The sequence below is a fragment of the Myotis myotis genome, unplaced genomic scaffold, assembly GCF_014108235.1.
Source record: "Myotis myotis isolate mMyoMyo1 unplaced genomic scaffold, mMyoMyo1.p scaffold_m19_p_9, whole genome shotgun sequence".
Lineage (NCBI taxonomy): Eukaryota > Metazoa > Chordata > Mammalia > Chiroptera > Vespertilionidae > Myotis > Myotis myotis.
This window is the reverse complement of record NW_023416401.1, coordinates 33,104,995-33,177,083: the sequence shown is the minus strand read 5'-3', so window position 1 is coordinate 33,177,083 and position 72,089 is coordinate 33,104,995. Positions and strand designations below refer to the sequence as shown.

Below are 72,089 nucleotides of genomic sequence, written 5' to 3'. Positions count from 1 at the left end.
AGAACTGTAACCAGTTTGTCTAAAGCCGCGATTTCCAACCTTTTTCATCTCATGGAACACATAAACTAATCACTAAAATTCTGCGGCACACCAAAATATATATATTCTGTTTTTTGCTGATCTGACAAAAAATCAGTATAATTTTGATTCATTCACATTGGACAGCTATTGTTGTGTTGTCTGTTGTCATTTTCTTATTTGACAATCGAAGGGGAAAGAGGTCAGTGGCCCTGACCAAATAGTCATGTATTGCGTGTTTTAAAATTCTTGTGGCACACCAATGTGCCTGCTGTGGCACACCGGTTGAAAATCGCTGATCTAGAGACTCCAAACCGCGAAGAAAGAGTTTTTGAAAGAAAGGCATTTCTATTAAAACCACTGACAACTGGAGATACAATTTAAAATAGTCTGACAGTCGATTCCATGATGGAATGTGTTAGCGAAGCAGAAGGAAACAGTTAATGACAGAACACATAATCGTCTCTAAAGAAGGGAATTATATAGGTTACTTGTGCGTCAATAATCCTTCAGGAGGCACCACACGTCAGCTGATGGTGACTTTGCCCACATGCAGTGAAAAGTGGGAAGTGTGAATAAAAGCAGCAAACCCAAACAACACGGAGTACGGGCCCAAATTAAGTAATTCATACAATAAGCAAGTTGCTCGTTTTTTAATGTAACATTGGGCAGCTTCCCCAGTATCTTTCTGTTTCTCATCAAGATAAGTAAGTTTTCTGCCCCATTGGGTACCAGGCTAATTTCCAGCTTCTTTGTATATTAGCAGTGCATTTAGAAACAACCATAGGATTAAAAAGAAGACATGGTTTACTCATACACTTTCACCTTAAACCATTTAATTTCTGAAACCGCTAAACTAAAATGAACACAATCATTTTAATTTTCAAATTGCATGTTTTTAAAAAAACACAACCCAGTAAGTTCCACCTCAGGAAAATCCTCTTACTATGAGTCTCAACTAACCATTTGTAACTGAAAAAAATGCAACATTAAAATTGAGATTTTTTTCTACTCTAAGTACTGCTGCTACTCTTTGTTTAAAAATCACCTCAGCTGTAATATGTCCATCGGAATAATGCATAGTTTCCCTCTGCAGAAGGAGGATTTCCAGGCTTGTCACCAATATATTAGAAGCCAGTATACATAAAAGTATACTTTTAATGTAAATGACTGAGGTAAGCTTTTTAAAAAATTAATATCAACTTCTGTTGTGTAATATCTTTCTAGCATTATTTTAGTTTGTTGCAAACTAGAATGTCATAAGTTCTACATAAATTACTAATGCAATGGAAAATAATTTGGCTAGCTTTATTGGTTAGGAGAAAGAGATATTGCATGCTCATTGTCAAATGAAATAGAAACAATACAGAAAAAACTACAAAAGGGAATACAGATCACCTGCCATTATGTCGCCTAGAGATAGCTATGATTAATATTTCCTGTGCATATTTCCAATATTTCTTTCTGTAGGTGCCTGTGCGCTCCACACCACATGCATACTACATCCCATACTGAGGTCATATTGTTAACACTGCCCTCTGATTTTTGCATTAATATAGCATGGACAGTTTATTTTCTGTTGTAATAGTCTGCTCATGGTTTTTAATGTCTATATAGTATTCCATCACATATCCGTACCAACATGTACTTGACATTCATTCCCAGATTATTGCACATTAGGAGTATATTTTTCCAGTTAAAAATAATGGAGCAACGAATAACATATATATTATTGTTTACACCTCTGCTGACTTCCTTAGAATAAATTTCTAAGAGTAGAATGATTGTAATTTATAGACATTAATTTTTTTTTATTACAAGACTTTATTTTTAGGCCAGTTTTAGGTTCACTGAAAACTTGAGAGGAAGGTATAGAGCTTTCCCATATACTAGTACTCCCTGCCCCCACACATGCACAACCGCCCTGATTATCAATATCCCTCAGCAGAGTGGTGTATTTGTTACAATTGATGAATCTACATTGACACATCATCACATGACCCGAAGTCTATTGTTGACATTAGGGTTCACTCTTAGTGGTGCACATTAAATGGGTTTGCTGTTGCTGAATATTCGTTATGCACCGACAACTTGTCAGACACAATCAGAGAAGGAGATACAAGCAGTTGTCAGCTCTGAAGTTGTCTGTCCTGGGTGGGGTGAAAGGCATGTTTATTAGTATAAACTTCTTCAGTTGCAAGTGACTACCTGATGAGTATCCATTTTGTTTCCCTAATACGCAATGACATGACGTACCACCATTACATGAAATTAAAAATTAAGGAAAAAAGATTTTAAACCACTGTTTCTTTCCAGATGAATGAACAGAACTGGCAAAAGGAAGGAAGAGAAAAAAGAAAGAAAGAAAGAAAGAAAGAAAGAAAGAAAGAAAGAAAGAAAGAAAGAAAGAAAGAAAGAAAGAAAGGATGGGAAGGAGGAAGGAAGGGAGAAAGGAAGAAAGGAAGGAAGGAAGGAAGGAAGGAAGGAAGGAAGGAAGGAAGGAAGGAAGGGAGAAAGAAAGAAAGAAAGAAAGAAAGAAAGAAAGAAAGAAAGAAAGAAAGAAAGAAAGAAAGAAAAAGGGTGTTTGTGGTGGTAGTGGTGGTTACTAGCTCATGTAACCAAAACGTTAACTAGAATAATGGTTTTAATTAGATCCAGAGGCTAGATCTCCATATTCTCCACCCTCCCCTCCTTATGGGGAAGGAGGGAAATATATTTACCTATAATGTTTCATGTTTTAAAAAAATCAGCTCCTTGCCCCAGCCGGTTTGGCTCAGTGGATAGAGCATCAGCCCCAGGACTGAAGGGTCTTGGGTTTGATTCCAGTCAAGTGCACATATCTTGATTGCAGGCTTGATCCCTGGCCCAGGTCAGGGCACATGCGGGAGGCAACCAATCAGTGTATCTCTTTCACATCAATGCTTCTCTGTCTCTCCCCCTTCCTTCCACTCTCTAAAAATCAATGGCGGGGAGGGAAGCCCCTTGAGTCTGGTTTAACACAGCCAGCTTTTCATGAGCAACTACTGTGTCAGGACTACAGGGCTTGGTGCTGTCCTCCTGCCCTCTAAAACTCCCAGGAAAACCTACATGCGGCCACAGCCAGGGTGCTAACATCCCTCAGGCTCTTCAGCACAGCAGCCCCAACACTGTGCTCTGCAGACCATGGGTTTGGGTTCAGAAACGCTGATTCTTAGAAACTACAAAGGTTTCAGTGGCAGAAGTTGAGAAAATCGATGTGCAAGCACAGACAGGTGTGATTGGTGGGTGGAGAGAAGTCCTCCCAGAAGAGACAGTATCCAATCAGGCCTCTGAGATTTCTGACAGTCTAAGGAGAGGGCAGAGCATGTTCTAAGCAGGGAACGGGGAAGGAAGGCATGTTAAGAGGGAACTGCTGGGTGGAACCTGGTGCTGGGAGAGCAAAGGGAGACGAAGCCACAGAGGGAAATGGAGCCGGCTGACCAGAGCCTTAAAAAGCCTGGTCCTAGCTGGCGACAAGAAACTACTGGAGGTTTTGAACATAGGCATGACATGCAGTCCGTGGCAGTCTTTGGGAAGGGGACGAGACTGAAGACAAGGAGACCGTTTCATGGCAGAAGGGAGAGAGCTAAGGCCTGAATTACAGTAGAGTCAGGTAGGGAGGGCAGGTTAGGGAGAAGGGCTTATTCTGAATGAGAATCAATGGGCCCTGGTGGATGCTTGGAATTTAGCAGTTGAGGGAGAGAGCTGTATTAATAGAAAAAACTACCAACACATACTTATTGAGCACTTTTTCCTGGTAGTGTTCTGTAGGGAAGTTCCTTCCAGCTGATTGCAGATCCTGTTGCATTGGAAGCCGTGGCTGATTTGGTCCATCCGTCCCTGGTGCCCAGGGGCACATGACCCACACAGCCCTTCCTGCTTCCGGCACGTAGTCCTCATCTCCACAGCAGAATTACCCATGATGCTCGGGAAAAGAGAGGAATTGTCTTTAATTGGTTTTGAAGGGAGTCAAGGGAAGAGACTGCTGAGATGCTAGGATGGAAGGTCCTGAGGAAGAAGCTGTGCTGAGAGCGCTCCTATCCATGGACGGCGAGGCCAGTTCCAGGAGTGCCCGGGAGGCCAGGTCTGTTCCACAGACACCATCAGGAGGCAGCGCTGCTTGCCAGAAGGAAGCGCAAGATCAGGGTGGCGGCAGCACACCGCCTAAGGAGCTCAGTCCCCTTGTTCCAGAATACTTCGGTGGCCATCTAGTTTTGTACCTCTGTGTCTTGGTGATGTCACTGGTGCCAGGTGGGTACGGTGATTGGCTTGGAGCAGTGCCATGGGCAACAGGAGAGAGGACATTGCCCTGGAGAAGGCACGCAGGGGCGTCTGCACAGAGAACTTCCAGCATTTCATCCAGATGGGCATCTTGATAGCTTGAGGTCCTTCAGCAGTAGCTGCGGAGCTCCCATTTCCAAAACTCGGCCATCTCTTACTCCGCTGACTTCACATCTGGACTGAAGAATGGTGCACTAGATGCCAAACACATGTCCTGAACACATTCTTCCCGAAGAATGTGATTTATTCTAGTATTTTAAACATCCAGTCCATCTCATCATCTGTTATTATATTTTTTGTCACATATATTTAAACACATTCCTTTAGTGGGTTTGAAATGCTTTTATTTTATTCCCTTACTAAATATTCATTTCAAGATGACAGCCAGATGGGCTTGAGGTAGGAAAAATAGTTTATCCTTTGAGCAAATTTATTACTGGTGCCTTTTCTCATATGCTGTCATAAAGGCCAGTCTCTTACCAAACATTAATTTTATGACTTTATTTGTACAAACTCCAATTCACTTTTCTATCTCCTCATGGACCGAATGGTTTTATTTTCCTTTGCAGAAAAGAAATGCTATATTATATTAGGCATGAATTTATAGCAGGCTTACAATTTAGCTTCCTGAAAGATCTCTTCCAGGAAGCAATGTTAGTAAAAACTGAATTTGGCTTCACTGCAGGACAAGACTACTAGTATTTTCAGTTGTGGAGTTTCCAGTGGAAGCCTTGCTTAGATTTGTATGTCTTTGTTTATTAGCTGTATTCAAACTAACTATGATACCAAGTACCTCCTGATCCTCATTTGACCAGCTCTCAATATCTCATACCCATGTCCCATCCTCATTCTGCTCCACCAGTGATGGGTGAGTAGAAGTGACTCGTCAATGGCACCACAGTTCCAAGGAGAACTCGGGGTGAGGGGTGTACACCCCCCCAGTGCTCAGCTGCTTTATATGTATCACTGGCTCCAGGAGCAGCTCAAGCAGGGCCATGTGGATCTAAACTTGAATTTCATTTCTTTCTCCTAAACTAATCTTGCTGAACAGTTTCTGCAGCTTCAGACTTGTACATCATATGGGCTGCAATAATTTGAACTCAGAAGAATTAGTAATACTTATTATTTAAAATATGATGCTAGATTAATGACATTGACAGATAAAGCATACCATTGCATTTGAACCAGGCTTTTACATCTTGGGTTAAATTATTGGCATGGTATGAGAAGGGATCAAAGGGATTTCAGATTTGCAGTGCATATTTCTATACATTCTGGGGGAAATGTTTGGGGCTGAACAAAAATAGCTTCTTCATTTTTTAAGCTTAAAACAATTTGCATAACACTCACATCCCTGATCTTATTTGATCCTCACAACCACTAGTGAGATCGGCCAAAAGCCATTTTTCTCATTTTATAGATGAGACTAATGCCCTGATTAATCAAATGACTTGCCTGAGGCGTCAGACCTAGGAAGCTGCAGATGTGGTCATCAGGCCTCACTTTTCCAGCCTGGAGACATCGGTCTCCCCACACTGGTCTTCATTCTCCCCACACTGGTCACTGTATCCCGTCTAGAAACCTGGTGTTTTATTGTTTGTTTTCCTCAGTGGCTCAATCATCTCCCAAAAATCATGGATCTAGTCAACTGCACCAAAAGTCATTTTTTTGTACATGAACATGTATAGAAACAACCCCTTTATTTAGTTTTTTAATATATTTTTATTGATTTCAGAGAGGAAGGGAGAGGGAGAGAGATAGAAACATCAATGATGAGAGAGGATCATGGATCAGCTGCCTCCTGCACACCCCCTACTAGGGATTGAGCCAGCAACCTGGGCATGTGCCCATGACCAGAAGTGAACCTGGGACCCTTCAGTCCGCAGGCTGACGCTCTATCACTGAGCCAAATCAGCTAGGGCTTATAGGAATCCTTTTAAAAAGAATAGGCTTCAACTTCAGTTTTCTGAAATTAATCCAAGTTCATCAGATTCCTAACATTTCACTTCAGGGTAAGTCCTCCTCCCCAGTCACGATGAAATAGCAGCAGCTGACCTTGATCTCATTAAGTCCTTTTATGCTCAGGAAGACATAAGGGTCTGGCTCAGCCTGTATTCTTCAGGTGCAAGCCAGCTAAGAGAATAGTATTGCCTCTATTGTCCATAAAAATGACACATACAATTAAAGACCCTTCTGAGAATTTTGAATTTTGAATTTTTTAATGAAAGCCTAAAAAGAGGAAGAGATGATGGGCCATCTGCTCATTGTGCTACACATGTTCATTCTTTTTATCACTTGCTTAAAGCCATTTTTCATTTAGAATTCTTGAGGCTTAAATGGCCATGTCAAGATACACCTAAAACCATAACCTTAGCAATGCATTGTCATTTTCATCCTCATAGAGAATTCACACTCTGATTACCTCATTTACTCCAGAAAGACGTTTAACTAAGTGCTAAGACCTGAGTTTTTATCTGGTGTCTGCTCCTTCCTATCTTTCCCTGAGGCAAATCTCTTACCCATCTCTGCAGGATGTCTTCCATTCCAGCCCACCAGCACGTTCCCGCCTGCTGTGCCCTGGGGGCTCAGCCAGCCTCTCCTGTCTGACTTCTGATTAGTTTCAGCCAGGAAAGGGAGGTTGGCATAGGTCAGAGGCCAGGCATGTATTCCGGTGGCTGAGTCCTTCTACTAAGTGCCTATCAGGCAGCACTCACACAAAACTCCCTGCTCTGGGTTCTAACTGTCTCCTTTGGCAGCTGCAGACTGAAGCAGGGTTGCAGCTCCCAGATGCTGCTTTCCACCTGCCCTTTATTGCCCTGGTCGGTTTGGTTCAGTGGATAAAGCCTTGGCCTGTGGACTGAAGGGTTCAATTCCGGTCAAGGGCACGTATCTCTGTTACAGGTTCCTCCCCAGCAGGGCCCTGGTCAGGGCGAATGCAGGAGGCAACCAGTCAATGTGTTTCTCTCACATCAAAATTGCTCTCTGTCTTTCTCTCTCTCTCCCACTCTCTCTAAAAATCAGTGGAAAGAATATCCTTGGGTGAGGATTTAAAAAAAAAAACTACAGTCCCTTTATTGTATGCTCCTCAAATTTCCCATTTTGAATGTGCCATTTGATTCCTCCTGGATTCATCCGATCCTTGATTTTCCTGTCTGTACAATGGAGAACACAATAGCTCCGCTGACTGCCTCAAGAGTTAGTAGAGAATCAATTTTTCTTCACTTTTCTACATTTCCCAAAGGCTGTTATGATGTGACAGACTTTTGTTTTTTCCTTGATATGCTTGTTAAGCAGTGATATGATAAGGTTGTCACAGTGCTCTTCCTTCAATTAAAGCTAGATTTTATTAGGTAAGCAGAAGAAAGTATTTGTTCTAGACTCCTGGGTCACCAGACAATGCTTGCTCCCATATTTCCCAGCCTTGGAATCGCACTTCTCCAACTGCCCTCTCTCTACGGTGCCAAAACCCAGAGGCATCAGTCTCCACTCTCTTTCCCTCCCCACATCCAATCTACCAATCACCATGTCCACTTCCTCTATCTCTCATACACCTTTTACTTTCCTCAGTCCCCACTGTCATCCCCCTTGTTCAGACCACCCTCTTTCCCAGCCTGGCCAGCTGCTGCAGCCTCTCATCCTTACCCTTACCTCCAGCCCTGCTCCTTTCCACTCATCTCCACTCCCAGCTTCTCTGCTCTCGGCGCCTATGAGCAGTAGCAATGACCTGCACTGGGGGTTGGGCGGAGGAACAATGACCTACAAAACTTTTTGTGGTCTTTCTCTGAATGAGAAGTGACTAAAATGTGTTTATAAGCTAAAATGTTGGAATTTCGAATGTGGGGCTGAAATCTGTACTACCTTGAAAAATCTGGAACATTCCCTATTGTAACCTGGAGCAGACCAGGCAGGAACTTAAGTTTTTTGTTTTGTTTTGCTTTGGAGAGAAAGAGGAAGGGAGAGAGAGAGAGAGCCCATCAATGTGAGAGTGCAATCAACCTCCTGCACTGCCCTTACTGGGGATTGATTGAGCCAGCAACCCAGGCATGTGCCCTGACCAGGAATCGAACTGGCAATCTTTTGGTGCACAGTATGATGCCCAGCCAACTGAGCCACACCGGCCAGGGCATGAAGTTCTTCTAAAACTTATGATGATTGAAGTGTAAGTCAGATGGTCTCAACAAGAACTAAAAAGAAATCAGTGTGCTTTTCCCTTTTTTTAATATATTTTATTAATTTTTTACAGAGAGGAAGGGAGAGGGATAGAGAGTTAGACACATCGATCAGCTGCCTCCTGCACACCCCCTACCGGGGATGTGCCCGCAACCAAGGCACATGCCCTTGGCCGGAATCGAACCTGGGACCATTCAGTCTGCAGGCCCATGCTCTATCCACTGAGCCAAACCGGTTAGGGCTTCTTCCCCCTTTCCAAGTCACAGGGCATAACTTGTCCTTCAAAGTCATTAACAGTGGGATGAGTATGCTTGTCTTTGAGGGTGATTTCCATGACTATTGAGTAGAAAAGCTGGTTACTTTGATTTCGTGGAACTTATTTTGTAAATTTAGAGGTTACAGCTATAATACCTAATGGCTGGTTAAGTTAATTCAGAAAAAAAAATCAATTACTCTCATTTCATTTTTTTTTTTAATGCTCACCAGAGGACATGTTCATTGCTTTTTGGAGAGAAGGGAAGGGAGAGAGAGAAAGAGAAACATGGATATGAGTGAGAAACTTTGGGAGCCCTCGCTGGCTCAGAACGCGGTAGAGTGCTGTGGAGGAGCTGGTCACATGCAGAAGTGAAGGCAGGCAGAGCGCAGCCTGGTCTGAGTGCGAGTACCAATGAGGAGCCTTTTTATCTGAGTAACTCTGAGGAGAGGAGCAGGCCCTCTTACAGCACCCCCTGGTGTTGGGGCAGTGACCTTAACAACAGGTCTCCTAACAGGTCCAACACAACATTTTTCTTATGATAAAGAATAATATAAGGGGTAAGTAAAAAAATTATGCAAAGGAAGTGAAACAAGATGAAGAGACCAGGGAAATTTTAAAAGTCAGTTGCTTTTCAGAGGGATAAAACCATTTAGAAAGGCACCGAAATATGTGGAATAGATGCTAAGGAACAGTACTGAGGGCAGGGGGTGATCTACTGCATTATATAATTTCATTAGACTCAGGGAAAACTATATAGGCCGGCCAGAGTTGGGGGTGGGAGAGGAAGTGGCAGAGAGGGTGCGAAGGCAGGGAGGGTACCCGGCGACTGTGGAGTGGTTTGTGCTCTTGTGACCACAGAAGTGAGGTAAGCCAAGAGCAGACACAACTGGAGTTGGACACAATGAAGCACAGTGAGTCAGAGTCTAAACTGAATCTGTTCCACCCCTGGTCTCTGCTTGCATATGAGACCCTCTCATGACGTTAATGAACTATAATGAGGTGAGCCACAGAAATCGGAGTAAACAATAATTACAGGCAGGGCTCTGCGGGTCCGGTCGCTCCACCAGGAGGAACATCTGGGGAGGAGTTCGGCGGTAATTCGTCCCTTAGGAGAAGGAGGAAGGGGAAGGCTTTGACATAATGAAATTGTGCTTGAGAGAGCTACCGGGTTCTGCTGGTCTGCTCTTTGCAGGCTGGTGAGCTACAGGGTTGCCAATGGACATGGCCCAACCTGGCCTCACCATCTCGGGGAGAGCCTAATCTGGGATAAGGCCAAAGTGCACACTCCTGGGGCCCTGGTGAAGTTGTCCTGGGTTCAGAGCAATGTGGGCACCCCCTCACCCCCCACAGAGGACTGGGCCTAGCAGAAGGGAGATTTGGCCCCGAGACATTACCCTAAACCAGTGGTCGGCAAACCGCGGCTCACGAGCCACATGCGGCTCTTTGGCCCCTTGAGTGTGGCTCTTCCACAAAATACCATGTGCGGGCGCGCACGTACAGTGCGATTGAAACTTTGTGGCCCATGCGAAGACGTCAGTATTTTGTGGAAGAGCCACACTCACGGGGCCAAAGAGCCGCTTGTGGCTCACGAGCCGCAGTTTGCCGACCACTGCCCTAAACAGTTGCAGCAGCTGCACATTATTTCACTGTTTTAAAAAGATTTTTTAACTGATTTTTAAAGAGAGAAAAAGGGAAAGGAAGAGAGAGAGAAACATCAATGTGACAGCAAAACATGCCTCCTGCATGCCTCAAGCCTGAAACCTAGGCATGTGCCCTGAATGGGAATCAAACGGGCAACCTTTCGGTGCCTGGGATGATGCCCAACGAAGCGAGCTACACCAGCAGGGCTATTTCACTTTTGAAATCACATCTTTTTTCTTTCCAGTGATATGTATAGCCCAATGCACACGTCTTCTATTTGTAGCTCTCATTTGGCATTCCAGAAATTCTCTGAGCAGTGTGTTTTCCTACTATGATGTTTTCAATCAGGCATTCCAATTACTTTAAGAGGAGGTAAAACTGCTTGTCTCAAGCAGCAAAATCTTCTCATTGTTTTTCCTAAATTAGAAAACTATTTATACCTCATTTATAGTGTAGTGGGAGATTCTACAAAGCAAAGCGACTTTCTGCTAAAATTTTTCCATTTTCTTTGAAATTTCTGACATGTTGGGATAAGCACAATTTGAATTTATTCAGAGATCACATTTTAACATTAAGCAAGTTGAAAATATATAAACAGATCTATTAAATATTCCTCTCTTCTGTCAACATTTTCAACCTGGAATATCAACCATTCACGCTTGATTTTGTGTAACTGAAAGAGGCAAAGCACACTTAGCAATCATTGTGACCTGCATTTTGTTGTTGTTGTTAATCTTCACCTGAGGATATTTTTGCATTGGTTTTTAGAGAGAGTGGAAGGGAGGGGGAGAGACAGAGAGAAAGAGAAACATCGATGTGAGAGAGACACATCAATTGGTTGCCTCCCGCATGCGCCCCAACCAGGGCCAGGCCCCGACCAGAGACGGGGATCAAGCCTGCAACCAAGATACATCCCTTGACCCCTTGACCCCTTGACCAGAATTGAACCCGGGACTCTTCAGTCTGAGGGCTGGAGCTCTATCCACTGATCCAAACCAGCTAGGGTGTGATCTGCATTTTTTTTTTATGCATAACAAAACCAGCATAGAGTGGTGAGGATTTCCTACACATCCACATTCGGTATCTGTTAGATGTTAAGAGCATTAATGGACAGCCTCATAATAGATAAGTAGAGGATGGTTTTGAAAGCATTCAAAAAATTATATTCCATCACACACACACACACACACACACACACACACACACACACACACAGTGGAAGATTATTCAGCCATAAAAGGAAATCCTATCATTTGTGACTTGAATGAAACTGGATTGCTAAGTGAAACAAGCCAGACAGAGAAAGACAAATACTGCATGCTATCACTTATCTGTGGAATCTTTTTAAAAAAATCACACTCTAGAAACAGAATAAAATAGATTGCTAGGGACCGGGGTGAGGGGTAAGGAGGGAGAAATAGGGAGACATTGGTAAAAGGTACAAACTTTCAATTATAAATGGATAAGGTCTGAGGATCTAATGTAAAACATGGTAACTACAGTTGACAATACTGTATTTTATAATTGATATTTACTGAGAGTAGAACTTAAGTATTCTTGCCAAAACAATAGGTAAATATGTGAGGTAATAAATGTCTTAATTCAATGTTGGGAATCTTTTCATAATGTACACATATATCAAATCATTGCATTGCACACTTTAAATATCCTACAGTTTTGTCACCAAGTCAGAAACATCTGTGCCCTCATGAGTACCACTTATCCAATCCTCACTGCAACTCAGCACCCCACAGCATGACTGGCACAGAACAGCTGATCAAAAAGTAGTTGTTAAATTGCTTAATAATGCTGTGAGGTAAGTGGTGCTTTTATTACCACTAATTTATGGACAAGAACTCTGGGATTCAAAGAGATTAAGCTACACGTCAAAGTCACCCAGTAGTGGAGCCACTGTTCTGGCGCCCAGATCTAGCTCTGCCTTTCTGAGGTCCCCAAAGTCTTCCATTTCCCTTATACGGTAACCTTCAAAGGGATTCTGTAAGGATGTAAATCAGATCAAGTTATTCCCCTGCCTTAATCTGCCAAGGCTTCCATTCCCACGGGCCATAAATCAAATGAAAAGTTGTCCCCCTGAGGAGGAGGCCCTGCAGGTGATATGCAGGTTTCCGGTTTCCTCCCAGCTCCAGACCCTGACCATCCCCATCACTGCCTGACTCCACCCTTCAGCTCCACCCAGCAGTGGCCTCTGCACTCCCTGCACTCTGCCTGCAGCGCTCTCCCAGAGGCCACGTGGCTCAGGCCTCCACCTAGTTCAGCATTCTCTTCATACCTCACCTCCTTAGGGAGGCCTTCCCTGCCCAGTTTATCTAAAGAGGCATCACAAACACTCTCTATCCCCTCATTCTGCTTTATGCATCCAAAATTATGCTATATACTCACTTCTTTAATGGGTATTTCCCCCTCATAATAGAAGTACCATAAGTTCTGATACTTTTCATATTTTGGTCACTGCATCCCCAGAGCCTAATATTCAGTAAATATTTGCTGAATGGAGGAATGAATGAATGAATGAATGAATGACAAGCATACTCATCCCACTATTAATGACTTCAGAATGACAAATTATGCCCTGTGATTTGGAAAGGGAAAAGCAGACTGATTTCTTTTTAGTTCTTATCAAGACCATCTGGACTTACTCTTAAATCATCATACAATTTAAAAGAATTTCTAGCCCTGGCCAGTGTAGCTCAGTTAGTTGGTGTCATACTGTGCACCAAAAGGTTGCCAATTCGGTTCCTGATCAGGGCACATGCCTGGATTGCTGGCTTGATCAATCCCCAGTATGGGCAGTGCAGGAGGCAGCCGACTGATATTTCACTCTCACATTGATCTTTCTTTCTCTTTCTCTCTCCCTCTCCCTCTCCCTTCCCCCCTCTCTCTCTTAAAAAAAAAAAAAAAAATCTTAAAGAAAACAACAAAGAATTTTTATAACAGGCCACTCAAATTTGCTCACCAGAAAACTATAACTTTAAAAAAAATTTAATAGACACTAAATGTTTACTTCTTTTTTACTATAAATGTGCTGTCATTCTATTTTTTTGCCTTTAAAATCTTTATTGTTGAAAATATTACATATCCCCCCCCCCCCGCCCCGCCCATTGACCTCTTCTAGACCACCGTGGGCCTTTCTAGAATCACTAGATTCCATTAGCTCGCTTAGAGGCTCAGTGGCAAGTTCTAGACCAGTGATGGCGAACCTTTTGAGCTCGGCGTGTCAGCATTTTGCAAAACCCTAACTTAACTCTGGTGCCGTGTCACATATAGAAATTTTTTGATATTTGCAACCATAGTAAAACAAAGACTTATATTTTTTATATTTATTTTATATATTTAAATGCCACTTAACAAAGAAAAATCAACCAAAAAAAATGAGTTCGCGTGTCACTTCTGACAGGCGTGTCATAGGTTCGCCATCATTGTTCTAGACCTTCTCTTGGGGTAAAGAAGGATCCCTGTCAGCCTTTAGGGCAAAGCAGTTAGAAAAGACAAGATGTGCATGAAGTAGAGGAAATAAGAGAGTGCCCTGCTCTTCTGGACTCCTGGGATGGCAGCGGGGAAAGCGAAAGAGGGATACAGAAAAGGAGGAGAAGGCGGGCATTTGGGTTCTCCCGCCTTATTCTCCTCATCACCTCTTCTTGGAAACCAAGCCTCGGTGAGGGGACCGTTTTAGGACCTGCAGGAATGCCTAGGTAACTCAAGTACACGGAGGTACCTGCCTACTTCCTCTCTACAAACATTTGTCCATGTTCTATGTACAAATCTGGAAGGAAACACCAACCCCGCCCCCGCTCTCCCCTCTCCCCCGCCCCTCCGGCTTCTCCTTCACCATCTGCTAATCGCCAGAGAGAAAAGTCAAGTTCCTCCTCAGAGTTCTCCTTTGACAAGGAAGGTACCCAGAAAAATCCGTGTGACTGAACCCACAAGGTAACCAAGAGGACGCTTGTTCGAGCTGTGCACTGCAGAAGGACACCAAATCCAAGGGGAGCGCTGTTCACGCGAGAGACATCTTGACTACGGTGGGTTTTGGGGGTAGTATTACATTTTTGGACACTTCATAGATGGGCAACTTATGTTATTATTATTACAGTTTTCCAGGAGATGGCAGTAATGTGTCTTGTTTTAACAAAGACAGTATATGTTGATAATTTTTGATGAGTAGAAGAAAAGTGGCTTATTCCACAAGTGTAGAATATGTATGATTCTTCACTAACCAATGAAGAATTAGTCAATAATCAAACACCTATTGATCTAACCCATCTAAATAAATCTGTGCTCTAAACAAGAAGCTGTCTTTCAGTCTAATGTTCTAATCTGTGACTATCTTCAAAATTGCATAAATCCCCTATTGGGATTAGTGCACAGACTGAATATTTTAAAAATATTTTTTATTCATTTTTAGAGAGAGGGGAAGAAAAAGGGAGGAGAATTAATTAATATACATATATAAACATTCTCTTCTTTCTGAAATCTCACTAAGACAATAATAAAGGATTGGATATTGTTTTGCTTTATTTTCTTTCCATTTCGCTGAAAACATATTTTTAGCCTTTTGGAGAGAAACAGAAATGTACTTGCCAGGAAGGATGATTCCACCCTCCTTCTGCTAGAACCAGCACTTGGCTCCTGTTTGGCCCCAGTGCAGCCTGCCTTGCATTTCTTGTCTGTGAGGCTGAACCTGGCCGACCCAGCACCACACAGAAGGCCAGGTTCTGGACACCAATGCTTGGCTCATATTTGATGCCCAAATGTGTATTCCTGGATCCCCAAACCTAAATTCCCAGTGTCTGAGAAGTTATTTTTTAGTAACTCGTACTCTCATACCTTCAGACTTTTCTCCAGGATTTTTTCGCCTCGGCCCCACAAACTATTCAGTGGACGGAGATCTTTTCATTTCTCCAGATGCCAAAGGATCTGTCCGTGTATCTGGCTTTGGAGAACGCGGGGGTGGGGCCTGTGAGCTGCTCCAGGACCTTGGCTGCCTGGTCAGCCTGTCTCCGCTCTCACCCACACAGTTGCTGAGGCAGAGCTTTCTGAAGTGAAGCTCCTGATGGCACTCTCCTTCTCACCTTGATCCCTGGCCATGATGAGAAGCAGGAAGACAGGGTGGTGTGTGTGTGTGTGTGTGTGTGTGTGTGTGTGTGTGTGTGTTTAAAGGAATAACCCCTAAAGATGAACAGAGAGACAACAACAAACTTTGGATGCTAGAAGCAGATGGAAGAGTGATAAATGACTCAGTAAACCCAAGGAAATTGAATCTTAAGCCAGCAACAGAGAAAGCTGAGAAGCAACCTGACATACAGTCATCCCTCCATATTCGTGGGGGATTACTTCCAGGGCAACCCTCCCCCCACACACACAAATAAAAATCCACATGCTCAAGTCCCCTATATAAAATGGCATGTATTAGCATATAACCTATGTACATCTTCCCATATACTCTATTTGTTTATTTATTTATTTAAACATTTTAAATATATATATATATATTCATATTGATTTCAGAAAGGAACAGAGAGGGAAAGAGAAATAGAAACTTCAATGATGAGAAACAACCATTGATCGGCTGCCTCCAGCACACCCCACACTGGGAATCCAGCCTGCAACCAGGGCGTGTGGCCTGACCAGGAATCAAACTCAACCACTGTGCCACGCCGGCCAGCCCTCCCATATACTTTAAATCATTTCTAGATTACTTATAATACCTCATATAATGTAAATGCTATGCAAATAGTTGTTATATTGTATAGTTTAGGGAATAATGACAAGAAAACAAATCTGTTCCATACAGATGCACAGACACAACCACTGTAGGCCAGTCTTCATAGTACATGTCAGCAACATTGTTTCAAATACTTTTATCCATGATTGGTTAAATCCACTGATGCAGGCCCCATGGATATGGAGAGCCGACTGTAGACTGAGGAATCTCCAAAGGACTCAGGAATTGCAGCGTATGTGAAGGATAAATGAGAACTGGTTGTATGTTTAATTACAAAATTGCCAACCCCCTTCCTAATTCTGTGCAATAGATACTCCCCCTCACCCACACCAACAGGAGACAGATTTATTCTCTAGCAGTTAAAACAGAGAGTCTCTGGAACAGAATAAAGTGCCCAGAAACAGAGACGTGCGTATTTGAATTTATGAAGGAGAAGGCATTGCAGTTTTAATCTGACACGGTGTGTCGTGGTATTTTATTGTGGTTTTAATTTGCATTTCACTGATTATCGGGGAGGTTGAGCACTTTTCATAAGATCATGGCATTTGGAATACCTCTTCTGTAAAATGTTTGTTCAAGCCTTTTGCCCATTTTCTACTGGGTATTCCTTTCCTTATTGATATCCTGGATGGAGAAATTCTTCATTTTAAATGTCAACGTATCGATTTTTTTCTGTATGCACAGAGCTTTTTGTGTTTTGTATAAGAAATCTTTCCTTTCTGCGATAGTGAAGATTTTCTCCCAAACAACTTGTAAAAGCCACTTGTAATTTGTCTTTTCATTTAAGTTTAAAATCCACCTGGAATTTATTTTGATGGATGGTCTGAGGTGGAGATCTGTTTCATGGTATGGCCATATAAATGCCCAATTGTCTTAGGTCTGCTTTTTTACTAGTAAAACACAGCCCTTCTCTCACTGTCCTATGGTGAACGTCTGTCACAAATCAAATGTCCGTGTGTAGGCTCCTGGGGTTGTTGTCCTGTCCCGTTCAGTTGACTATCCCTGTACCAGTTTTATTTTATATAATAATTTGGAATTCGTGCAGGTCTTGACTAGTAATATTAATGAACTCCAGTTTCCCTGCATAGTTTGGATTCATTAAGTTTCTCTGACAGCCCCCCCCCCCCCCAACTCTCCCCTTGGCCCTTTCAAGCCCAGGATCCTAATCCTGGTCCAGCTACATGAATTGCAAACCTTGTAAACTAATGTGGTCAGATACCTGTACCTCTGACGGCTTCTCCACACCAGGGAGCCATGAAGACTAGTACCTGCAGATCTGCCCACCGGGGAGATGCCTTTCACCACAGCCCAGAGGCCACTCCTAAGCAGGGCTGTCGTGTAGCACCAATCCATTTATGAATAGCACCAAACAATCATGATAAACCATCCTATATAATAAAGAGGTACTATGCAAATTGCTCATCACTCCAACACACAAGATGGCTGCCCCCATGTGGTCAAAGATGGCCAGCAGGGGAGGGCAGTGGGGGGGACCAGGCCTGCAGGGGAGGACAGTTAGGGGCAACCAGGTGGGCAAGGGAGGGCAGTTAGGGGCAACCAGGCTGGCAAGGGAGGGCAGTTAGGGGTGGCAAGGCTGGCAGGGGAGGGCAGTTGGGGGCAACTGGGCCAGCAGGAGAGCAGTTAGGTGTCGATCAGGCTGGCAGGGGAGTGGTTAGGGGGTGATCATGCTGGCAGGCAGAAGTGTTTAGGGGCAATCAGGCAGGCAGGCAGGCGAGCGGTTAGGAGTCAGCAGTCCTGGATTGTGAGAGGGGTCCCAGATTGGAGAAGGTGCAGGCTGAGCTGAGGAACACACCCCCACCCCCCTCGCACGAATTCCGTGCACCGGGCCTCTAGTCAGTAAATAAAACCTGAATTTTTTCCTCTTCCGCCAGGTAGTGATAGGAACCCTTCCTCCCATCCCAACCCCACTAAGCCACATGTTTGAGTTGGGGCAGAGGCATTGTTGTCACAGAGATTGTTACCATGAGATTTGGGGCCACCTTATTAAATATATGGGTCTTCTAAGCCTGCGTGGGCTGATCCTGAATGTAGCATTACCTTCTTTGCTTATAATGTGGTGGGTCTGATAATACCAGCTCATGATGGTCAACTCTGGTCACATGGGCACTGGTGCCTCTGGTTCAGAAGTCTGTCTCTAACAGGGCCTGGCAGCGCACCAGGAGTATTTCAAATGGCAAGTATCTTGCCACCAACTGAATGCAGAAGCACATATGAGACAACACTGTGTAAGTGTAAACGACATTTCTCTTATCACTAACTTTTGTTTTGTTTTGGAAAATTATTTTTATAAATGTATATTATATATGCTAATATGCAGTGGATTTATTAAGTATTAATATGCAGTGGATTTATTTAAATATTTTAAGGTAGACATTTAATTTAAAATATGTAAATTTCTAATAGGTAACTATTAATAGATATAAACAAAATCAAAGAGCTCAGAAATTTTTCTTTTTACTTTTTTAGAGAGAGAGAGGAAGGGAGAAGGAGAGAGAAAGAGAAACATTAATCTACTGCCTCCTGCACACCCCCTACCGGGGATTGAGCCCGAAACTCGGCATGTACCCTGACCATGAATTAAATCAACTGTTTGGTGCACAGGATGATACCCAACCAACTGAGCCACACCAGCCAGGGCTAGAGCTCAGAAATATTTTAAAAGTACATTAAAGTCCTGAGCATAAAGTATTTGAACACTGCTATTCTAAATAACTGCTATTATTGTTGAATTTCAGTAACATTTGTATTACATTAGCACCTCTTTAATAAATAAATATATTTTTTAAAAACTAAAAAAGCTAATGGCAAGTATTTCTTTGCTGCAGAATGCCATTACTTCAGAACTTCAAGGACTTCTCACACAGCCTCCTCACTCGCCATGGAAACCTCCAGTGGCATCAGCTCTGTTGGGTAAAACGGCCTGATGGCAGGGTAGCCCGGACCTCCTCAGAGCCCTCTCGTGCTCTGACACCCACTTAAAACCGGTAGCCTTCTGAGTCACCCAATAAGTGGATCACAGCAGTATTGCCAAATGAATGTGCTATGTCTCCAGAATCCGTCTCACCAAGTGCCTTGTCTTCATGTTTTGTTTCTTTAAAGATTGGTTTAGGATGCAAGGTGCAACCACTTCCCCTTTTCCTTAGAAGGGGTTTCCCTTTTTCCCCCAAACCACAAGAACCCTAAATCTTTACCAAAGTGGCAGATTCTTGCATCTTTATGCCATTTATCTCTCACCCATGGCCACACTTGCATTTTACTAGGGCACCTAGAATTCTGGCCACTTTACTAGTATACTCACCAGGTCTAATTTGCATAATATTATCAATAGTGTGGGCCAGCATGGTGGTTTGGGGAATGTCAAGATAATCAATGCTCCTATAGATTATATTATAGCAAAGAATAGGAGCGCTCAGGAAAGTACTTGTATACCTCTATAAAAGTAAGTTGCATTTTATTCTTCTTATTGATGGCCATTGAGAGAAATTTGATTTTCCAGATCAATAGCTGCATGCCGCATGCCAAAAGAGAAGCTAATCTGCTCCTGAAAAGGCTTCTATGTATTTACTTATTTATCTATCAATTGGCTACCATTTGTGTAATTTTCAGTCACCCACTGGCCTCTGCCATGATATATCTGGCTTGTGTAGGAACCAAACAGAGAATTGAACAAAATACGATGGGGCCTAACCCTGTACATATTTTGTCCTTGACGACAGTGCTAGTGGCTGCAATATCTCCCAAGATGTGGTGTTGCCTCTGGCTTACTATGATGGCCAAGCAATGAAAGAGGAGGCTCCTGTTGCCCATTGGTGAAGGGTACCCTACCAGAGTTAACTCCCGTATGTCCTGGCTACACATGCATAGGTGCTAAGCAGGGGCATGGCGGGGCCCAAGCCCACATTCAAGAAACCTGCGGCAGGAAGTGAGAGGCTGTTGACATGGCCTGTCAAGGTGCAAGACGCTGCCGGTTGCTCCTTCCGGCTGTTCAGAGCTTGCACTGTGCAGGAGCCTGCAGCTGCAGTTGGAACATGATGTGGGGCAGGAAGACTTGAAGTGGCTCAGAGGGATTCAATACATTGGATTCTTCGCATGCGAGGAGGCAGATACAGAGAGAGACACCTGTTCTCTACTGGACTGACAGTTCTTTAGAGGCAGGAACCCTTCTCTAGACCCCCTTTATCAGCTGGCACAGGAGTGGCAGGTAGACGGACTTCTCCATAAAGTCTGTTGGTTGCATAAGCTAATAAATTAAATAAATGATAAAACAACATTGAATGAAAAGATCCAGGTCACATTCAAAGGTGTGGCACTCTGCCGGTGTTCTCAGCAGCTAGAGTGTCGGTTTGTGCAACTAAGTGTCACAGGTTCAGGTCCCAGTCAAGGGCAGGTACCTGGGTTGCAGGTTCAACCCCTAGCCCCAGTGGGGGCACATGCAGGAGACAACCAATTAATGTCTCTCTCTCTCTCTCTCTCTCTCTCTCTCTCTCTCTCTCTCTCTCTCTCTCTCTCTATCTCTCTCTCTCTCTTCCATCTTTCTTCCCCTCCTTCCCTCCCACCTTCCCACTCTCTCTAAAAACCAATAAAAAAAAACCTTCAGATGAGGATTAACAACATCAACAACAAATGTGTGGCAGGGTTGGATTCTGCCACACTTAACAACCCTGAAAGGAAAAGTACTGAAGTCCGTACTTCTAACTCAGGCTTGCTGAGTCTACCTGGGCACAGGTTAGAGGAAGTGACAGGCAACGGTGATGTCTGTCCTGACACAGACGGAAGAATACAGCACCAGCCCTCAGGCTGCCAGGATGGAGAGGTTTTGGACAGGCCCCACATTACTGATAGAGAAACCCATTTTCTCTCATCAAATTTCCTAAATATGTTGTCAGAACAGAAATTGAAGAAGTCACCAGGAGATAAAGATGAGGGTTAGCCCACTTCCTCAGAAAGGCTGGTGGCTCCCTGTGGTGAGGGACCACGTCTGGAGTGGCCAGTGGGTTGCAGGGGACTTTCTGTGTTTCCTGCCCAGGCACAGGAAAAAGGAGAATCGGAAGAAAAGGCAGATCTGGTTTGTGATGCTTTTTTCCAACAGGGAAAAAATAGAGGCTCAGTCACCAGGCAAAAACTAAGATAGGCGTCTTGAGCTGGGCTGAAGTTGGAGTGAACGGTTGTAGAGAACAAAACAGAGAGAGAGGAGAGAAATGGGGGGAGGGAGGAGGAAGGAGAAGGTAAAGCAGATGAGAGATTTTTTTTTTTTAAATTGGCTGTGTGTGTGTGTGTGTGTGTGTGTGTTGTGCGCATGTGTGTGGTGTGTGCATGCACGCGTGTGTGGTATGTGTGTGTGGTGTGTGCGTGTGTGTGTGTGTGTGTGCACAGAAGCCTTAGTTCCCTCATTAGCAAACCTTTATTCCAGAGAAAGTGGCTAGTCCCAGTGGGGAACAGCGCCTTAGACTTGGAATGGAATTGAGGCAGCAGTACCAGCAGCGTGTGCTGTCTGGGGAAGCAGTGGTTCGGGCCCCTGCCCTTCCTGCAAGCAACCTGCTTGGGCAGCACAGGTGAGACACTCCCTGAAGGATGGCATCGCCTGGAGAGCAGTCACTTCACTCCATGAACACGAGCAAATGTGCTCGGTATTGAAATACAGCATCGCTGAGTTTAACCTTCAAGTTTGAATGTCTCCTTTCGAGGAAGAACAGAAAAACCTGATTTTTTTTTAGCAGCATAACCATCAATGACTAAATCCAGAATATTTGAAACAACAATAAAACGGTAATCTCAACCGAGGTACAAATCTTCCAAAGTTGTACAATCCTTTATTCAAATGAGCAAGTACATAGAGTGATACATTATTCATAGCTCCATCTCTGTTCTTTGAGTCCTTTTATGTCTCCTAATTCTGAAAGACTGAGTGTAGAAATAAGGAATTTGGAAGCACTCTTTTTTAAACTCCAAGTGCTATATAAATTAAAGGTATTATCACTTCCAGTTTTAACTCCAAAGCAGAGTGTGATGTAAAACCCTAAGATGTGTCTAGAACTTAAGAATAGATGTCCTGAGGACAAAGTGTGGTTCCATTTTTAAATTTTCTAACAAAAAACAGCACTGAGGGATGAATCAAGACTTATTTAAATATTATTTTTTATTTAAAGTTTGTATTGTTGACACGATTGCACATGTCCCCCATTTTCCCTTCTTTTGCCCTGCTCCATCCACCCCCTCCCTGGACCATCCCCACACTATTACCTGTGTCCATGGGCTATTCATATGTGGTCTTTAGCTGATCCCTTTATCTTCTTTTATCCAGTCTTCTACACCCTTCTCCCCTCTGACATTTGTCAGTCTGTTCCATGTATCCATGCCTCCGGTTTTATTTTTTCCACTAGAGGCTTGTTGCAGGAAGATTCCTACAAGAATAGGGCTTCCTGCGGCAGGAGAGAAGCAGAGCTTCGCTCCCTTCTCCACTGCCTCGCTTCGTCGCGTCCCCCCTGCCTCGGCTCTGCTCCCATGTCCCCTGCCTCAGGATACTCCATCGGCGGTGGAGCAGCGAGGCTGGATCCACCGCCGGAGTGGGTGGATCGTGCCTCACCACTTGACCCCCGCTGCCCCCCGCTGCCCCCCACCTGGCCTACAGGCCCGCACACTCCAGTGGAGGCAGAGCGGCCCCCCCACCCCACCCCCTGCCTGGCCAACAGGCCCGGACACTCCAGTGGAGGCAGAGCGGCCCCCCCACCCCACCCCCTGCCTGGCCAACAGGCCTGGACACTCCAGCGGCAGGGCTGAGGGGACTGGGTGCCGCCGCCATCTTTGTGACAGAGTGATGGTTAATTTGCATATTACTCTTTTATTAGATAGGATTAGTTAATTTTGTTCATTAGAGTCCACACATAAGTGAGATCATATGCTATTTGTCTTTCTCAGACTGGTTTATTTCACTTAGCATAATAATATACAAGTCCATCCCCGCTGTTGCAAAGGGTAAGACTTCCTTCTTTTTTACAGCTGTGTAGTATTCCACTGTGTAAATGCATCACAGCTTTTTCATCCACTCATCTACCAATGGGCACTTGGGGTGTTTCCAGATCTTGGCTATTGTAAATAACACTGCTGTGAACATAAGGGTGCACATATTCCTTCTGATTGGTATTTTGGGATTCTTAGGATATATTCCCAAAAGTAGGTTCACTGGGTCAAAAGGCAATTCCATTTTTAATTTTTTGAGGAAACTCCATACTGCACCAGTCTCCATTCCCACCAGCAGTGTACTATGGTTCCCTTTTCTCCACATCCTCTCCAGCACTGATTCTTTATTGATTTATTGATGGTAGCCATTCTGACAGGTGTGAGGTGAAATCTCATTGTAGTTTGAATTTGCATCTCTCTGATTAGTGACTTTGAGCGTTTTTTTCATATGTCTATTCACCATTAGTATGTCCTCTTTGGAGAAGTGTCTGTTCAGGTCCTTTGGCCTTTTTTAAAAATTGGATTGCTTATCTTCCTGGTGTTGAGTTGTATTAGTTCTTTATATATTTTGGAGCTTAACCACTTGTCAGATGAATCTTTAGCGAATACGTTCTCGAATATGATAGGTTTCCTTTTCATTTTGTTGATGGTTTATTTTGCTGTGCAGAGCTTTTTAGTTTGATGTAGTCCCATTTGTTTCTTTTTTCTTTGTTTCCCTTGCCGAAGGAGATGTACCAGCAAACATATTGCTATGAGAAATGTCTGAGATTACACTGCCTATGTTCTCTTCTAGGATTTTTATGGTTTTGTGACTCACATTTAAGTCCTTTATCCATTTTGAGTTTATTATTGTGTATGATATAAGTTGGTGGTCTAGTTTCGTCTTTTTGCCTGTACCTGTCCAATTTTCCCAACACTTTTTATTGAAAAAAATGTTTTTACTCCATTGTATACTGTTGCCTTTTTTGTCAAATATTAATTGACCATAAAGGCATGAGTTGGTTTTTGGACTCTCTGTCCTGTTCCATTGATATATATATATGCTTGTTATTGTGCCAGTACCAGGCTGTTTTGATTACAGTGATTTTGTAGTATAGTTTGATATCAGATATTGTGATCCCTCCAACTTTGTTCTTCTTTCTCCACATTGCTGAGGCTACTTGGGGTCTTTTTTGGTTCCATGTACAATTTTAGAATACTTGTTCTAGATATGTGAAATATGCCATTGGTATTTTAATAGAAATTGTGTTGAATCTGTAGAATGCTTTGGGTAGTAGGAACATTTTAATGATGTTAATTCATTCAATCCATGAACATGGTATATGCTTCCACTTGTTTGTATCTTCCTCTATTTCTTTCTTCAGTGTCCTATAGTTTTCCAAGTACAGGTCGTTTACCTCCAGCTAAGTTTATTTGTAGGTACCTTATTTTGTTGTTGTTGCAATAGTAAATGGGACTGTTTCCTTCACTTCTCTTTCAGATATTGGTTCATAAAAATGTCACCTATTTCTGGATATTAATTTTGTATCCTGCTACTTTGCTGAATTTATTTATTAAATCTAGTAGTTTTTTTGGTGAAGTCTAGGGTTTTCTATGTACAATATCATGTTATCTGCAAATAATAACAGTTTTACTTCCTCCTTTGAAATTTGAATGCCTTTTATTTTTTCTTCTTGTCTGATCTCTGTGGCTAGGACTTCCAGCATTATGTTAAATAAGAGTGGTAAAAGTGAACATCCCTGTCTTGTTCCTGATCTTAAGGAAAATGTTTTTCGTTTTTGCCCATTGAATATGAAATTGGATATAGGTTTTGCATATATGGCCTTTATTATATTGAGGTATGACCTCTCTATTCCCACCTCACTGAGTTTTTATCCTAAATGGCTGCTGGATTTTATCGAATGCTATTTCTGCATCTATTGATATGATCATATGATTTTTATCCTTCATTTTGTTGATGTATCACACTTATTGATTTGCTGCTATTATACCAGCCTTGAATCCCCAGAATAAACCCCACTTGGTCCTGGTGAATGTATTGCTGGATCCAGTTTGCTAATATTTTGTTGAGGATTTTAGCATCTATGTTCATCAGGGATATTGGCTGATAATTTTCTTTCTTTGTAGGGTCTTTATCTGGTTTTGGAATTAGGATAATCCTGGCCTCGTAAAAAGAGTTTGGAAGTCTTCCCCCTGTTAAATTTTTTGGAATAGTTTAAAAAGAATATGTTTTAGTTTTTCTTTGAATGTTTGGTAAAGTTCACCTGTGAAGTCATCCAGTCCAAAACTTTATTTTGCTACGAGTTTTATTATTATTATTATTACTACTTCAATTTGATTAGCTGCTATTGGTCTATTCCATTTTCCTGATGTTTCCTGAGTTTTGGAAGACTGCATGTTTCTAGGAAATTGTCCATTTCATCCAGCTTGTCCATTTTGTTGGCATATACATACAGAGAAAAGCTAGCCCCACTGAATAAATTTAAAAGAACAGTGACAGATACAATAAAATTATTTCATGATGACACCCCATGAATCATGTCTGTTTAATGCACAAGTTACAAGGGTCCAGAAGACAGAAATACTACTTTGAAAAACATGATGTCACCTCTAATACCTCTGTTATTGCCTTTTAATAATAGGTTATTTTTTCAAATAATAAAAGCAGACTTGTATGAGAATTTAGAAATTACATAAACATATTAAAAGAAAACTTAAAACCACAATCCTAGCACTATTTCCACCTTAAAGTGTGAACAGAAAGTGTTTTTTAATAGTGAAAAACAAAAAAGGTATTCAAATGTCCTAATTATTATTTTTAAATGGTGTGATTATAGGCCTTTCCCCCTCTTTGTGTGTTAGTGGAAGCAGACAGCTGTAATTTTGTCTCCCTAGCTCACAGCCCATGCCACTCCAACCGCTGGCTGCACTTCCCTGGAGTCGGCCACCCCGTGCATGGCTCTAGTTATATGAGAATGGCCAGGCTCTTAGATGACGCCACTTTCATTGCCACTCATCGATGGTCTAAAGATGGAGCACGGATCCACGCCAGGTCAATCAGGGACCTTCCCTGGGAACTTGGCAATAGAACAAAGAGATATAAGTTTATATTCTTTCTTTCTGGGGGCTGCAGAGTACAGCCTTTTCCTCTCCTTGGAACCGGGAAACAGTGATAATGAGAGATAAGCAATGGAACTGACACCAGAGGGAGGCCTCGCTGAAAATTCCAACAACCATGCTGAAGGGAAGACTGCATTTTACTTTCCTCTGTAAAAGATGATGTTACAAAGTTATTGTCATATAATCAAATGTATGTAGCCAACAAATATAGTTAAAAAAAAAAAAAAGTTACAGAAGTGATCCAGGCAATTAATTAAAATAAATGCAAATATTTTTCCCCCAAATATGTTGGTTTAATTACAGGTAGTACAGAATTAAGGACAGAACAAAACTGAAGAACACAGTTTGGCAGGATTCTGGGCTGCTTTTCTTCTGGCCTCACAGTGAAGGTTGCAATGGCAGAGTGAGGAGAACTAAAGAGATGAGCCACTGAATTATTATTATTATTATTATTATTATTATTATTATTATTATTACTAGAGGCCCAGTGCACAAATTCATGCATGGGTGGGGTCCCTTGGGGTGGCCTACAGGGATCGGGCCCCAGCTCTCGCGCCCCCAGCCTCGCAGCACTGCAGCCCCTCCTGGCACCCCGTCTTGGCCTGGTGCCGCCTGCTCACCTGCTCCACCATCCTGCCATGTCCTGCTCTCATAGGGGCCCTTCGGGGCCAGCTGGAACCTGCTGCCAGCACCTCATCGCCAATGCTCGCCATGTTCCATGCTGCCCCTTGGTGGTCAGCACACACCATAGGGAGCGGCAGAACTCCCAGTCTCCCTGTCGAACTCCTGGTAACTACCGCCCAAGGGGACAATTTGCATATTAGTCTTTTATTATCTAGGATTAGCAAAAGTTTATTCTTAAATGTACAACAGCCTCCAAGACAACTCTTCATTCTAGCTGTAGGTGGCAAGTTATGGCAAGGAATCCAGATGTTAAAACAGGAGTGGAATCTTAATTCCACCTGTGGCCAGGGGCCCTTCCCCCGGGCCTTGGCTTTTAGCTCCTCTAGTTCCTTCTGCTCCTCGTTTTGCTTTTGCTCAAATGCCTTACCTTCCTCGTCCATCTCCTTGGCCTGCGTCAGGGCTGCTTTATGCCACCTTCAAGGCCGGACGTGGCGCCTGCTGCCCCTTCCCCACACCCTACCACTAAAAAAAAATCAAGTTTTGAAATTATGTTCAGAGATTTTATCAACTTTTTTAAATTTATAAATTGTGTATTTATGTTATCATTTGAAAGAAACATTCACTTTCTGTTGGGAGAAAATTCTCCATGGGCCTCTCATACTTCTGCACATCTTGTGAACAGGACACTGACAACTTTTGTTCAGGATGATCTTTTTTAAAAAAATTGTATCTAAATACCAACACTCATGCACATTTTATTTTATCTTTTTAATCCTCACCTGAGGATATTTTTTCCCATTGATTTTTGGAAAGAGTGGAAGGGAGAGGCAGAGACCGAGAGAAGCACTGATGTGAGAGCAACACATCAACTGGTTGCCTCCCGCATGCCCCCTACCAGGGCTGGGAGCCTTCAACCAAAGTATGTGTCCTTGACGGGAATCGAACCCAGCACCCTTTAGTGCTCAAGCTGACACTCTATCCACTGAGCCAAACTGGCCAGGGTCAGGACAATCTTTTCAGGAATGTTTGTATAGTAAACAACTTTGGGAGATGGAGATCCCATCTTCCTTCAGGGCAGAGAGATTTGTCTGTTGACCAGTATAATAAAGACAAAAACTCCCTCCTGGCAAATGTTAGGCTAATTTTCTGGTGGCCCCTTTGAAGACTGGGGTCACCCAAGCTTGAAGTTCCCTAGCTGCGATGCAATTCCAGCTGTGTAGCATCCATCTGGGGCCAGCCCCAAAGCATCTGTGGGACTTGGGGACAAAAGGATCTGAGGTGAACTTGAAGCTCATGTAGCCCACTGTGGTGTAATATAGTAATAAAATAAACTAATAAAATGTGTTTTGTGTTCCATGGTTGTAGGAATGTAAATTGGTGCAGCTTCTGTAGAAAAAAAGTATGGAGGTTCTTCAAAATGTTAAAAATCCTATCTAATAAAAGAGAAACATGGTAATTAGCCGTACGTCCACTACCCTTCCCATTGGCTAATCAGGGCGATATGCAAATTAACTGCCAGCCAAGATGGCGGCCGGCAGCCAGGCAGCTTGAAGCAAACATGAGGCTTGCTTGCTTCAGTGACGGAGGACTCCAACGTTCCCCGCCTGCAGCTGCCGGCCTCTGAGCTTGCAGTTTGAAACATTGTTACAAATATAGAAGCTAAACAAAACCCCAGAAACCTGCTTTCAGCCAGCGGAGATCTCAGAGCTGAAGTTGAAATAGTGTTTTGATTATAGAACCCAAACAAACCAGATACCTGCTTTCAGCAGCAGAGGCCTAAGAGCTGGAGCCAAGCCTCAGAGCTAAAGCTGGCCCAGAATAAAAAAAAGAAAAGACAAAAAGGAGCAGTTGGGAGCTTCAGTCACCCGCCAGCCTGAAAACAGCCCTCAGCCCCTCACCCAGACTGGCCAGGAACCCCAGTGGGGACCCCCATCCTGAAGGGTGTGTGATCAGCTGCAAACAGCCATCATCCCCTCATCCAGGCTGGCCAGGCACCCCAGTGAGGACCCCCATCCTGAAGGGTGTGTGATCAGCTGCAAACAGCCATCATCCCCTCATCCAGGCTGGCCAGGCACCCCAGTGGGGACCTCCACCCTGATCCAGGACACCCTTCAAGGCAAACCAGCCGGCCCCCACCTGTGCACCAGGCCTCTATCCTATATAGTAAAAGGGTACTATGCCTCCCAGCACTGGGATTAGCGGAGCCACGAGGCCTCCCGGCACTGGGATCAGCGTGACAGGGGAAGGCCCCCCAACCCCCTGATCAGCCCTGCTCTGTGTGTGACAGGGTCTGGCACCCCAAACCCCGCCCCCCCACAGGCCCTGCTCTGTGTGTGACAGGGTAGAGCCATAACCTCCCCATCGGCTCTGCCCTGAGTGTGACAGGGTGTGGCGCCCCAACTCCCCTATCGGCCCTACTCTGTGAGTTGCAGGGGGGAGCTCCTCAACCCCCTGATGGGCCCTGCTCTGTGAGTGACAGTGGGCAGCGCCCCAACCCCTTAATTGGCCCTGCTCTGTGCGTGACAGGGGGTGGCACTGCAACCTCCCCATCGACCCTGCCTTGAGTGTGACAGGGAGCAGTGCTCCAACCCCCCAATCGGCCCTACCCTGACCGTGACTGAGGGTGGCATCGCAACCTCCCAATCCGCCCTGCTCTGTGCATGACAAGGGGCGGCGCCCCAACTCCACAATCGGCCCTGCTCTGAGCCCGACCAGGGGCTTCACCTAGGGATTGGGCCTGCCCTCTGCCACCCGGGAGCAGGCCTAAGCCAGCAGGTCGTTATCTCCCGAGGGGTCCCAGACTGCGAGAGGGCACAGGCCAGGCTGAGGGATGCTCCCTCCCCCCCGAGTGCACACATTTTTGTGCACCGGGCCTCTAGTATAACTATATGAAACAGCAATTCCACTTCTGGATATTTATCCAAAAGAAATGAAATCACTATCATGAACAAATATCTGCATCCATGTTCATTGCAGCATTACATGAAACAACCTAAGTGTCCACTGATGGATACACCAGTTAAGAAAATGTGATATACACACACACACACACACACACACACACACACACACACACACACACGCTGGAATATTATTCAGCCTTTTTTTTTTTAAATATATTTTATTGATTTTTTACAGAGAGGAAGGGAGAGAGATAGAGAGTTAGAAACATCGATGAGAGAGAAACATCGATCAGCTGCCTCCTGCACATCTCCTACTGGGGATATGCCCGCAACCCAGGTACATGCCCTTGACCGGAATCGAACCTGGGACCTTTCAGTCCGCAGGCCGACGCTCTATCCACTGAGCCAAACCGGTTTCGGCGTTATTCAGCCTTTTAAAAGAAGGAAATCCTGCCAATTTGCAACAACATGGATGGACCTTGAAGGCATTACTAGTATACTAAGTGAAATAGTCAGAGATAGACAAGTACTGAATTATCTCACTTATAAAAAGACACAAACTTCCAGTTATAAGATAAGTCCTGGGGATGTAATGTACAGTACAGTTAACAGAACTGTGTTGTATATTTGAAAGTTGTTATGAGAGTAGATTTTAAACGTTCTTTTTACAAGAAAAAAAATCAGAACTATGTGAGACAACTCAGGTTAACTAAATTTACTGTGGTAATCATTTCACAATATATGCATATATCAAATCATTATGCTGTACACCTTGGACTACTAGAGTGTTATATGTCAATTATATCCAAATTAACCTGGGGGAAATGTGCCTTGGCAGGAACAAGATTGAGATCTGCTTGCTTCTGATCCAGCATCCTCTGTCTTCTGCCAGCATCCATGAAACTGGGCCAGGCTAAGTTGCTAGCTTGCAAGTTAAATAACATATCAGACCCTTCACAGTTCTTGATAGTTTTGCATTTGTAATTTTGAAATTTCTAGAAGAGGGATATAAAAACTGAAAAAGCTTTAAACCCCACAAAATCTGGATCCACTCTGAGTTTATAGATGATGCTTTTTTTAAATCAGTCTCCATGTCCAATAGAACGTTACTTTGATTTCCAATATTTGGCATTTCCAATGCCAGAATATGTTGAATTTGGCAAGCACTCTTTTCTGGCTACTCCTATCTGTTGTCTTCCCTTCATAGCCAGTATGCAGCGCAGTTCTGAACTGCAGTCCCATGGAACACTTGTGCGTGTGATCAGTTGTCAGCCACATCACAAGTAATGTGTTTCTGATAGTTAAAGTATCAAAGTCCATAAAATTCATTTCTTAAGAAAAGATTAGGAGAGGGCAAAGAAGGGATAAAAGGGGATGGGAAAAATCAATCAATCAATCAATCAATAATCATGTACTGTCTTTTAAAAAAAAGATTAGGGCTGATTCAAGCTTATCCCCATGATATCGTATTTGTAAGGATGTATTCCTATATCTGTTCGGAGTCTTTCACTTCAAATATGAAAACGCCCAACTCAAATGCTTACACAACAAGAGAATGTATTCTCTTACATAGGAAGATGTCCCTCGGTGTGGGGCGAGGGGGTGTGGTTGGCTCAGTGGCTTCCTAGCCACATCAAAGGCACAGGTCTTTTAATCTCCTCTTAGATGCAAGATGGCAGCAAATCCTAGAAGCATTATCCCCCTCACACAAAAGGTCAGAGGCAGAAAAGGAACTGTCTCTTCCTCTGGCCTTTTTTGAAGAGCTAAAACCTTCACAGTTCTATCTCCCAGAGATTTCCCTGCATGTCTCATTGACCAGCGTGTAGTTATATGCCACTTTCAAAGCCACCTACTGACAAGGAGACTGGAATCTGAGTGAAGGACATAGACAAACCAAGGTCCCCCCAACCCCCACCTCCGCCCCGGTCCTGCTGTTTGGGCGAGCTTTACCTGAAGCACAAGGCTTCACAGAGCAGTCTGAGTATGTGGACCAAACTCGGAGTTCTGTTAGCAGAGGAGAATAATGCAATCTGTTCCCCACCTCATTGTAATGAATGCTTTTCAACACAGACAGTCCTCTCTCTGCCTGGTTCTGCTAAGCAGAGATTTCAAATTAACCACAGTGTAGTTAAATAACACCAGCTCCCCAGCAGGTCACATTCCCCTTACCATGGTATATTAACTATGAGTAATTGCATGAAGTACCGACTTCGGTCCACAGATCACTCCATAAATACCAGGCGTGTGTGCATCTTAATCAGTGAGCGCCATGTCTGCCGTGAACACACAAGAACGGGATGGACTTCCACCAAAGTTCAGGATGAACGTCAAGACCGATGACACCCTGCGCCAGTCAAGAGGGTGTGCTTGTTACATACATAATTGAAGCTTCCTGGGAAGAACAGGATGGACCTCCCAAGCCAGCTCCAAAATGGCTTAAGAGCGAAGGGATGGAGATTGGCTCAGGGGCTCATTGTGCTGAAGGGCTGGGCTCCGGTGAGAGCTGCTGCAGGAGGCTAGAGGGGCTTGCTTGGTTTGACTCTCCCAGAGTGCCAAAGGCGGGAGTGCCCAGGCTTTCTTGTCAGTTGCCCAGATGGGGGACACAGGGGAGGAGAGGGGCAGGGGCTTAAAAGATGTCAGCGCCCGAACATTAAAAAATAAAGTCAGATTCTTTATTATAACATCACTTCTTTCAAAGTCTCTGGGTGACTGGTCACTGTGTTATTCAGTTCCCACACAGAGAGCAAAGTGTGTCCTTGTGTCACCTCCACATCTCCCATTGCTAAACTCACAGGACATTTTATTTTTAAAAAAATGAATAGTCAAAAGAGGAAACGGGCCAACAATGGCGAAGTAAAGCAAAGAAACAGACAGTGACGCTGCTGGAAGTGAAATTCTCATCTACGTAAATGGAGTCACAGAAGAAGCAGCTGCCATGGGACTGGTGAGCCTGCTGCTGCCTTGCAAGAGACTTGGGATGTGCAGACGGAGGAACTCAGTGAAGACCAGCTGATCAACACAAAGCAACAAAGCGGCTGTGATGAAACGAGTGAGGATGCCCAGAGGTAGTGATGCCAGCAAGACATTTAACATTCAATGAACTTTTGGAGATGCTTCATAACATCGAAAGCGCAAAGAATGCGTGTTGGAAGCCGATCTAGGCTTAGAAAGGAGCGTAACAGCCCACAACATAGAAGAGATGTCCACTCCTTACAGTAAGTCACACGGCAAGAAGACAAGCACTGTGTGCTCAAGCGGGTCTTGATGTTTCCTGCGAAGAAATAATACACTTTCATCTCAATGTTTCTGTATCCTCAGTGTTTTCAGTTAATGTCCTAAATAAATGCTAGTTTAACTATTTTTTTCCATTTCTTTACACATTCATAACCCAACAATTACCTTACAGTTCTGTTGCCAATGGTTTGACAAAAAAAAAATTCAAAGGTCATGGAACAATCACATTTTTTCCCATTGATTATGAAGGTCATTTTGCAGTCTTTGAGCTTGATCATTCTTATGGTCCAAGCAAAGCGAGGAGTGCCTGTACTTTTTTATATAACCATTATATAATATGTGACCCTGTGGGTCATTCCTTTGTAAACCACAATCCTCCCGTTTCCTCGTGACGCCATTATCTCCAGATTTCCTTCCTCGCTTCCCTGTAGGAAGCCCCTCTTCCTTTGCCTATCCTGTTAGTATCGGTGATCCCCATATTCTGTCCTTGACTCTTTTTTATTCTACATCCTCTCCCAATTCGGGGCCTTTTGTAAACGTTGCAACTGCTCTGTCATAGGTGGTGATGGTGGTGTGAAGGTGATAATGAGGAAAGGGGGCTTGGCAAAATGGTAGGAAGGAATTCGGGGGTGGGGGGGAGTAGGATGGCAGAGTGTCACCTGTATTTCACAATCTGGATTTAGGACAGAGCCCAAGAGAAGCCAGCTAACTTTATCAATATGACTATCTGTGAAAGTGCCATTCATTCTTTGACAAATATTTGCTGGATTGTACTGTATATTTGGTATAGTTCTGTATTCTGGAACACTAGGTAGTGACAGATAGTTGGTGTAAAGCAGCGCATTCCATTTTGTATTATTATTATTATTGATTTGAAAGAGAGAGGGAGGGAAGAAAGGGAAAGAAACATCAATTTGTTGTTTCACTTATTTATTCATTCATTGGTTGATTCTTGTATATGATCTGGATTGAACCCGCAACCTTGGCATATCAGGATGACAATCTAACCAACCGGGCTACCTTTGATTTTTAATTGTGCCCTCAGGAGGTATTACCCAAACCTCTGCCATTTAACCTGTTGATTCCAGTGAAGGACACTAGAGAGCTGCTTTATGGGAAAGATATTTTATTCTGGGCAGGAGGGCCTCCAGCCCCACAAGCCATGCCACAGCCATCTGCCTATTAGGACAGGCGGTGCTATAATTCAGAATGGGCCTTGTTAAAAATCTTGGCCTTACCTTTGCAGATCTGTCTTGCTTTGTGAAATCATGGTATTCTCCAAAAGTCATGCATAAATCAGTTTCTTTAATCTCTTACATTTGCACAGTGAGTTATGATTTACACCAGACTTTGCATAGATTGTTTGTTGATTCCCCCCCCCCCCACCCCCCTTAAAAATGCTCAAGGGCAAGAAAAGCAGAGAAATCCACAGCTTAGAATGGTTCCCTGATTGTAAGTGATGGAGCTGTGTTTAAAATAATGAGATCAATCTTATTTTAAATACCTCAAGAACGACTGAAAAGATTCCTACTGTGATGTTTTTGGAAAGCTAAGAATTATCTTATAAATGCACACTTCCAATTTGCTTTGTGGGCAAGGCTAAATTTTTACAAACCAGATTTGTAGACGAACATCCACTATGCATTACTAAACCCAGTTCTAAATAAAGCTGAAATTTGGGTGGGTTGCGCGATCATTCTCGGCAAATGTGCCAGCTCCTATCATATTTAGAACCCTGTGTTCTGAGGTGCTCAAGTTTACGCTGAGGAATTTGCTAAACAAATCTCTGGCAAGGGAGCAGAGCAGTGATTTTCTGTGTCCTTAAGTCCTTTCAAACAGAAACGGCAAAACATACCCAAGTCTATAATTCCTAAATTTGTGGAGTTTCCATCTTGAAGCTTCTTACTACTGTTTGAGTGCTAGCTAGCTCACTCCTTCCCCCAAAGGAGCATCCCACTTACTTATTTTTAAAGTTAACCGGAATAAAAACTTCCTAACTTTGATTGAGTCAGCAATTGGGGATAAAAAAAACAACTGATTTCTTGTGTTTCCTGTGGAAAATGGAAGACACACATGCTGGGGAAAGATGAAATCTATCTCCCAATCGGGGTGCGCAGGGCTTCTAGCAGCGAGTGGGGTCTGCGCTAGAGCAGGTCTGCACCGGAGGCCCGCGTCGGCCAGCGGTGACGGCGGAGGCTTGGCTCGGGGACTTCCGAGCGTCCTGCAACAACAATGAGTTGCGACAGTGATTTGGGAGACACATCTAGAGAGTAACAGGTTTGGGGGAGAAATGGCCAGTACATGGGCATGGTGTTTCAGGACTGTGCTCAGGGAAAGCAGGAAAAGGAGAAGTGAAAAGGGAAAGGTGGGGAGATGGGAGAGAAGGAGAAGATAAAAACAGACGACAGACAGAAAAGAGAGGGAAGAGAGAGCTGGCAAGCTGGACACAGTGGGAGCAGAAAGCAAAGTAGGTGAAGGGCGGACGAGGCGCGCAAGGCGAGCGGTCCTCCCGCCAGCAGGGGGCGCGCGTGCGCTGGGCCTCCCGCCCGCCGCGGGCCCCGCGCCCCTCCCACCCGCCGCCCCGCGCCTGCGCTTCCTGCCCCTCCTCGTCCGGGATGCTCCTGCCGCTGCTGCGGAGGAGCTGTTTCCCTTCCTCCTCTCCCGGCGGCGGCGGCAGCGCCGGCGGCAGCGGCTTAGGCGCGGGCGCGGGCAGCCAACCAGCGGCGCAGCTGCCGCGCGAAGCCCGCGGGCCGCCCGGAGCGCTCGAGCGGGCGGACGCCGAGCCCGGGGTCGACCCCAGGCGCGCGGCGGAGGCCGAGGGGGCGCCGGGGCCCGAGGCGCGCGGCCCGGGGGCGGGCGGCGGCGGGCGGCGGGCCGAGCGGGAGCCGTATGCGTGCATGGATCCGGGCGCCGCGCTGCAGAGGCGGGCAGGGGGCGGCGGCCTGGGCACGGGCTCCCCGGCGCTGTCGGGGGGCCAGGCCCGCCGGAGGAAGCAGCCCCCCAGGCCGGCCGACTTCAAGCTGCAGGTCATCATCATCGGCTCCCGCGGCGTGGGCAAGACCAGCCTGATGGAGCGCTTCACCGACGACACCTTCTGCGAGGCCTGCAAGTCCACCGTGGGTAAGGGCTCCGCGGCCGGGCGGGCCGGGGCCGGGGCCGGGCTCTCCTGCCGCCGGCGCTGCCTCCCCTCGGCTCCCAGGGCCCCCGCTGGTGCCCTTCGCAGTGTCGGCCTCGTTTCTCAGCGCGTCTCTGAGCTTTTCCTCTCCCACTGGATGGTCTTGCCCGTGGTGGATGGGTCTGTCGGTGAGATCTGCGGGGAGGCGGAGGACCCCCAAAGCCGGACGGAGGGGTGCAGTGTAGCTCCACGCAGACTTGCTCTTGCCGCCTCCTCTCGCGGCACAGACCCCTCGCGCCCTCCTGAGGTCCCGGTGGGAGCGGGTTACAGAGCGCAGGCGGCTCAGCGCCCCCTCCCGCACCCCCAAGGCGGTCATGAGGTGGGGTGATGCATCGGTCCCGTCCCGCTCTCGGGCACAGTGCGAGCATCTCCACGGAAACTCTCGACCCGAGGAAGAGGTGGTGCGAGGTGGGCTGCAGGGGGACCGTGGAGTGACGTTGAAGCTGCGCCCCGGCCAGAGGCCGGGGTGGTCACCATAGCAGATGCTGGTGCCTTAGCTGTCCCGCGCGAGAGGTTTCCCACCGTGAGCCAAGGCTTAGTTTAGAAATTGGAACTCACTTTTACGATATGCAGGAATAATGAAGTTTAAGATTTCCTGTGGAGACTAGGAAGACTAAAACGACACTAAACCTCTTTAATGCGGGGCACAGGGACTTGGGCTGAACTAGCTCATGACCTCGAATAACCCAGGGACAGAAGTGGAGATAAGTTATCCAGTACCACCCCGGTGGGTGAAGTGCAACAATGAGGTAAATACAGTGGCACTCCAGGTCAGGAAGCAGAATGCCCTGGGGACCCACAATTGAAAGTGCAGGGAAATTTTTTTGATGACGCCAGATGTACAGGACTCGGCGTTGAGGTCTTTCACGTGGGTGTGGGTAACAGTGATTTCGGTGGAAAGCCCCTTCAAAGCTGGAGGAACCACATAGCGCTGGTTCTTCAAAATAAAGGGTATTCACCTTCAGTGATAGGTGATGAGTGGTTTCCCCAGGGGATGTCCAAGAAACATTTAGTCGTTAAATTTGAAATTCAGAATTAAAAGTATTCTGTATTCTTGTACATATATTTAGTATTGTAACCAATGCTAGTTCCAACGCAGTACAATTTGGGATGTGTTTGTTTTACATTACTGTAACAGAAAAGTAATTCCCAAATTTTGTATTGTCGTTTTGTTTGTGAGAATTTGTTTCCCTTCGTGTTTCTTTGGAATAGATCATTTTTTGTGTTCTCTATACCCTGTGTGTTTTTTTAAATGTTGGCCTTGGGACCATGCGTTAAAATTTAGTGGCATAACTATACCTGTTTCACATATTTAATCTTGGATCATCTAAAGTACAGGGACTTATTAAACCATCAAATGAAGGTTTATACTGTTACTGTAGTACCTGACATATGAAATAGAATTAAAAGCAATTCAGAATTACCAATCTTTTATGGCTCCACACTTAAAATATATAAAAATGAGGGATAAGCCCAGCTGGTGTGGCTCAGTGGTTGAGCATCCACCCAGGAACCAAGAGGTCACCAGTTCTGTTCCCAGTCAGGGCACATGCCCAGGAGTCTGGCTCCATCCCCAGTAGGGGGCATACAAGAGGCAGCCAATTGATATTTCTCATCAATTGTTTCTATCCCTCTCCCCCTCTCTCTAAAATCAACAAAAACATATTTTAAATAAATGAGGGATAATACAGCTATACTCCGTGATGAAAAGAAATCAGCATAGGCACAAATAGGTGGCTAACAGGGCTTGGGTGGATAGAGGTGAGACAGGAGATGAGCAGAGGTGTACTTTAGAGGAAGGCAGAGAAGAGATGAAGGGTTTTCTAAGCTGGGGCCATAGTGGAGCAGCACCCCCATATTCTGAGGAAGACTCACTAGGGATCATCAGAAATGAATGCTTTGAGGCCTGGATGCCATGCTGAAGAGGGTGGACCTTATTCTATAGCAACTGGAGTCTTGGCATGAAGACAGTGAAACTATGAGCAGGATTCCATAGGATACTTGGGAATGAGGAAGAAAGTGGCAGGCAAGGAGACCAGGCAATTTGTTCCTCTGTTCCCTTAACAATCATAAATACATACACTTACACATGCACATACCTCCCCTACCACTGCCACTGTGAGCTTCCTTATGTGCTTGGATTCTTGTCTTGCTCCTCCACACGTAGCCTGCAGTACTTGGCTTGATGCATGTTTATTAATTGTGGGAAGTTCAGAGAAAGGTGATAGTTTCTGTTCTGACCCAGAGTGTGAAGACACTTGAAGAGAGCTAATTAATCGCCCTTTAAACTCCGCTTCTGAGTTGCTTTCTCCTTCCATTTATCAAATTACTTATTGAGCATTTACACTGTGTGTCAGGTGATAGGCTACCCACTGGGGACTGAGTAGTGAATAGGACAGTGATGGCAAACCTTTTGAGCTCGGCGTGTCAGAGTTTTGAAAAACCGTAACTTAACTCTGGTGCCGTGTCACATATAGAAATTTTTTGATATTTGCAACCGTAGTAAAACAAAGATTTATATTTTTGATATTTATTTTATATATTTAAATGCCATTTAACAAAGAAAAATCAACCAAAAAAAATGAGTTCGCATGTCACCTCTGACACGCATGTCATAGGTTCGCCATCACTGGAACAGGACATAATCTATCCAGATGTGGCCCAGAGTCCTGGGAAATAAGATAATCCAGGTTGATAAGGGCAGCGGTAGAGATGTGTAGAGAATATTTGAGGGACATAGTGGAAGACCTTAGAGATGTGTAGAGAATATTTGAGGGACATAGTGGAAGACCTTAGAGATGTGTAGAGAATATTTGAGGGACATAGTGGTAGGATGAGGACTGATCAGGGGAAATTTCCTTCCCATTGGAATGCTGTAAGTATAAATTCATTCCTTGAGTTCCTTTAGAAAAATGCTATTTAAATATGGCGTTGGGTGTGGTGTAGAACTGTGGTTGCCTCACCTGAATGCCTGCCGTCTGAGCAGTTCGCTCATAGGTCCTTCTGAGGCCAGTTTGTCGGCTTTCACCTCCATGTAGTCAGCTCCACACAGAGAAAGAGTCTTCCCCCGGAGCACTTTCCCTTACCCTGTCCAGACTTGCAGCTGTGGTCTGCTCGGGACAGCAGAGTCTGGAGAAGACCGCGCGCCCCACAATAGGGGAAGAGCCTGAGCATGCACAGACCAAGGTGCCTGTGTAATGCAGAGGCTGGAAGAGACTGCCTCCAAAGTGCCTTTTAAAGGTGAATCAGGTTCCCCTGGACTTCCTATAAAAGGTCATTGTGGAAGGCCTTGGGGATTTTAAATAAGCTATTTTAAGTGAGCAAAATGTTGATTTTTTTAAAAAAAAATTATTAATCAAATCAGAAGTTGACTTGGTTTAAAGACACAAAATTCATCAGGGTATGAAAAGCTAAAAAGACTTTTTAATAATTGACTGTTCAATGGAAATTGTCTAAGTGAAGGATTATTTTCAAACGAGAGGCCCAGTGCACGAGTTCATGCACGGGTGGGGTCCCTCAGGGTGGCCTGCGGAGATCGGGCCCAGCCTCGGAGCCCTGCAGCCCTGTCTGACACCCCACCTTGGCCTGGCACCGTCCCCTCACCTGCTCCACCATCCCCCCTGCGGGGCTATCAATTGAGTGGGCCCAGCTCCTTCAGCCACCACCGCTAGTCACCATCTGTGGGGTGATCGGCCCTTTCTTGCACCAGCCTTGGCTTGGTGCCTCCTGCTCACCTGCTCCACCATCCCACCGCAGTCCCACTGTCATGGGGACCGGCAGTGCCTCCACTGCCGCCAGCTGCCAGTGCCACATCGCTGACGCCCACTATGTTCTGCGCCGCCCCCTGGTGGTCAGCACATGTCATAGCAAGTGGCCGAACTCCTGATCTCCCTGTCAAACTGCCTAAGGGGACAATTTGCATATTGTGCTTTTATTCTATAGGATAATACTTGGTATCTTGTATTTATGGAATTGAATTACTTAGTCTGATATAGCTAGCATATCAGACTTTTAAAAGTACAGTAGCAGCTTTTTAAAGTTTGAGAAATGAAAAAAAAAACCTAGTTGGCTGTAGAAATTCACAGCTATTAATATTAAAAAAATAATTATATATTTGTCAACTTTTGTTTTATTCTATGCTACCTGTTATTTTGTTTTGACTGAAATGGTTTTTGTTTTAACTGAAGTGGTTTTATCAGGCAACACCCACCCCCACTTCAAGAGCATTGCATTCTAGAAAAAACACTAGAGTAAGATTAAAGAGCCTGGGCTCTTTATTTAGGGTTTGCCACTTGTGACTTTGGAGAAGTAACTTAGTTGTCTTTACATATAAAATACAACATTCTTTTAGTAGTAGCTACAATTCGTTGAGTATTTACTATGTATCAGCAAAAGTACACTCTGTGATCCTCATAACAGTCCTGAAAGTTACCCCCATTTTACAGATAAGAAAGCAGAGTCTCAGAGAGAGAAACTTAGCCACTGTGGCACAACTGGTCAGCAAGTGGTCAGGGGCAGGGCTGCAAAGAGTTATTTCTGTGTTCCTTAGCTTACTTTGAGATTTATATTTACTCTGCTTTGTGACGTTTCTGATGTATTAAAATCAGAATCATTAAGCCCTTTGCTGCTTATGTAATTTGGTCCTCCCACAACCTGTGAAGATAGTGATGCCATTGATCTATGGTATCCATGAAATTGACTTTCTGTATGCCCCTATCTTCACTTGTCACTTGCTTTCTGGATATTAAAATAATGCTCTAAGAATTGGATTCCTTACCTAAATATTCATTCATTTACATATCTTAAACCTACATATTTATAAAAATTTTCCAAAATTTCAACATTTTAGATAGAAAGTAGGAGTAGGGCCATCAAAACCAGAATTCTGGTTTTCCTGGGCAGTAAAATTTCCCCCAAAGTGCTGGAGACCAACATAGGGATTGCCAGTTCTTTTATTTTGCCAAGTAAAAACATTTAATAAAAATAAAAACAAATGCCAGTTAAAAAAAGAAAGATTTAAAATGAAGTTGTCTCTCCCCAAATTAGGAAATTCAGAATATCCTAATTAAAAAGTTTTTTAAATTTAGTTCTGAGACCCTCCCTACTCTGTCTTCATTATTTTAATTTTGTAGCAGTGCGTGAAACTTCCCAGGCTGGTCCCTGAGAGTGGCTGGTCTTAGGGCTATACTGAAGCCCTGGTTTCACTCCATTGCTGGCAGTAGTCCCTGTGTTCTCTGTGAGAACGCATCTTCTTGAGTCCTTGTTGAGAGGAAGGTGCCTGCTCTGAGGTTGGGGAAACCTTGTGGTGCAGCTGGCTGCATGTTATCAGGACCAACAGTCAGACTGGAAGCCGAACTGAGGGGTCCAAGAAACAGGTGAATACAAATCCCTGGCAGAAATGGCTCTCTGTGGATCTGGCCTTGAACGTTAGGAGACATGATAGGTGAAATGCAGTTCACGAGTGTCTGGTCAACTTTATCTAGAAGCAGTGGAACCGCTGGTAAGGGACATTGATTACTCATACTTTATTCTGGAAACAGATTTTTAGAAAACCAAGAATGAACATCAACTGGATTCAGATTTTAAACTGTCTTTTAGTTTGCTCTTCTGTATTTATCTGTAGTCTTCCAAGCCATCGCTGATCTGCCTAAGTGTTTCACTTAAAAGAGAATTTGGGAAAGTTGTCGAGAATTCCCACTGCAAAAGCCCAACACTTCCCAGCCATAGTGATGTAACATGATGACTCAGGGAGATGTGAGTGTGAAAGGAACCAATGCGTCTTGGTTATTTAATTTTTATACCAGCCTATGCTATGCATTGTGTGGTTAGGTTTATTTAATGAACTTAATGCAGTGGAGCTATCTTTCAAAGAAAGTATGGAAATGTATTGCAGTGGGGTTGTTTAGGTTGAATGAAAATCTATTTAAAGACCTGGCTCAAGTGCACTCAGCCTTTCCCTGTTCACTGGCACTGAAGAAAGGTTTCATTATGCATGACAGAGATCCAGATTCTTAGAGATTGCTTCTCTCCCTCCAGCCTGTGGAGCCAGCCAGGAGCAGTCTGGTGCAGATCTTGGAACTGGCTTGAGGAGGCAGAGTTGGTTCTTGTGAGAGGTTCAAATTATTCTCCAGCCCTGGGTTTCACATACATTGTTCTAATTAAGTTTTTATTTGAATTTGTAAAGAAAACAGCTCTGTACAGTAGTCAGCAGATATTTTTGAGAGGCTGTTCATATTTATACAAGATGCCACTCTGCTAACCATTTATTGGATGTAACGCTAAGGCCTGCTCACCTGGCTTGTCCTTTTCAGAAGGGGTGAGTCATGGAAATAGTCATAATAAAATGTCAGAAAAGAGGTGAAGGGCTGTGCTGTTGCACTTCAGCAGAGGAAGAAATTGATTGTTCTCCTTTTGTTCTGTGGTTGCACATCTCTGACATTTGGAAAATATTTGGAAAACCAAAACTACAGACCTAAAATAGTGCCCTTAATTGAATGTGATTGTGGGGTTCTTTTGTTTGTTTTTTAAATGCTTTTCCTTTAAAATCAGAAAACACAGGCCTAACAGAACACTAGATTCCATAGAAAACCTTTTCCCACCAAATCTGACAGCCTCCACTGCTTGGTTTCTGGTGCTTACATAATGCCTTCTTAGCTTACAAAACAACAACCTGCATTTCCACCTCAGGCAGAGGTAGGATGGAAATAGCTGATGAATAGAACTCTTCTGGTTTTCCAGGCTTAATTTAACACAGAAGCTTCAAACCCCCTAACCCAGCTCTCGGGGAAGGAACAGGCCCCTTCTAAATGAGGAGCTGTGGTGTTCTTGCATGCTGTCTCCCTCGTTAGGCCTGCTACACAGCAGAACTCTGCTCTCTTGTTTACTGAAAAAGAATCACACACCTACCATCAAATTTTCACTTTTAATTTTTCACTTAAAAAGAAAAACACTTGGCCTTCTCTTTGGCCATTACTCATTGTAGGAGCTCCTGGGGTGGCAGCATATTGTGGGAAGAGTGTGGAGTTCAGAGGTGGGCCCAAAGTCCTGGATTTAAGTCCCAGCTCTACCACAGCTATCAGTGTGACTTGAATTTCGTTTCCCTCATTTATAAAAGGAAGGGGGAAAAATAGGGCTTACACTCTTTTCCTATCTTTTGGTACAGGAGTGAGTGGAGATAAAATATCTTATGTACCTGGCCTAGAAAAGGCAATTATAAATGCCAGTTATGTTCCCTTCTCTTTCTAATGTATATTATAGGTGCAAAAATTCTGAAACACTCCAATAAATAATTCTTATCCTTTAGAGATGCATACTGAAATATACACAGGAGAATAGGAAATAAAATGTAAGGAGATGGCCTGTGTAAGGTACAAAATCTACTTGTATTTTTATGGACCCAACCTAAATAGTAGTAAAGTAAATATTTTTTACATAAGAAGAAAATATTACTGATCTGCCATTGATATCTGGGTTTTTGTTTTTAATTTTCCAGATTCTTCTTCTCTCTTCTTCCCCTCCCCCCATCAAGAGGTCGAAATGACTGCTTTTTCTGATAAGGGTCCGTGAGCCAAGGAAGGCCTGCAGATGCAGGAGCAGTCTATCTAAGCCAGTCAGCATCCCTCATTTTTACTTTGCATTATTTCCCTAACAATGCAGAATTCTTTTTTAACATTGAATACATATTTATACCTCTCTTGCAGCCATACCCTCATTCACCAGGTGAGGCTGCACAGGGAGGAGCATAGCCTGAAGCCATTCAGCTCAGGTTCAGATCTGCTCTAATACCAGCTTGGTGACCTTAGGCAAGTAACTAACCTCTGATGTGTTTTCTCACCTGTAGAATGGGGACAGTGATAATATCTACCTCAAATTGTTAAGAGGGTATACTGCAGTGAGTTATGTACATCGAATAAATATAAAGCCTTTAGACTAGTACCTGAAACATAGTAAACACCACAAAATAGTTTTTAATCTTTTTATTATAAAGGAATTAAACCCCTTTCTGTGAAATTGTTTTATACATGTACTAGAGGCCCAGTGCACGAAATTCGTGCACTCAGGGGAAGTCCTTCAGCCCAAACTGTGCCTTCTCGCAGTCTGGGAGCCCTCAAGGGTTGTCCGACTGACGGCTTATACATATTTAAGCCGTCAGTCAGACATCCTTAGCGCTGCCGCAGAGGCAGGAGAGGCTCCTGCCACCGCCACTGCGCTCGCCAGCTGTGAGCCCAGCGTCTGCCTCCTGGTGGTCAGTGCACGTCATAGCAACTGGTTGTTCCGCCTTTTGGCCAGTTTGCATATTAGCCTTTTATTAAATAGGATGGTTCGTGGAAATGGAACCACCCGCTGTTCTGATGGGCTCCCAGGTGGTACACATACTCTGTTTCCCCAAGCCTCATCTCTGATAACCTCAAGCTCTCTCTTCTGTCCCTACTTGATGTAGTTTGTGATGTCACAGTGTGTTCGTTCCAGCCAAGTGCAAGGCTGTCTCCTTATGCTCCTGCATATGTCAAGGGCAGGCACAGGGAGTCTTCACGTGCTGGAGTGGAGACATGTCAACCTGGAATGAAAGAGAGGCAGGTGTTCTTAAACTTAGGATAGACTTTTGATATCCTCAGGCCTGATAAGCATTTTTTAATGACATGCAATTATTTTACTATTTTAATGGTATGAACTTCTGAGAATGATCAGAATATTTTAGTTGTAGTACTTAGTTTCTATTTCATCGAAGACTCATAATAGTGAAAGTAGGAAAAGCCAGATAATCTATCTATCTCTCTATCTATATATATAAAAACCTAAGCAACCGTTATGATGGAACGACAGGAGCAACCAGTCGCTGTGAAACACGCTGACCACCAGGGGGCAGACGCTCACTGCAGGAGCTGCCCTCAGCCTGCAGGCCCTCTCAGCCAACTTCCTGCAGTCTCTCCCCCCAGCCAGCAGGCCCCCATCACCCGATTGGGGCCGGGCTCTGGGCTGGGACAGGGAACCAGGGGTGGGTGGCGGCAACACAGCCCCTTTCCCAGGCGGGCGAAGGGCCGGCTCTCTCCTCGGGACCAGCAGCCAACCTCCCAGGTATCTTCCCCAGCTGGCAGGCCCCGATTGACCAGCCGGCTGCCCACCACAGTGGCGGTTGGCCCTTCCCCCTGGCCAGCAGTCCCCAACCAGGGCCAGGCCCCAGGCTGGGATGGGGAACTGATGATGGGTGGCGGCAACCAACCTATGGCACCCGGGTTGGGGGCTGCGACCTCTCGTGGGCTACCTGGGGGCGGGGATAATGGGGACAGAGATGCGGTGAGAATGCAGGCTGTCTGTCGAACTCGCTCTCACTCCTCCTGCTAACCTCCCCCAGGATGCCAGGGTTTGAGCGCCAGGGAAACCCACTGCCAGGACCACAGGGGCCGGTCGGGCTCCCCGTGGGTTCCGGTCCGGCCCGGCTCCTGCCCCAGTGGTCCCGGCCCTGATCAGGCTAAGCCTCCATTCCAACCCCGAGGTCCGCACCCGAGTGCTGAACGTGCACGCGGCGTAGGAGTGGATACCATGCCAGGTCCCTCACGCTCCGCCCACAGCCCCTCTCTGGCTGCCTGGCCTCATGCTCACCACTCCTTGGAGTAGAGCTACAGCTGCTGCTCCTGCTGCTGCTTCAGATAACACCATGGAGGGCAGCAGGCACAGAATGTGGGGGCACCTGCGGCGCAGGAGCAGGTCTGCAAGGCACGTGCAGCGTGCTGGGCAGCCCAGAGGCCCAAGCTGCGCCCCGGCCCACCGCTCGCATTTCCACGTGGGGACTCAGGTGCCGTGACTCAAGCAGAGGGAGACGCATGAGGGCCTGGCAGCCCAGGTGCTGCCCAGGGCCCAGAGGTCAGCTGGGACCTGCCCTTACATGCCAGACGCTCATGCTTCGATCTCCAGCTAGGCCTAGGGGCCCCACCCGTGCACGAATTTCGTGCACTGGGCCTCTAGTATTAAATAATAGGAGTTCTCAAGTTCAGTGCTTTCAGTGCAGAAATTGAAAGATGGTCTACTGACCTTTATGTGGTGCTTTCCTCTGGGAATTTCTGTTGTATTCTGCTCTGGTAGATTGTGTTTAGACAGAAGACAGGCTTCACGGTCATGCGACTGGCTTTTTTGTTTTGTTTTTCTTTTAATATTGATTTCAGAGAGGAAGGGAGAGGGAAAGGGAGAGAGAAAGAGAAACATCAATGATGAGAGAGAATCATTGATTGGCTGCCTCCTGCACACCCCTACTGGGGATCGAGCCTGCAACCCAGGCATGTGCCCTTGACTGGAATCGAACCTGTGACCTTCAGTCCACAGGCAGACACTCTATCCACTGAGCCAAACTGGCTAGGGCATGATTTGTTTTTTTAATGATAAATTTACTTTATGTGACCTTTATGCATTTCTGAATTTATTTTCTCGCTTTCAGTGAAAATGCTAGAAATGCTCTCCCTTGGTAGAAATATTACATCCAAAATTGGGCAACACTTTATAAGGTATATATCCTTGGAAGAAAAGCTATATAGATTTAAGATAGTTACTATAAAGTGGCATTAAAATTGCAACCATTATTTGAACTGAGACATATTTCAAAGTCTGAAATCCTTCAACTTCCTGAAAGTGTTAAGTAAGATAAAATCAGATCTTTGGTGGTGGGGTCGGGCAGAGAAGAAAAAGGAGAGGCTGTCTGTTCAGCTGTAATTATAGGCATGGACCATGGTGTTATTTTTGCTTTTTATTTTTTTAGCTTTTGCTGGAAAGGAATGTGCAGAAAGAAGCTTCTGTTTATTTTTTTATTTTCACTTTTGTAACTTCTGTGGCCCAGCAAAAAGAAATACACTAATGTTTTGGAAATGTTTTGCCTTAAGGGAGGGGAACTTAGAAATTTTATCAGCACTAAGTATACTAGTACAAATTCTTGATGCTGTTGCTAAGGTTTATGAAAGATGAACACAAAGAAAAAGGCAAATTTCAAAGTTAAGCTCTGTTCTTTAACAGCTTGATGTGGTGATTCTGGGTCATTTACAGAACGTTTCACACTCCTTTTTTCAAGCATTTGACTTTCATTTGTGGGCAGTGTTACAAATTTGAATCAGATATCTGCCACTGAACTAGCATGTGCTATGACCTTAATGCAAATCACCTTTTCCTCTCTCTGTTCTGTTTTCCTCTGCAAAATGAGGGTAATAGTTTATTCCTCGTTGGGCTGCTGCAGGATTCCATGTGTTGGATGTCAGGCACAGCATGTTTGACAAATGCCCACTATTGTTGCTATTAAAGGTCATTGAGATTAAAAAAAAAGAAGAAGACAGCCTGGTCGGTAGCTCAATGGCTAGAGCAATGACCGTGGACCAAAGGGTCTCAGGTTCAGTTCCCAGTCAAGGGCATGTACTTACCTGGGCTGCAAGTTTGATCTCCAGCCCTGGTCAGGGTGCATGTGGGAAGCAACCAATCGATGTATCTCTCTCACATCAATGCTTCTCTCTCTCTCTCTCCTTCCTCTCTCTCTAAATTTAATAAAAGCATATCCTCGAGTGAGGGTTTAAAAAAAGAAAGAAAGGTAAGCTCCTGTTGTCAGAATAATCCACTTATAGGACCACTTCCCATCTAAGCAACTGAATAAATGGTTACCATTATTCCTGGGATGGCTGTATGTAGGGAGAGGACATGAGTATATTAAGACTGCCCCATCCTCTAAGGCAGTGGTTCTCAACCTCCCTAATGCCGCGACCCTTTAATACAGTTCCTCATGTTGTGGTGACCCCCAACCATAAAATTAGTTTCGTTGCTACTTCATAACTGTAATTTTGCTACTGTTATGAATCGTAATGTAAATATCTGATATGCAGGATGTATTTTCATTGTTACAAATTGAACATAATTAAAGCATAGTGATTAATCACAAAAACAGTATGTAATTATATATGTGTTTTCCGATGGTCTTAGGCGACCCCTGTGAAAGGGTTATTTGACCCCCAAAGGGGTCTCGACCCACAGGTTGAGAACCCCTGCTCTAAGGATTTACATCAATCACAGGAATTGTAGGAATCCCACTGCTCTGCCCACCAGACACACTGAGGACAGTTGCCCTTTCTTTTTACTAAAGTGTTTTGTTTGGGCTTTAAAATCCTAAGTCCTGAACTTCCCTAATTTTTCCCCAAATAGCATAAGTCCTCCTTACATATCCAGCATTTGATTACGGGAGGGGGTCCATTCATCAGATTTATTGAGTTGCCAGGCATTATCCTAGGCTTTCAGGTGTCAAAGACTGTGTCCTCAGAGGGGACACCAACAACAAAGAAGGAGCAGGTGGTAGGGCTAGAAAAGAGCTCAGGCCCAAGAACTGGGAACACATGAGGAGTTGAGGGTAAGGGGTGGGGCCATCGTAAGGGTTCAGACAGGAATCACTAAGGACTTACATTCTGGGCAGACAAGGAGGCTCTCTAAGAGAGGACAGCAGAGAAAAGCATTTCTTTGCCAAGTACATGGGGTGTTTATTGATTAGGACGGTATGACTTAGCCCTTTGAGGGCAGGGACTGTCCTCATCAACTGATGGAATGGTAGGACTGATCACTTCCTATTAGTCAAGAGGCCTATAGAAAACTGGGTTTTCAGCAAGTGCCGTGGATGGAAATGAAGGTGCTCCCTTTTTGTCCCTGTTTGTTTATAAGCGTTGTTTGTAGGCATTCCTCCTTAGTGAGGAGAAACTTCTCTGTGCTGACTTCTTCCAAACTAATACGAATATTTAAGGCTTTAATGACTTGCTGCCTTTTATTAGGGATCTTTACCATTTCTATAGCATGCAGATATTGCAAATAGACAGCATTAAGAGATACTTTGACTTCATATAAGAAGGTTTTTAAGAATGTTTAGTTGTATGCTTTGATACAAGGATGTGTTTCTAAGCCTTAAATTGGAGTAAGTTCCCAATCTTTGCAAGCCATCTAGTGTCAGTTGGATGTAAAGGATATTTCATCTAAGAGAGAGGACCATTTTAATCAGCTGTTCCTTTTATGGAGTTTTAGATTTAGCCCTGGGTATTTTTCTGTTGTTGTTAGTTCCTTTGTCGTTAATCTATTCACTAAAACTAGACAGTTTTCATTTTGGCTAAACAGATTATGAACCCTGTTCACTGTCATCTTTACTTTGTTTTCGTGTTAAAATTATGATAACATTACCACGTCTTGATTTTGAATATTTGTACATTTTCCTTCTATTTTATTTATTGAACTTTGTGGTTACAAAATAGTCCTAGTGTAGGACTGCTAAAATTGATAAATTTTCAAGTTGGCTGAAAAAGAGTGTCTGACATGTTCAGGCTCAGAGCAGTTCTTCACAGAGAATACAGCCTAATCAAAACAAAAATTATTTGCACTAGCTATTTGTTTAAAAGGATTCTTTTAGTTGATTTGAAGCAGAGCTCACAAGTGCAATAAAGTAGTAGCCACTGTGATATGTATTATAAAAGTTACAGTTCCCTTAACTAAAACTTAAAAAATAAAATTAACTGGAAATAAAAGTAAAACAATAGTAGTCGTAACAAATATGAATTTGATTTGTAAACTGCCATCACAGAGTAACATAGTGAGGTCCCAACTTGATGCTAATGTAAGGAAGACTATTTGGTCTGTTTAGAACCAGAACATAGCAGATATCTCCAGGCTGTTTTTTGTGCCTTGTAGAATAACACTTTAAGCTACACTCTTCCCCCTGTGGTTGAGCCATTAAGGAACCCTGAGGATACTGTTGATGAACAAACATGCTTCATGTTTTAAGGTGGTTTCAGTGTCATTTGGCTCTGGAAAGCAAATTTATTCCAGAACTGAACGTGAAATTGAATTAACCAGGTTTCACTCGGTGACATTTGAAATTATATCTGGTGTAAGAGATTATGAATAGCTTTGTTTTCTTGTGACATTTTATATTCATGCAACTTCTCTGTATTGTACAGATGAGGGCTACTGCCCCACCTCTGCCCAGGGTTGTAAACATGTTTTTTGGTATTGCATTGGTGTCCACAGGGTGTTACTAATTATAAAAGTCAGTCATATGCCTTTCCCTTCACCTCAAGAACATCATCTGACATTGAAGTGCTGCATCAGTTCCCTGAAATGGAGAGCCTGGGAGGGGGTCCCTGTTCTCTGTGGCCACATTGCACTCGTGGGTAGAGGTGTTCCCCCTGCTATTGGAGGTCAGGCAGCATGAGCACCCTGGATCCTACAAAGCAGTCAAGAAGTAGTTCCTATAAAGAATATGTTTCTAGTTCTCAAATTTAGCCAGCATTCCTTTGGTTTACTTTTTTTAGTTTTGAAAATTGTGTGAAAAATACTGTCTGAAATATTTAAGTTTTCTACAACTGAGATGGTAACCTACACAAATAAAAATTTGGTTTAAAAATCATCTGAATTGGAAAGGGACAGTGATACATGATGGTTTGCTTATTAATATTACAATAAATAAAAATTGTTAATTTTTATGTGTAAATTTAAAAAAATAATTCCTCTTCCATACTATTGACCATATAATAAAGAAGTGCTATTTATATATTAACTAAATTTTCTGCAAATGCTAAAAGAATTTAATACAATAATTTGTAAGTTCAGAGTAAAGCTGTTTGAAATCAAGATTGTTTCCAGTGTTCTATATAAGAATTTTCACCCAGGTAACATTCTTTTAAATCCACTTATTAATATAATCATTAATTATAATTTTAAATGATTTTTATACTAAACTTATAGTAGTAATAAATTATAGTAATTAGAAATTAAAATTTTTTAAATTATATTATGAGTAGTAAATGCTACATAACTATTTAGGGTAAAACATAGCATAGGTTGACTTACAGTTGTGTATTGAAATGTGGAATTACTGGGTGCTTACAGATACTGGCACGCTTCTGCTTTTCCCTTTTGAGAGTTGCTAATATCAGTTTTGTTTTTTGTTTTTCTAATAATGCTATATTAAAATGTAAGTGGGATTTTTTTTGACAAATTGCATCTTTTTTTCATTTTAATTTGTTTTATTTACAGGTGTTGATTTTAAAATAAAAACTGTAGAGCTAAGAGGAAAGAAAATTAGACTACAGATCTGGTAAGTAAAGAATCTGTACCCAGTAATTGCCATTCATGTTTAATAGTCCATACGCTTGTCTAATACAATTAACCATTTGAGCTGGTTTGTTCTCCTACTTTTCCTCTCCTTTGCTCATGTTTAAATAAGATGAACAGTGAGAGAGAATTTAGAAGAGTCTGCTTATTTCATATCTTATTTGCACATGGACAGTTATGCCGTTGTCTCTATTTTCAAATCATTTGACAAAACTGTCATCACTAAAATGATTGCTGAAATGCTTGTCTTCATGTTTTTAAAGTTATTTTGTTTGATAGTATTCAAAGAAAGTTCAGTATGTTTCTGACCAGACTTGCAGTTTCAAGCCAGATAACCTCTAGAGTTCAGGGACTCTTCTTGGTGGCACAGTGTGAATATCACTGTGGGACACACACACTCCTCTGGCCATATTGCTGATGCTACATGAAGTAAGCCCTCATTAATGTCAACTGGAAATGAATCCACAGCCCCTTTCTCACAATATAGCCGTATGAGAGACCAAACCAGCTGTGCTACCGCTGTGTTCAGCTCTAAGAGCTCTCTGCTGCTCTCAGCAGCCCACAGGGAGCATTAGGAAACCGATCTGTGGAGCGAGGATCAGGTCTGGTGTTGGTTTAAAAGTCACGGCTGAGCTGTTCTGAGAATGCCCTTTTGTTTTAACGACACAGCTGCAGTGTACTCAGCTTACTAACTCCTCTCGGCAGGTCAACTTCAGCTCTGAGTGTTTGTCCACCATGTGTGTGTTTGCTTTCATCTGCGTTAATTGCTGCCTCATCTGTGGCATCATCGGTCACCTAATGCTTGAATGTTAGTGCCATGCCTTCATTCTTCATCCATGTCCCTGTCTGGGATACAGCTGCAGCCGAACCAGCATTGCTTGCCCATCGGAGGTGTCTGAGGTAATATCTTTATTTGGCCATCTGTGGCTATATAACCCACTTTAAGATGTTTTAACTTAATTATGAAACATTAACAGTCTTGCCTAAATACTTGATACCCCAAATAATGCATATTTCTTACTAGATTGGCCCATGATCTGAAAGGCAGCAAACTGTTTTGTGTCTTGTTGCCTATTTTTTTGAACTCTGGAAATGGCAACAAAGTATCTTTCACATGAGCTGCTGTTTTTAATTTTAAAAGCTCTTTAAGGTAAAGACCATCTTTAAAAGTATTTGGAGCATGTCCACCTGTGGGACCCACACCAGAGACACCTGATAGTCAAGGCCAGTGAAAGGACAGAGGCCTTGTTGTCAGTACACAGAATGTCCAAGGCCACTCTGTGCTTAGGCTAAGATACTATAAGCAGGTGCAAGGATACACACACAGTAATCCCACAGTGTACTGCACATGCATGCCCTTCTGTAGCCAAAATGTGAATGGTGTAACTATTGGCATGAAGTAATATATATTACTTCTTTGTCTCTGGAGTAATATACATGTTATATTATGTGAGCTAGAGAGAGGAGAGGGAGAGACAGCTGAGAGCTGGTACTGCTACAATGTAAGGCTAAGAGCTTATAGAGAGCTCAGATATAGCTCCCATGTTAACCACCCAGTGTGCTGGGCAGAGGAGTGTGCTGGAGAGGGGAGAGACCAGGGAGGCTGGGAGAAGCTGCTGAGGCAGGGAGCTCAGGTACTATTGCTATGTAAAGCTATAGGTCTAGAGCAGGGTTGGGCAAACTTCTTGACTCGAGGGCCACAATGGGTTCTTAAACTGGACCGGAGGGCCGGAACAGAAGCATGGATGGAGTGTTTGTGTGAACTAATATAAATTCAAAGTAAACATCATCACATAAAGGGTACGATCTTTTTTTTTTTTAGTTTTATTCATTTCAAACGGGCAGGATCCGGCCCGCGGGCCGTAGTTTGCCCACAGCTGGTCTAGAGGCAGCTTGCAGTTGCTCAGAAGCTGCTGCAGACACAGAGGCTAATACTGCTGATGTCTGGGAAGATGTATCTAGGTGTATGTACGGCTGCCTGTTGTATGGACTGCTGAAAGAACTGTTTTGTCTGAAGGCTATGTGGCCACTGGCTTCTGCAATAACAACTCCTCCTTATATAGCCACAATTTCTCATGGCTTCTCCATCTACGACCCGGCGTCCAAGAAGGTCTAGTCCCTAGGTGGGGGGCTCAGACCCAACACCTGTAACTAGTGAGCAGAGGATAAAGGTAGAACGTGGACTAAGTTCCCAACAGTTGGTGTAGCGAATAGGGTTTGAGAAGGAACCTGACTCTGGCATAGAATTTAGAAGAGTACATGGACTCAGAGCAGCAGTGCTGTGCGGTGCTCTTGCTGTCTCTGACACTACCTCTGTCCATAGTGCCTGTAGGTGAGATACTTTTTGATGGAGATTGCCTCGCAAAGGAGATATAGCTAATTGTAGAATGTCTGTGAAGCTTGCTTAGTGGATGGCAGCAGTGTCTAAATGATGGCATGATTAAAATATATGTTGATTAATGTATTAATACTTTAGTTTTCATCTCAGGCAGTAGTAATCTATTTTGGAATGTGTCCAAATGCCCTGTGCCCCCTGGAGCTCTGCTCACTGAGTCTGTGCTGGTGACATTGAATACTTCTGGATCTCACTCCAGTGGCTTTGTACCTAATGTAGGTGGGCCTTGCCTTATGAATCCCAGTCCATGGGGAAAGGTGTTTTAGTGCAGTTCCAAGAAATGCACAGGGCACCCCAAAAGCACTTCTCTCTTGGGTGTAAAAGCATTTCCCCAAATAACTCCTTCTCTGCTTCTCCTTCACTCTTCACTCCTCAGACTTAGTTCTCAAAATTTTCAAAACTGTACCACATTGGTGAAGAATGTAACTGAGAGGAAAAGCAAGATTCACTGAATCTATTGAAAGGATGATTGCAAGTTTTCTATGGGGAATACCCCAGTGATTCAGTTAGGAAGTAGGACTTATCTTTTCCTAAAGGAAAAGACGTTATTGTTATCCAGTAGGTAGAAAGGAAGCAATGGAGTCCTGGTTCATTACTTAAAGGAACATGTGGCTTATTTTGGTGTCAGCAGCAGTCCTTGTGCTGTTGCTGCTGTAATCTGCTTTGTCAAGGACATGCTGTCGTCACTTTACTGTCACAGGTTGAGGGCATAGGAGGATCTGGTATGGTTGGAAGGAGCTTTTCAGAGAGGCTGGTAATAATAGCCCTGCTCTGATTTTGTACACTGTCAGTCCCCGCAAACACCGCCAGTCGGCCTTCACAGAGAGGTGTTGTCAGAAGAAATGCAATTTTTTCTTGATGATGTCTGGATATAGTCCATCTAAGAAAATGTTATTTACTGTAGATTCTTGAAGGTTTAAAGTACCCAAAGCTACAGATGTCATTGTTACATTTTTAGGTCACATTTTTCAGTTCCTTGATTTATCTAGGGTTAGAAAATCAACAAACTGATTTTCACATCTCTGTACTTAGAGTGTGTCTACATATATGCATACTAGTGACCTGGTGCACAGATTTGTGCACATTGAAAGGAAATTAATTAGAAGGTGGCCATCAGAGCGGGACTGGGTGAAATGGGCCGGACATGCCCTGGAGCCAACCTCCCGCAGTCCCTCCTTGGCATCTGTGGAGTGAGTGGAGTCCCTCCGGCTCTTAGACATCCCCCGAGGGGTCCCAGAGTGTGAGAGGGCACTCTGTAAAGTTGCTGTCGTACAGGGTGTGGAACGCAAACACAAGTGTGCAGTAAACCAGCAACAACATAACCCATGGCCGAAGGTGGAATCGCATGGCCCTGCGAGGAGTCGGCTCCCTCCTCTCTGGTTTCAGAGTGCATCACCTGAGAACCGCCGCTGCCAAGTCACTGCACCTTGGCAGTTCCTGTGTTGAGCGACTGCCCCCTGGTGGTCAGTGCACACCATAGCAACCAGTCGGACAGTCGGACACTTAGCATATTAGCCACACACACACTTTCTCTCTCTCTCTCTCTCTCTCTCTCTCTCTCTCTCTCTCTCTCTCTCGACCTGGTGCACAAATTCGTGCACAGGTGGAGTCCGACTGGCCTGTCCTAATGGGGGCCCATCAGGCCAGATGGTGGTGGTGGGGTGCCATGGGAAGTTGGCCGGACAGCCCGCCCCCGTTCAGGGTGGGGGGTCCGATCAGGGTTGGGGCTAGCTGGAGGGAGGGCAGCTCCCTCTGTGGTTGGTGTGATTCTCTTAATTTGACCTCTACTTTCTGAGACTGAACCTGGGTTTTCCCATCACTTCTTGACTTCATTTGTGTGCTTTTGATTTGGGCGTGGTAACCTCACTCGGACGTTTAGGGCTCCTGTTTTTGAGCTGCTGTGTTGGTTACTGCCTCCTTCCCCCGTCCCTTTCTCCTTCCATTACCTTCCTCCTTCCCCACTTCCTCAGCCAGGTTTACTAAGTCAGTAGGTGACTCAAGCTGAAGGTTGACTCACTAATCAAATCAGTGGGAATTTATTAATTTGGCTCACGAAAAGGCTCACAATAAAGATGTTCGGGGCTGATCAGGGGCCGGGCCGGCCAGGAGGGGGCATGGCCAATTGGGGCCTGAAGGATCAGGCTGGTTGGCTGCCACAGTGCATGTCATAGTCACTGGTCGTTCCGGCAGTTCTGGTCACTCCACCATAATGGTCGCTGGGCTTTTAGATAGATAGATAGATAGATAGATAGATAGATAGATAGATAGATAGATAAGAGCTTAAAGTATAACTAAAATGAAAATGTTTCTGCTAGAATATAGTTTCATGCATTTACATCCAAATGCTATCCTGGAAGTTAAACATGGTGACTTAGAGTCATTGTGTTGAAATGGACTTGACCATGATATTTGTCTCCTACTTTAGGCAAACCCAGAGTTAAAATGCTTTGTGTAGGGGCCCCTCGTTCTGTCATTGTGCCAGTCTCCACTGTTGAGGAGTTTGGTGTTCACCAGCGTTCTTCTATAAACGCCAAACTCCTTTCCTTTCGTTCTGTGCTTGGAAGAGGAAGAGCATTTCACATACTGAAATTGGTTCCTGCCTTTCAAATTAGTAATTGTGTCATTTTACTGGATATATTAAATATTACAGATGAGAATTTTTAAAACATCATTGTATTACCAAATTGGGGAAACAGAATTTAGGAATTTTTTTAATTTATACCAAAAGCAGAGAGAGAAATAATAGTAATATCACATGCTAACTATAGTAAATGATGATTTGGCTGGCATTAATAATCTGCAAATCTCTACTAATCAGTTCTTTGTCATTACAGCAACAATATGGGTTCATGGTGATAAAGAGGGGAAAATACTAGGATTCTGCATCTTTATAGAAAGATAAAAGCATGATCAGATTGGTTACCTTATTTAATTTTTGAAAAGGGAGACTTGTGTAGTTTTTTTTGGTGCTGGTACATAGTAGGTACTTAAATACTTGAACTGAATTAAACTTTCTACATTTTAAACATGTAATGTTTTGGTCAGCACATGTTTATTGACAGCCGCTCTGGGTCAAACACCCTACTGGGCCCTGGTGGATGGAAACAGACCAGTCCTGTCCCTTGTGGGCCTTCAGTCAAGGACAGCATGGGATTCTTGTGTCCTCTGGAACAAAGCAAATGGCTTTGTTTTTTATGTGAAATGAATTTGCCAGCGAGTTTTGTTTGCTTGGCATAACATCAGAAATGTGAACTAATCGGTGGTGAGTTCAATCTGAATGAAGCCATAAATTATAGCCACTGCCAAGGGGTATTTTAGGGACACAGTCCCCACAAGTTGCACCTCGACCAGGAAAGCGTTGCACACACTCTCCCACTAAGACACACACTGTCATGCTACAAGCTTTGAATAGCCTTGCAGTGAGGAACCTTGTTGTTACTCTATTGCCTAGCTTACTCCCCTGTGACCCACCGTGGCCCCTGGGCGTATGCCAGCAGTTAGGCTTTGGGGAAAGCTAAATTATAGGTCATCTTTAGAGACATTGTTTCCCCAATCAGAAGCCCTGCTCTGCTGAGCCACATTTGTCTCAAGCAGTTTCTTGGCTTCTTAGATGGAAAAACTAGGTCACAGCCAGCTTCTATACACTACTAGCGTGCTTATGTCCTTCCTCACGTTGAAGTGCCAAACTTCAGGAGAATAAATAGTTCTTAGGTTTCAAAGTAGCAGTTAGAGAATAATGAACGTTACTGTAATTGTAAACCTATTTGGTAACTCCCCTCTCTTTCCCTTTGACCACTTATTCTGTTTAAAAGGATTCTGTAGCATTTTTCATTAGTGGATGATTCTTATCAACAAAATCAGATATTAGCCATTGAGATTGGTTAAAGGAGAGTTGTAGACTTAAATAGTTTAAATTATCCCTCGTTTTCTCCTTGTTGATGACTGTCTCCCCTAGGGAGACATTTTACCATTTTACTCGTTAGAAACTGAGCTCATTTTAGAAAGGCTGAGTTCTCTAAAGAAGCAAGACTGGAGCCCGGGTACCTGGCACCCACAGTGACTGCCCGGGGCCTGCCTGCTGGAGCAGAGCTTTCCAGGAACAGCTCCTGTCCACCCTAGACAGGCTTTGAGGAAATTGGGGGAATAACAGCATTTATACCTGTTAATACACCAATTGATAGAGGTAAAATACCTAGAAAAGCTGACTTGACCATAATACTTTATGACCATAATACTTTATACAAAATAAAAGTTGAATATCGCCCACCACCTAACTCCTTGCTCATTTTTGCTATTTCTCTTATTCCCTCCACAACAATTTTCCTCACAGTGTAGTAGATTAAAAATTTAGAACCTTCTAGAGCAAAGTTTATGACTTTGTGGGGGAGAAAAGTGTGGTCAAGTGCACTTATGTAATTTGTAGTATTAAGTTACCTCATGATTTCATAATTTTATTCATGAATGTCAAAAAATTCATTCCGAAGCTAATGTTAACTTAAGTGAGTCACTTGAGTATGAGTTAGGAAATCAGAAATGACTTTTATATTTAACTAGGGGCCCAGTACACTAATTCGTGCACCTTGAAAGGAAATGTGGGCCACGAGGGTGCGGTGGGCACAGGGGCATGTCTCAGCCCATCCTCTGCACCCCCGCCCGGCCCCTCCCGCCGTGGCCCCTGGTCCCCTGTCTGCCGGTAGCCCTGCTCCCACCACTGCCACTCGCACACACTGACAGCACCGGCCCTGCTCTCACCCGCTGATGGTGCAGAGCAATTGGGGCAGGCGCCAACAGCAGGTGTGAGTGGCGGCTGCTGCCCTGATTGCCTCTCAGGAGCAGGGATAGGTGGAGAAGTCCTCAGGGGCAATTGGGCCTGGCAGCCGCCACTTGCACCCACTGACGGTGCTGAGTTATCGGGACCGGCGCTGGGCAGTGACTCCAGCACCAGCTGTGGTGCAATTGTGGCTGGTGCCAGCAGTGGGTGTGAGCGGCACCTCTGGTACCAGCAGCATATGTGAGTGGGGCTGTCGCTGGCAGTGGGTGCAAGAGGTGGCTGCCGGCCCCGATTGCCCCTCAGGAGCAGGGCGAGGTGGAGGAGCCCTGAGGGGCAATCGGGGCCGGCAGCTGCCGGGCACCGCAGCGGGTGCGAGCGCCAGGTGGGACCACGGCACACGAGAGCAAAGAATTTTCAGTAACCATTAGAGGCTTGCCTTGATGACAGTGACCAGCACCCCGCCTTGGTCTAGTGCACCCGCTCACCTGCTCTACCATCCGCCTTGGCCAACGTCCGCCATGTTCTGCACATGCCCCCTGGTAGTCAGTGTACATCATAGCAACTGGTTGTTCGGTTGTTCCACAGTTCGGTCTATTTGCATATTAACCTTTTATTATATAGGATGCTATTTTTGCATGAGTTTTCACATTGGAAAGTTTTTTATAATTAAGATTTTGCTATGTATAGGATTTTAGTATCTTTAGTTAAATTATGTGGGATCTGCCTTATTATAACTTTTTGCCATAAAAATGCTTTTTTTTCTATTTTCAGAAGCTTGGTTTGAAGGAAATTGGGACTCCTTTATGTTTTTGTTTGAATGAAACTAGTTCAGAAAAGCTATCCCCACTAATAGTGAGCGTGCACATGAGGAGTGGCCTGGTGACTAGAAGGAACCAGCCTGGTGGGGCCACCACTCTCCCTGTGTGCATTGGAATGTGGAGTTGCTTACTATGGTTATGGTTTGGGAACTGATTTTTTTGCTGCTATTTTTTAGGGATACAGCAGGTCAAGAGAGATTCAACAGCATTACCTCAGCTTATTACAGAAGTGCCAAGGGGATCATATTAGTATATGATATTACTAAGAAGGAGACATTTGATGATTTGCCAAAATGGATGAAGATGATTGATAAGGTAAGTGTTGCTTTTTTTCCCCCCATATTTGAACTCTTTGCTCATGGGTGTTAATCCTTATAAAAGAAAACATATTTATGAAGCATGCTTTTACATTATAAAGGTCTTTAATCCATATTGCAATAATCAAAGTTTTATTATTATAAGTAATAAAACCAGGATTTTTATTCTGGTATCCTGGGCTGTTTGAACGCAAAGCCCAAATCTATAGTTCTGCCATCCTGAAAAACCAAATTGGATTTATACTTTATTCAGTGTTACACCCTCTTATTTCACTAAATATTCTGTCATGACGGCCTTCCTATGTCATTAACTGTTCTTCCAAAGCATGTTTTTTTTAAATATATATATATTTTATTGATTTCAGAGAGGAAGGAAGAGGGAAAGAGAGATAGAAACACCAATGATGAGGATCATTGATTGGCTGCCTCCTGCACGCCCCCCGTCAGGGATCAAGCCAAAGCCCGGGCATGTGCCCTGACCAGGAATCAAACTTTGGCCTCCTAGTTCATAGGTTGACACTCAACCATTGAGCCACACTGGCCAGGCCATGTATTGTTGTTTTTAATGGCTGCATTCTTTTGTGTACCTTACCTTATTTCATTCTCAGTCTATTTTGTTGGATTTTTACATTTTTTTATTGATGATCATTTTTAAGTACAAAGCTTTGCCTTTATTTTGAATCATTTCCTTAGGATAGATTCTAAGGAATTACTGGTCAGAGGCTAGGAACATTGTGGTTCATATACCTAGAACCACGTTTCTTTCTAAAACGCTGTGAGCTGTCTTCATGCCACAGTAACCAGGTCTGCCTGGGACAGAGAAGATGCTCAAAGATTTGTAGAGTGAATGAACAAATGAGTGAAAAATACTGGATTGTTTTACATTTCCTGTCAGCATATGACAATGCCCATTTTTGAAATGCAGCTTCTTTTAAAATTCCACAGTATGCTTCCGAAGATGCAGAACTTCTCTTAGTTGGAAATAAGTTGGACTGTGAAACTGACAGAGAAATCACCAGACAGCAGGGTGAAAAGGTGAGAGAAACCTGGGGGGCAGGAGAGAGAAGTCAGTTCCCACACTTTGTATGTTAGCAGTTGATATGCTTTACCTTTTAACAAATTACTTATTTTTTTAAATTATGAAATATTTATACAGTATCAATCACATCATTCTCATATGTTTGCTTTTTTTTTTTTTTAGCAATCTTGCTGCCTTAAATTAATTTTGAAATTGAAGAAAAAAACCCACATTAGTATATGCTGCATTATTATCTAACCTGACACTATATACAGAGAAATATTTTTTTAAAGCATAAGTTGCTTTCATGATTGTCTCTCACTCTAATACTAGTATATGTTAATCTTCCTTGGAGAATCAGTGGTATTCACATTTTAAATGTCAGATACATTACAATTTTAGAAATTTGGTCACATTATTTGACTTGAAGGTCATAGTATCACTGAGTTTTGCTTTGTTATTTACTTATGTAAGAATTTTCTGCACTTAGGAACTTTACAGTTAAGCATACACCGGCCTTAACAAACCTTTAGTCCACCCCTTCCCATATAGCGGAAGCCCAGAAGGTATGATTCCCCATCGTTGGCCTCATATTCATACATTAGACAACATTGCACCCCACACAGAGGGAAAAATAACTTGTTTCCTTAGTTCGCACAGCAGATAACTGGGATGCGGTTCTGTGAAGCAAGTGCCAAGGATAACTTCAATGTGGATGAAATATTTCTGAAACTTGTTGATGACATTCTGAAAAAGGTAAAACAATCTACATGAATGTTTTTCATCTGAAACATACTGTTTATTATTTTTTGGTTGAGGATTTATTATTTCGAAAGGGAAGTACAGTAGTTTTTCTCAGTTTTAAGGAGCAGGTGAAGTTGTCCTTCCATCTGGTGGTTTTCAGTATCCTTGGTATTATGTCCGGTGTATTTGCTTAGCCTCAAATACAGTTTGGTGGAGTGACTGGCGCTGGCACGACAGTGTGCCTGTTTGTCTGACATTTGCTCTTCTTCTGTTCCTGTTTTCCCACAAGGACTAAGTTACATGTAGATGGAGGAGACAGCGAATGTGCAGGGATCTGAGCTGAGAGGCCCTGGTCCTTGCCTCCCCTGTTCTATCACCAGGAGAATTGCTAGGCAGCTTCACTGAGCAGCAGCAATTTCTTCAGGCATCTTTAGGCTTACATTCAAAGATTTTTTAGTAAGAATTTCGTTATTATTACGTGTTATCTGCTCAGTTCAAACATAATTCAGAAGCTTCTAATAAAATGGCTGCTTTATTAGAAAGGTTATTTCTTTCTTTAGTAATGCTGTACCCCCTGAGAATGCAGAACCGCTTTTTTATGTATTAATGCACCGAGTTCCCATTATACTGAGCCATGAAAAAGACATGTTTATGAGGTCCATCTTGTCTCTTCTTCCTCAGGTATAAAGGGACATGATGCATCCTGAACCTGTTTTGTTTTTTGTCTTAGTATTTGAATGTCTAGTTAAACTTTGAGGATTAGAGAGTTTTATATAAAAACACTTTGCTCTTATATAATTGTACGATTTGCAGAGCACTTACCTTATACGTTGTGTAGTTAAAGTGTGTTTTTGTCTTTTGTTTATCCTGAAGATGCCTCTGGATATTTTAAGGAATGAGCTGTCCAATAGTATCCTCTCCTTACAACCAGAACCTGAGATTCCACCAGAATTGCCTCCACCAAGACCACACATCAGATGCTGTTGATTTGCTACTTTGGAGACAAAGTGGGAATGATTCCTAGAAAGGGGAAAACGTTCTATTCTGCACTACAATCATTCTGAAAATTTCCTTTCGCACTTTGTAATTCAAGTCAGAGCTATACACTAACTTGTAAATATGCAAATATGCAATCCTGGGTAAGTTTTGGTTATAAATTACATATATCCCTCCAAATTATTATATTTCATTCATTATCCCAGTGTCTAGTGTGCATACACTGGGAAATGTAGTACTTCTAATATGAAGAATGGGAGAAATGAAAGTTATAGTGTTTCTTGATATAAATAATATAATTGTCCTTGTTAATTATATTATGAGGACAGAAGATATTCTGATAAGAAGAAAGAACATGGTGCTTTGCTTACTGATTTAAAGAAAATTTGTAAAACCAGAGATTTTTTGAAGAAAAAAAAAGCTATCTTACGTGCTTGTTCTTTATTTACAGGACATTTCCCTAGCTGTAGCATTTTTGAAGTATTGGGAGTGTTTCTAGCACAAAGCAAAGTTCCATTCATAGCCGTCATTGAAGGTTATTTATTAATGTGATATAATGGTAGAATATTACTAGTTAGAGGGTAGGATTTGACTCTGAGGCCGCAGAGTCGCTCTCATAGTTTCTGAATTGATATCCCTTATGCTTTTAAGAACTACGAAGATTCAATAAAGAAAGAAAACGCTGCTGTCCTAAACAAATCCTGTTTAAAGGAATTTTAAAGAGATACATTTTACTATATCAAAGAACATACTTGTATTTGCCTAAGCATTCTGTACCTTTATAATGATGAAACTTCTCCCCCTTATGACAAAGCTTATTCCTGTTAATCCTAGACTGTGTTCTTTTTTTTTTTTTTTTTTTTTTCAGTCTGATAATGAATTTGTGAACTCTCTCTTTGGTATATCTTTTATTAAACTGCACTGTTTTGTTTAGTCAAGATAAGTAATTATGTATTTGAATAACTTGGCGTGTCTTGAGTGTTGTGATATGAAAAGCATTGTGGTCTTTCTACACTAATAAAATTTTGTATTTATGAATAACAGTTGAGTTGCCACATTTATTGTGTAATTATTACTGTGTGTGTGTGTGTGTGTGTGTGTGTGTAATTATAATTTGAATATCTGATAATAATCTTCATATACTCCACTTCTTAATCTTTTGAGTATTTTAGATAAGACAAATACAGTGTCCTTCACTGTGAAAAAAATTATTTGGTAGTTTCTCAAAATACTTAACAGGATAGAGTATGATCCAGCAATTCTGCTTCTGGGTATATTCCCCCCAAAATTGAAAGCAGTAACACAAACATACTTATACACCTGTGTTCATAACAGCATTATTCATAATAATTAAAAGGTGGTGAGGGATTAGTGATTAATTGGGATAGATTTCGTTTGGGAAGATAGGGGAGGGTGGGGGTAAGGGGGAGAGATCAACCAAGGACTTATATGCAAGCATATAGGCCTAACCAATGGACATGGACAACAGGGGGGTGAGGGCATGAGTGGTGGGATAGGGGGTAACATGGGGATAAGGACACATATGTAATAACTTAATAAAAAATTTTAAAAAAAGATTAAAAACTTCTGGAACTGGATGATGGTTGCACAATAATGTGAATGTACTTAATGCCACTGAATTGTACATTTTTAAATGGTCAAACATATATAATGTCCTCAAGAAAAAAATTTTTTTTAGTGTATATGCCACCAAAGTGAGCACAGAATTTCTAATGTAGCTTTCATCACCAAACAGTTAGCCATGAGTTGTGCTGATCGTTTACCTGTTATCTCACCTCCATGCCTACCCTCTAGGCCAGCGGTTCTCAACCTGTGGGTCATGACCCTTTCACAAGGGTCGCCTAAGACCATCGGAAAACACATATATAATTACATATTGTTTTTGTGATTAATCACTATGCTTTAATTATGTTCAATTTGTAACAATGAAATTGGGCGTCACCACAACATGAGGAACTGTATTAAAGGGTCGCGGCATTAGGAGGCTTGAGAACCACTGCTAGGCTCTGCTGTCTGCTCTCAGAGCTGGGACTCAAGGATTTTCCAGGCCCTCCTGCTCTTCCTGTAAGACCTGCTGATTGGAGAAACCAGGGACTGGGGAGGAGAAAAAGAAGGGATTTGCTTGCCATTTTTTCTTCCCATCAGCCCCTGTGGCAACACCCTACAGCTGGCTCTAGCTTCCAGCTTTCTACAGACCCCCTAGCTTCAGCGTCACTGCACCCCACTGGACATACCAGAGCATTGGGGCCGGTCAGCGTGTTATCTGCCACATACCCGGGCCATCCCAGCACCTGTTAGACAGCTCTCCTTAGTCCATGTCCCTTCCAGGTCCTGCTCCTGCTCAAGATCTGAGCACCTTCCATGCCACACCCCTTCTCAGAGCTTAGGTCAGCCTGCAGGATCCTCCTTAGCTCCTACATTTTGGCAACACTCCTCCCTTTTTGTCCCCCAGCCCCGGGAGTATCAGTTGCTTCCTTTAGTTGTTGATCACTGAGTTACCTCAGTATTCTCTTTGTCAGTTTAGCATTTTAACAACTCTGTGGCTAGTTCTCTGTATCAAATCCCTCTGTTTAATGATGGCTTTTCCTGATGCTAGAGTACTTGCTATCAAGAGTGGTCTCAGGAAACATCCTCAAAGATGAGTTTAAAAAGAAAAAAAAAATGTTTGCCATGGGCATTTGTGGCTAGTTCAGTAATCTGTAGTCTGATTCATATTTTGACTCAATCTTAGCTCCTGCATTTGTGCCTGTCGGCTGTGGTGTTAACAAAAGTACCATCTTGTTCGGTAGAGTGATCGTGGGATTAAAGGTAGGACTTTGCAAGAAGTATTAGTGTGGTTTATATGGTTCTTGAGAGTTTGATTACATTTTTGTTCTCTGGCTTTCCAGTATAGTTGTATGTTTTTTCTCTAGTTAGGATTTTGTGACAGTAGGACTAGGACTTTTAGTTTCTATACTATTGTCCTCTACAATTTTTTAGGGGCTGGTTATTCAGTATCCATTTTGTGTATGCTTCTCATGACTGGTGGCCTCTCTTGCCTATATCATGACCCTAAATAGCCCATTGTGTGATAAGCTGAAACTCAATTTCTTCTCTCTTGAGTTTTAAAGGGAACTCTATTAACAGTTGTAAATATACATTATGTTTTTATAGCTCATTGTCTTAGTGTTTCATCTGATTCTCAAAAAACCAAGATGAGTAGATATAGGTGTAAAATGAATGTTGATTATCCATGTAGAAGAAGAAGAACAAAATACAAGAAAGTACAAATAAAAACCCCTGAAGACTCCAAGTTCTGTAGATTTTGTTATAGCTAAAAATCATATTTTTGGTCTGTGAACTTGATAATAAACTTAGTTGAAATTCACCTTCATGGAGAATTAATAGTGGATTCAATGACTTTGAATATAGTGGGGATATAACAGGGTTATTCTGTATGTACAAATCTCCCTTTTTCACTTTCTGGATCTTAAAGTACTATTTCAAGTTGGTAGGCAGTTTAATGGTTTTAAAGTTCTGCATTTTGAAATTGAGTGAATATTAATTAATGACAACAAAGCAAAGAGATTAGTCTTGTTTGTTTCTAGCTATAAAGCAAACTGCCTAAAATTAGTTGGTTGTTTTTTTTTGTTTGTTTGTTTCTTCATGAGTGACTTACATTACCAGGGAGAGAAAAAAATGCTTGTCAGATAGATTATTTATTGCCTGGAAGGTACAACTAGGCCCACAGATGGCAAATACATTCGGACAGGACATGACATTCAGCCTGTTCTTTAGGTTCCAATACTGTAGTCAGCAGGAACCATGAGATGTATTGCATGGTTGCTCTATTCAAGGCTCTGTGCTTAGGTGCTGTAGGGGATACAACCAAGATAAATACTTCTGTCACTGCCCTTAAGTTCATCAAGCCCTAGCCGGTTTGGCTCAGTGGATAGAGCATTGGCCTGTGGACTGAAGGGTCCTAGGTATGATTTTCCGGTCAAGGGCACATGCCGGGTTGCAGGCTCGATCCCCAATGTGGGGTATGCAGGAGGCAACTGATCAATTATTCTCTCTCATCATTGATGTTTCTATCTTTCCCTCTCCCTTCCTCTCTGAAATGAAAATATATATATATATATATATATATATATATATATATATATATATATATATATATAATTTAAAGAAGTTCATCAAGTGCCAGAAACAGGCCCAAGAGAACAAGACAGCTTCTGTCGTGAAAGAACGGATGATGCTCACTCCTGGGGAGCAGATGAGGTAGAGCCAAGGCCAGTTGGGGAAGCTGGCATCTTCCCTGGCCTCCAGGAATGAGTAGGCTGTTCACTAGTGGCAAGGCAGACCTGAGGAACAGTGTATCCAAAAGCCAAAAGGGACCATCTGATAGGAGGGGACTGTACATAGTGAAGCATGCATTGCCAGCTGCCCCAATCGGTTATGGCTTCCTAAACCCTTGGCTGCCTCTTGTAAATGTCTGATAGTGACAGGCAATTACTGAAAATGTTGAATTGCCTGCATGCACACACAAACCTAAAACATGTCTCATGTCAATGCATTATCACTGAAAAGGGGTCTGGAAACCTGCCTTTGTATTTTTAGCAAGGGTAAACTGATAAGTGGTCTACTTACGAACCAGTTAGCTGTTCCATGGGCTTAACAATAAAAACCCTAATTTTACCAGATCTCTTTCTTTTTTAAAAAAAAAAATTGTAGACCTTTCTGATGCCACTCCAAATACAGTTCAACAAATGCTTGTGATTAAACTAGGGTGCATTCCATTATATTAAAGAACGTAGGTTTTTTTAAGACAAAGAATGCTACCCCTCAGCCGACTCTAGTTCTGAGGCTCTGAGGAAGACTATGGTCTCTGCGCCTCAGACCTGTCTGTCCTTAGAGGTCATCAGCTTTACCCTTTAGGGTCAGCTAGTTAAGCCCATGGTTACCTCATGGGCTCCGCAGCCCAATAATGATCTCCAACCAACTTGTTAAAATTTAACTCAGAAAACAGTTTTTCATTCCATAATTCAAAGCAACGGGTTTCAGTATAAGTAACTTGTTTGGGTTTCCATCAATTTATAATCAATCATTCACAAATAACTGGGTGTTAGGTCTTGCCTTGGATTGAGCAGGAGAGAGCTGGGAGGAGGAGGGCATTGGGTACCTGAAGGGGAATCATGAAAATAAGGTAGGAAAATGGTTTAGAAAGAAAATGAAGCCAAAGCTAACTGGGCCAACCTTCATTTGAATCTGTCTACCTCCCGCCAGGCTGGGACAGAAGTATGAGACATTCACACAACAGGCCGTCTCCTTAAGGTCCTGCTGCTGCTCCTCACTCTCAGATGCCGCCTCCGCCACACACAGCATCAGGCACCGAGGGGGGTGTCTGCCCTAAGTGTGTGCCCTGGATGGAAGTCCCTGCTTGTCACCCCAGACATGATCCATCCAATTTCTCCCTTCCTCTCCTGTATATTCAAGTTGGCCCCTTAGCTTAGACTAGCCTGTTCCCTGGACCTAAGTCAGCTCGGATTTCCACATGTTGGGAAAGCTCTCCTCTGACCCCCGCTGGAGCCCACCCTCGCTGCAGCTCCTCTTTTTGAAGGATCCTTTCACACTTGCTATCTCCGCTCTCAGCCCTCAGGCTCATTTCCCAGTTCACTGCCGCCTGGCTCCCGACCACAGCTCCGCTCCGCAAGGACTCTGCTCTCCAAAGTCACCGACAACCCGTTGTGCTAAAGCCCAGTGGATGGGTGAGCATCAGCATGCTTGATGTCTCCACAGCACTGAGCACCCAGAGAGCCTTTGGGGCCCAGGGGCCCCTGAAATAACCCTCAGTGTCTAGCTGGCCCTTAAAATGAGACTGTCTTATGGGCAACAGTACGGATTGTCTCAGTAGTGGTCAGGAATGTGGTCCATAAGCCAAATTGTACCACTTCAAATCCTAGCCTGACCGTTTCCCAGCTCACTTGGTAGGTGTCTTTATTTGAGAAGTGGGGATAATACTGGATGGTAACTTCTTCATAGGGTTGCTGTGAGGATTACATGAGTATCTGTATACTTCCTGTAACAATTCTGGCACATAGCTAGTACTCAGTAATTAAGTATTACTGTGGTAAATTTTTAATAATTATACTTTTAAATAATTTTAGATTGACAGGAAATTGCAAAATGAGTCATTACCATGTACTCTTTCCCTAGTTTCCCTAATGATACCATCTTATATAACTATAGTAAAATTATCAAAATCTGGAAATTGACATTAGTACAACACTTAACTAAGGTGCAGACCTTATTCTAATTTCACCAGTTAATTTTTTTTCTTAATGATTATGTTCTTACCAGAGGAGTAGGGGGCTGGGGGACTGAAGGGATTGAGAAGTACAGACTGGTAGCTACAAAATAGTCTTGGTGATCTAAAGAACAGCATAGGGAATATAGTCAATAATACTGTAATAACAATGTATGGTGCCTGCTGGGTATTGGAAATACAAGGGGAACACTTTGTAAAATACTTTATATGATTGTCTAACCACCATGCTGTACACCTGAAACTAATACAAGATAATATTGAATGTAAACTGTAGCTTAAAATAATAAAATAAGCCTTAGCCAGTTTGGCTCAGTGGATAGAGTGTTGGCCTGTGGACTGAAGGGTCCTGGGTTCAATTCCAGTCAAGGGCACATGCCCAGGTTGCAGGCTTGATTCCCAAATAGGGGGCATGCAGGAGGCAGCCGATCAATGACTTTCATTGATGTTTCTCTTTCTCCCCCTCTCCCTTCCTCTCTGAAATCAACTTTATATATATAAAATTGATTAAGGTATTACATGTGTGTCCTTATCTCCCCATTGGCCCCCAACCCCCACTCATGCCCTCACTCCCCTGGTGTCTGTGTCCATTAGTTAGGCTTATATGCATGCATACAAGTCCTTTGGTTGATCTCTCCCTCTTACCTCCACCCTAAAAAATAAATAAATAAAATAAAATTAAAATAATAAATTAATAATCACGTTCTCTTTCTTGAATCTCTCCTTCCTTTTGGCTTCTGTGGCCCCTAATGTCAGTGTCCTCAGAATATTTGTAAGCATCTCTTCCTCTGCTTGTCTTTTAGGTGTTACGGTCCTGGGGCAGGGGCAGGCCTCTTGGCTTCTATCCCATCCATCTCCTCGCTTCTTTGAGTTTTATGAGGTAGGGAATGGCCATGTGCTTCATGACAGACTGCGCCTCTGCGACCATGGGGTGGATACACCCGCCGTGATAATTCCATCCATTTGCTGCTGATTGGGGATGAACCTGTGGCCACCGTCTTTGTTTTCTTCTTCAAGATTTCCTTGAAGTTTATTTGAGGTGTTTTGTTTTTTTAATGTATTGGTTTCATTCGTAGGAAACTTCACAGCACTTACTTCTTACTCTGCATGTAATAACCCATCCCTCATTCATCACCACTGATAGGAACATGTCGCTGCTGTTTTTCTTCTTGGTGCAGCATCTCTTCCCAGGCGGCCCGCTGATGGTTGCGTGGCTGTCTTCCACTTCTGCTCAGCAGTCGTTTCTCACATGATCAAACTTAATGAGAAACTGGATGATCTGACCCTTGGCTCTTTAAATATTGGTTCCTTTGTCACCTCTCTTCTCCATTTTCCCCATGACTAATCCCAAATTAACTTACCCCATTAGAAAGCCAATAGAAGTGTTAAGTGATTGTGCATAAACTGAATACCAAGAATGATGCTGGATGGAACAGCCTGGGTGACTATTCATTCAGTCTAACATTTTCATAACCTTTTTATTTTTCCCAAAAATGAAGGCAGCCCAACCATCTGCTTGGCACTTGTGAAACATATGGGTTGTTCTTAATCCACTACACAAATTACGCACACTCCAAGCTGTTAAATTGAACACAAGCTTTAAATATCTGCTGCTCAACTTTATCAAAAATTCTGGGGTGCGGAGTTCAAAAGTCACACTCTGTTCCTTTCTTTAGTATTGTTCCCCAGGTCAGGATAGCTCATAGGAGAGCTGGATAAAGAAACCCATGGTCTTGCCCCAGTTGGTTTGGCTCAGTAGGTAGAGCTCGGCCTGCGGACTGAAGGGTCCCGTGTTCATTCCAGTTGAGGGCACATGCCGGGCTCAATCCCCAGTGTGGGGTTTGCAGGAGGCAGCTGATCAATGATTCTCTCTCATCATTGATGTTTCTATCTCTCCCTCTCCCTTCCTCTCTAAAATCAATAAAAATATGTTTTTTTAAAAAAAGAAAAAAGAAGCCCATGGTCTTGACTTCTTGGAATTGTTTTCACAATACTTTGATGTCATGTCTTCAACTAACACAGAACAACCTTAGGAAAACTCCTGTGGAATCCATTATTACCTTTATTAAGGGCTTAAATTGTAAGCCTAAATTCCTACTTATTTATTTTTTACTCAATTCCTTTGAGAAAGTATCTGACTACAATGCAATGAAATATTTTAGTGGTCCTGGAATAATCGCCAAAGTGCTTCTGCAATAATTCAAACTGCCCATTAGGAGGAGCCAGAGCACTAATGATAAAAACTGCAGGTTAAAGTATTTACAAATTGTGCAATTTCTATTCTTTCTATTATGCATAAAAGGCATATATAATTCAAATGTATCGTTCGATATCTATGGTATAATTTAGAAGAGTAATATAAACCTTTAAAATTATGCCCTACATTTTAACAGTAATTTGAACAGACCTAATGAATTCAGTTTGAACTTGGGAATTTTTCTAAACAGAAGGCTGAAGACTTTTAAGCATAAAGAAGTGAAAGAAGTAAACAGAGTGCAATAATAGTTGTTTATTTTTAATCCTCACTGAAGGATATGTTTTTTACTGATTTTAGAAAAAGGGAGGAAGGGAGGGAGGGAAGGGGGAGAGAGAGAGAGAGAAAGAGAAAGAGAGAGAGAGAAAGAGAGAGAGAGAGGAGAGAGAGAAACATCAATGTGTGAGAACATCAATCTGTTGCCAAACCTGCAACCTTTCGGTACACAGGACAACACTCCAACCCACTGTGCCATAGGGGTCAGGGCAATAATAGCTCTTTTCAATTCTCTAAGTCAAACCGTCCCCCTGTTGTTTAAGCCAATTTGAATTAGGTTCTCTGTCACAGTATAAAAAGTTCTAACAGGTATATTAGCGCGATTGTTGCTTTTATCTTTCAATAATAAAACCTGTTGTTTATGAAGAGCTTTGTGGTTTTCAATGCATTTGTAAAAAAGGAAAAAGAAACCAGAGAATATGAGTTTGTGTTTTCCTGGACAACTTTTTTGCCACATCTTTTTTTTTAGAAAGTCACAAAGTATTTGAGAGCAAGTTCTGGAATGAGGCATTCATTCAAATTGTGGTCTCCGTGATTTCTTGGCAGAGCAAGAAAGGTCTATATGTGGCTAATAACTTTGTAAATTCCGTGATTTATAAATTCAGATGAATTTATAAATTATGCATTGGCCATTGTCACTCAGGGTTAGAGCTTTCTTTTCAGGTTAGCCTCTGAGAGATAGTGTATGGGAGGAAAAAAATTTCACCTACTCATCAAGGTTCTTCTAGCTGGAAGAACCAATAACCAATAATGACAGGAGACAGATTAGCAGAAGAAAACAAATTAAAGTTTAATAACATGTATGCCTCCTGGAACATTGAGTGACTTGCCAACATGTTAGAAGACATCAAGACATCACCTTAAATACCACTTTCAGCTGAAGACAAAAGAGATGCTGGGGGTGGAGAG

General features: G+C 43.3%; 1 protein-coding gene and 1 pseudogene across 5 annotated transcripts; one reads left to right on the top strand and one right to left on the bottom strand.

Annotated features, from left to right (window-relative positions):
• Nucleotides 1-12,263: 12,263 nt before the first annotated feature.
• LOC118663253 lies at nt 12,264-15,487 on the bottom strand (annotated as a pseudogene).
• Nucleotides 15,488-35,577: 20,090 nt separating this feature from the next.
• On the top strand, nt 35,578-63,366 carry RAB12 (RAB12, member RAS oncogene family). Of its 5 annotated transcripts, none has more exons than XM_036321994.1 (6): nt 35,607-36,103; nt 51,189-51,249; nt 59,427-59,565; nt 60,513-60,602; nt 61,237-61,341; nt 62,203-63,363. In XM_036321994.1, the coding sequence occupies exons 1-6, from the start codon at nt 35,881-35,883 to the stop codon at nt 62,314-62,316; spliced, it is 732 nt and encodes a 243-aa protein (XP_036177887.1). In that variant the 5' UTR covers nt 35,607-35,880; the 3' UTR covers nt 62,317-63,363. The 5 variants fall into 5 exon arrangements, 3 of the variants coding, with proteins under 3 accessions (XP_036177888.1, XP_036177887.1, XP_036177889.1); XM_036321996.1 differs by lacking the exon at nt 35,607-36,103 and adding an exon at nt 50,710-50,821; XM_036321995.1 differs by lacking the exon at nt 60,513-60,602 and having other exon boundaries at nt 35,600-36,103; nt 62,203-63,366.
• The last annotated feature ends 8,723 nt before the right edge of the window (nt 63,367-72,089 follow it).

Excerpts from the sequence above, each read along its gene's own strand:
- RAB12 (XM_036321994.1), top strand. The coding sequence starts at position 35,881 with ATGGATCCGGGCGCCGCGCTGCAGAGGCGGGCAGGGGGCGGCGGCCTG. Across the intron at positions 36,104-51,188 it reads GGCCTGCAAGTCCACCGTGG|GTGTTGATTTTAAAATAAAA; the intron begins GTAAGGGCTCCG and ends TTTTATTTACAG. Across the intron at positions 61,342-62,202 it reads TTGATGACATTCTGAAAAAG|ATGCCTCTGGATATTTTAAG; the intron begins GTAAAACAATCT and ends TTTATCCTGAAG.